At 32.2% G+C, this 72,089-nt stretch overlaps 2 protein-coding genes across 3 annotated transcripts; one reads left to right on the top strand and one right to left on the bottom strand.

Moving 5' to 3' along the window:
- Positions 1-31,308: 31,308 nt before the first annotated feature.
- On the bottom strand, positions 31,309-32,609 carry LOC130940080 (protein FAR1-RELATED SEQUENCE 5-like). The gene is made up of 2 exons (XM_057868130.1): positions 32,569-32,609; positions 31,309-31,702 (listed from the first exon to the last, which is right to left on the bottom strand). Exons 1-2 carry the CDS (start codon positions 32,607-32,609, stop codon positions 31,309-31,311), a joined length of 435 nt encoding a protein of 144 aa, XP_057724113.1.
- A 21,341-nt stretch (positions 32,610-53,950) lies between these two features.
- LOC130940939 (protein GRAVITROPIC IN THE LIGHT 1-like) lies at positions 53,951-59,693 on the top strand. 2 transcript variants are annotated; one of them, XM_057869233.1, is made up of 4 exons: positions 53,951-54,296; positions 54,420-54,502; positions 54,797-54,952; positions 57,629-59,693. In XM_057869233.1, exon 4 carries the CDS (start codon positions 57,651-57,653, stop codon positions 59,082-59,084), a length of 1,434 nt encoding a protein of 477 aa, XP_057725216.1. In that variant the 5' UTR covers positions 53,951-54,296; positions 54,420-54,502; positions 54,797-54,952; positions 57,629-57,650; the 3' UTR covers positions 59,085-59,693. The 2 variants fall into 2 exon arrangements, with proteins under 2 accessions (XP_057725216.1, XP_057725215.1); XM_057869232.1 differs by lacking the exon at positions 54,420-54,502.
- Positions 59,694-72,089: the final 12,396 nt, after the last annotated feature.

Consider the following 72,089-nt stretch of genomic DNA (forward strand, 5'->3'; position numbering starts at 1 on the left):
AATTTAATTTTTTATAACCTAATCAACTGTCAATTCCTTGATAAGTTAATTGTGTTATCAGGTTAATCCAAATTCTGGTTCAAAGGCCACACAATTCTTAAGAACCCAAAAGAAATATGCTTATATGTCATGTATCAAATTAAATCTAGATAATTGAAGAGTTATGAAAAAAAAGTTTCTAGCTTAATTTCAAAGGTTTTAACCTTTTCAAGATTCAAAGAAATTCAATTTAGAATAGGGTTATTTTTCAATATACTCTAATCCTTAGTATGAAGATCGAAACTCAATTCTGGAATAGAAATCAGTACATTTATCAAAAGTAGAATAATAATGGTATTAATCCATCAAAATAAATAGAGCTCCTAACCTTAATAATGGAGGTTTAGTTGCTCATGGTGCAGAGAAAATCCTAAAAATGTAAAAAAAAAATGTAAAACTGTAATGGTGCGGGAAAAAGGAGCGCAGGGCGAATCTCTTCCCTTTTTATAGTTCTAATTCTAATATATTCAAAAATTAAATTAAAACCTAATAGTATTTTTTCTATTTTTGTTTTTAAAATCAAATGAGATATGTGCTCATTGCAAGCAAGAAGTGGGGTCCACTGCTGGATACGCTGCCGGTGCTAAACGCCGGTGATGTGGCGTTAGCTCCACCCATAGAGAGACTATACACGCATGTTCCATGGCTCGAAGCTAAATGCTAGTGATGTGGCGTTTAGCACCACAATGCCTGAGAGGAATGGCGAGGCGTATGGTCCGGCGCTAAACACCTGGAGAGTGGCATTTAGCGCCACACGTCCAGAGAAGAATGTAAGGGTTTCCATGGTTCGGCACTAAACGCCGGGAAAGTGGCGATTAGCGCCACAATGCCAGAGACAATTTCCTTGCTTTCCTTTTTCATGAATTCTGCTCCATCTTCACCCAAATGCTACTTGAAATCATCAAAAGGCCAAAACAACTCAAAGTAGCATCTACTAGGATATAAATCACCTAAATCCTCTAAAAAATCAACAAATCACCATACAAATCATATAGAAAATACACTCATGATGCTCAGGCATCAAGCGCCGATATGTCAACAGACTTGGGTTCGTACTTGAGAAGGGTTGAAGGGTCTCGGCCGAAGACTTCCTTAAACGAGAACATGGCAATAGCAGAGTGGTATGAGGTGTTGTAACTATATGCATCCCATGGTAGCAACTTAAACCAGTCTTTCGGGTTCTCTTGCGTGTAACAGCGTAAGGATATTTCCAAACAGCATTACGGATCACTGTTTGTCCGTCAGACTCTAGATGGTATGCAGAACTCCTAGCCAGCATCATTCCCTAATTTCCACAACACTCTTGCACAAAAGCTTCAGCCGCTTTTTGGGCCGTAAAATCTGAAGGAAGAAGAATTAAGTGGACAAATTTAGACAACCTATCAACAACCACTAAGATAACAGAGCAGCTGTGAGATAAAGAGAGATTGGTGATGAAATCCATTGAATTATCCTGCCTCTCTTCATCATCCGTGGTGGTCGTCCACGAGTCCGGCGGCTTTAGTGATCAAAACCTCCATTTGTCCTCCCCTCCTGCATTGCAATCTGTCCTCAAATCTCTATTGTGCGCCATCATCGTGTTGAACCACTGTCGATCTCCTTCATTTCACATAGTATCACTACCACCGGGTTTGTTTGTGACTTCTGTATCGTTCTTGTTTGTAAGTTTTGGAACAACACCATAATCATTTGCCTTTGGAATTGTTGGATCTGAGATTTGAAACTTTTCTTGATCTGTAGATTTTGCTAAAACTAAATTTGTCACGTGTTCTTCTTCTGTGTGTTTTGGATTCATTTTCGATTCTGGAATTTTGGTTGATACTTTTTGGAATTGCGAATATGTAAGTGTTGAATTTTCTGATTGTTTGTTTGGAATATCTAGTTTGTTGAATGACTGTCTGATATTTAAATTTGGACATTGCTTTCTCTAAATCAATTTCCCTAATTGAAATGGTGTTTTGAGCGATTTCTGGTAATGCTGGTTGGAAATATGGTTGATAACGATGAATGAATGCTATCTCGAAGATGGACCAATCTCCTAACGGATTACGTTGTCGCTAGAGCCGAAACCATGCCAGATCGCGGCCGATTAGTCTTCCAGTAACCTTCCACTACTTCCAAACACAAAGAATCCACTAATGGCCATTCTTAACATTAGATATTGGAAGATCATCATGCCAAAGAATGTGGCATGAATCCAAACCACCGTGATCAACGCCGACATGGTGTTCAATGAAAGCCCCATTGATAGGTGTTACGGTTGCCTTGGAAAATAAATTAAAATGGAAAAAATTATATATAGTAAAAGTATAACAAGTTCTAAGGTTTAAATGAAAGGATGGACATATATCATGTATAAGAAAAAGAAAAAGAAAGACAACAAATAGGGAGTACAAAGAATATACAGAGATGAATTGAAGAAAATAACAAGAAAAAAAAGATTCACATTCCACAATACTTTACTCTTTGTCCCCTCTCTCACTATTTGTTACTCTTTTCCACTGATTAATAGCTCCTTGCGATTGTGTGTCTCTTCCATTATGGTACATTTTCTGACCGTTTTACCTTTTCTACTTGTATCAAAATATTACTAAAAATATTAGGTTTGATATCAAAACAAAAAACTTAAATAATGAATAAAAATCTAAATTTAGAAACAAAATATTTGAAATAAAAAAAATAAAGAAGAATTTTTAATAAATAACGAATTAAATATTAACGTGATAATAAATTGAATCAAATAATATAAATTTAAATTAATTAAATTAAATAATTAATTTAATAAATTAATTATAATTGTTTGGCTTAGTAAATAAGTTAAATAAAAAAATATCTTATAAATATGCCAAGGCAAAATTATAACACTTCAAAAATTATTTGCCAAAATACATAAAGTAAAAAAATTAATAAAAATTAATTCTAAGTAAAACAAAGTTAATTTATTTATTTTAATCAAATTAAATAATTAATATAATTGATTAATTATAGTTAATGTGGTAAAATCAAATATTAAATAATTTGATATTTATCTTAATCAAATTAAATAAATAATTAATTATAGTACTTTTAAAACTATTAATCAAAATACATAAGATAAAAAAAATTAATACCTAAAACAAAATTTATTTATTTATTTCAATCAAATAAAATAATTAATTTAATTGACTAACTGTAATTAATATGGTCAAACAAAATATTAAATAATGTGATATTTATCTTAATTAAATTAAATATATGTTTAGTTGATTAATATATCAAAATGAATCAAATAAAATAAATAAAAAATATTTTCAACAATATGCCACATCAATTGTGATATTAATTAAAAAAAATCTTATTTTATTAATATATAATAGATAATAGTTTATTAAAGTTTTTAAAAATTAAATCACAGCACAACTTTTTGGAGAAAATAATGTTCTTGTTCCCATATACTGCTATCATTATATTAGATCATGTAAGATCCAAAACCTTTGAAAAGTCTTATTATAATCAAGGTTTAAATCATATAGTTATTTATAGCCTTAATTTCAGAAATTATTTTATTAAAGATAATTAAGACAAGTTTTGATTTATTGAATTTGAGGTGAGTTATGATTATTATTCAATTTTATAATTTTTGGATTATTTTCTATATTTGAATTATAAAGTTGATAGTTATGAAATAATAAGGATTTTATATGATTTGGACTAAGTAAGTAATACTTTAAATATTAATACTGCTATTTTGGAAAATGAAAAAATTAAGTATATTATTTCTAATTATTTGATTTGGAGATTTTATTGAAAGTAATTTGTAAAATCCATGAACAAGTAGTATTTTTATACATACTATTATCGGATTAAACTTTATTTCTAAATTACTATATTGTCCCTACTTTTATGAGAAATTACGAAACTACCCCAAACCTAATTTTTTTTGCCTAAACCCTAACCTTTCCCCCACTCTCCTCAGCCGCACCCTACCCCTTCTCCTTACTCTCAACAGCACTGCGCAAACCACCCAGAAGCAGTAGCAACACTGCAACGACGAAGAAAAAGCGAAGCAGAATGGGATTAAAGGAAGGAGGCCCCGTTGCTGCTTCTATCCGATTCGCGCCGCCATGGTCGTCCCATCCACGGCGCTATGAGCTGCGCCTTGTCGCCGGACTGCCTTGGATCTGCCACACGCGTTATCACCGTAGAGAGAGGAAGCAACGCGATTGAAGAGAGGAGGAGATTCGTGCGCCGTTGGAGTCGCTTCGTCACCGCCGTTGAGGGAGCCACTCCCGCTGAATTCTAATCGTCGCTGCTGTTAGAAGGACGAACTGGGAAGGAGAAGGACGAGGCCGTTCTCGCACCGTCCTGCTCCGCCGCCGCAGCTGCTGTCGAGCGCCATCGCTGCTGTCTGAGCAGCCATCATCCCCTCCGTTCTGCTATTTTGGTCCACCGCCGCCACTGTTGGAGATCAGCCCGATCTGGTCTGACGGGAAAGGAAAAGGTTCAGGCCGCCGCTGCTACTTGCGTTGTGAGCTGCTGCACCAGCCACCACCGCAGGTGTCGCTGCTGGAGAAAGGAGCTGCATCTCTATGTTTCTGGCCATCGGGAGTGGTTCTGTGACTTTCGGGACCACTGCCGAAGCCTCAGGCCGAGCCTCTGCCGCCAGAGAATGCTCTGCCGGTAAGGGTTTTAAATTTGTGGTTTCGGTCATTTTGGGTTTCGAGAAGGTTTTGATGCTGCACAGTTTTTATAGTTGATCCACCGGAGTTTCTGGCCGCCGCCAGAGCTGTTGCCGGTCCGGTTCGAAATCGCAGCTATTCTGTCTTGTTAATTTGGTGAGTATATCTGTTTTCAAAAGCTATGTATTAGTGTTCTGTTCTGTGCAATAAAGTATTTGCGATGTTAATAATTTTAGGAGTTAGAATCCGATTTATTTATGCCGCTTGTAGCTATTTCTGCTTTCGAGAGAGAGCAAGCAGGGCCGAGGTTCTAATTGCCGGTGATTTCGGGCTGAGCAAAAAGGAATCAGTTAACGAGTTTGGGTGATAGTTTCGATTTACCGAGGTAGGGGCGCTTTCCAAAAATTATGTTTTAAGTATTGAAATTATTACATATGGATACTGATGTGAGACATTGTGTATTTGGTGATTGTATCAGCCTTATGTATTATTTGATTACCTCAAATGATTATGAATGTTTGTTTGGCTGAATTGGTGTGCGGCTTTGTGAAATGGAATGTTTGAAGTTGATTCTTTAAAGATTTGGAATTTGAGTTTAATCCGTTGGGAATTGATTTGAGTTGAGTTGACTCTCTTGATAATGTGAAAGATAGAATACTCTTTGAAATTTAGTCTGGTTTGCCTTCGTTGATTTGGTTTTGATAAATGATTTGTTGCTGAACCGTTTCTTTAAAGTTTTGGAAATGAGTTAAATCGGTTGATATTGATTTTATTTTGAAACGGTTTCCTTGAAATATGAAAATGAGGTGATTGTTGGATTTAGCTTGCTTTTGAATTAATTTCTAGTTTTGAGTTGTTGAAAAGGATTGTGGAACGGTTTAGTTGGGACCCAAACCGGGTGGCAAAGTCCAAGTTTTAAGGGAGATGCTACCGAAATTTCTGTAAAATCCGAGTCTTTATTTGAAATGCTATCTGGGAAAATTATGAGTTTAATGCCTTTCCTATTTACTTGAAGGATTGCGAATTCAAAGCTTCTTTTATTATTTTTACTTAGAACAATTATGAAAGCGATGAAGTTACGCTTTGGAAGAATTATTGAAAAGAGAATTATGATTCTCCTTATTTTCCTAGATAAAAATAGTATGTCCTTGGGTGCAAGTCATTCGAAATGAAATTTTACTTGAGGATATTTTAAAAGGTAAAACGGATTTATGTTTTTTTCTATTAAACATAAAGATTGCCCTTTGGAAGAGTTTTCGTGATTTTAAAAGGATTTGAATTTCGATTGATGAACCTTATTATTCTGATGTTTTAAATAAGCTTCAGAGTATCTTTTGACCTCTAGTTAACACAACAAGAAATGATTTTCTTGGTAGTTTGAAATGCTTCAGATTTAATCGTGGAATTGAAGCCGATTTTGTTTAAGTAAAGGAAATGTCTTTGGAAGGAGTAATTGATTACGTGACTTAGTTTGGCTTAGATCTTATTTTATTACTCAAATTGAAAAGTCAAGGTTTTAATGATTTTAAGTGAATTTAAGGAAATGAGTTATGTCATTCTCCCCTAAAGATTTGAGACTCTGCCGAGAGACTTTTGTTATAAAATCCTATTGTGGAATGGATGATTTTGAATATTTTAAAATAAATGTTTAACTTGCCATGGTTATGGAAGTTTTGGAAAGAGGATGCCGAGAGTGGCATTGTTTTAAAAAGGGAACTCACTTTGAGTAAATTTGGCTTATGAGCCTGAGATGATTTGAGAAATGAGATCTTTAAAGCCAATGCTGAAAAGAGCTAAAACTTGATTTCAAAGAGAATGAATTGAGAAAAGTGATTTATGGCTTAAATGCCGATTTATGAATTTGATGATGTTGAATGGTGGGAGTGCTATTTTGTTATGAGCCAGAATGGCTGTGTATGCTATTGAGCTATGGCTGATTGCCGAATGAGTTGTGGGCCGTATGGCTGATTATGAATTATGAGTTTAAGCCGAAGGGCTGTATTTATTGATAAATTGGCTGGTTCTGGATTGAACCGTGAGCCGGATGGATGAGATGAATGTTGCATGTGAGTATGCTTGTATTTTCTCTCTGGTTGTAAGGGTGACAAGGCACCGATACCCTCTAATGGCGACAGGGCGCAGATACCCTCTAATGGCGACAGGACGCAGATACCCTCTAATGGTGACAGGGCACATATTCCCTCTAATGATATTAATGCGCAACAGATAGACTGTGCCCGGGTTAGCTACCGGACACGTGGGTTGGTTTGGTAACCGACAGATGATATCATCAGCGACTAGGACAGGCATGCATCATATGCATCTATGTGACATTGTTTGGGTGTGCATATTGTACTTGGTTTGCCTTTGTGATTAACTGCTAATTGTTCTACTTGCTGTAATTGTTTGTTTGTGCTTGAACCTTCTTATTTGTGTTTGCGACTGAGACTGATTGGATTGTGGTGACTGGTTGATGGTTGGAGTGTTTGGGCCTAGGGCCGTGGTTGAATTGAGATGGACCGATGGTTGGTTTCGGTTTTGTGTTTATGGTTTGAAAAAATATGAAAGGCTGTTTTGGTTTAGTATAGATAAACCTTTTTGAAAGACTTTTGAATCTTATTTTAAATGAACAGTTCCTCTTTCAAAAAAGATTTCAGATTTCTCTTTTATTGTAAACCGTTGTTTTCGAAAAGAGGCATAAGACGGTTATTAATCACTGATACGGTTTATCTTCACGTATCGTATTACAGTAATTCCCAAAAATCCTCTACTGAGAACTTTTTCGAGGATGATGTTATCACTCCCCTACATTTTTCCCCTTTTAGGATTTTGGACGCAGAAGTCACGAAGAGTTTATTTAGTTGTTGTTGAAATGCTCTGTATTGCTTTAGATGACTTATTGTACCCTCGCCTTTATCTTGGTATATTTTGTGAGAGGGATAAAAATTGTATTAGTTAATGCTTGTAATATCATTATATATATATATATGGATGTACCCTTTATGAGTTTTTGTAAGTTGTATGGTATGTATGGATGTACGTTGTATAACAAAAATATTTGTTGGATCGGTTTTGTGGTTTAAAATTTTAAACAGGCTCATATTTTAGTATTAAATAGTTCAAGTGTTGTCATAATATCCGAACTATCAGAGTCACACAATCGAAAGCGTGAACTTTGGTAGTTAGGATGTTACAGATCACGCGACAAATTAAATTGTTAGCAGCATTTAGCACGGTAAAAAAAAAAAAAAACAGTAATCTATATTAATAGATAAGCGTGCAAAAAATTGCAATGTCAATTACTCATTGCCGTGATGATAAAAAAATAAATAAGCATTTAGATTACATGTTATAAGAGCATTGTTGCTTTACTATAAAAATCGTCTCGCTTCTATAACGAATATCTAATTGATGGTGAACATTTAATTAGATAATAAATTACAAGAATATATTACTAGAAATATTAAATTTGATACTAAAAGAAAAAATATAAATAATAAATATAAATTTAAAATTTAAAATCAAAATATTTAAGATTGAAAAAAAATAAAAAAATTGATAAACAACGACTCAAAATATTAATGTGACAATAAATTGAATTAAAAAATGTAATTTAAATGTATTAAATTAAATAATTAACATAGTGAATTAATTATAATTATTTGGCTCAATAAAATAAGTTAAATAAAAAAATATCTTATAAATATGCCATGTAAAAATTATAACGTTTTTAAAAATTATTGATCAAAATATATAAGACAAAAAACTTAATGCAAATCCAAATTAATAAATTTATTTCAGTTAAATTAAATAATTAATATAATTTATTTGTTATAGACTTATAGTTAATATGGTAAATTAAAATATTAAATAATTTGATATTTATTTTAATTAAATCAAATAAATAATTAACTATAATACTTTTAAAATCTATTAGTCTATCAAAATACATAAGTAAAAAATTATTGCAAATTAAAAGAAAATTAATTTATTTATTCTAGAGAAATCAAATAATTAATTTAATGATTAGTTATAATTAATATTTTTAAATAAAATATTAAATAATATGATATTTATTAAATCAAATTAAATAAATGATTAATTAATTAATGTGTTTAAATGAATCAAAGAAAATAAATTAAAAAATACCTTCACAAACATATCACGATAATTATGTTATTAATTTAAGAAAATAATTTTAATAATATATAATAGATAGACTAATAAAGTTTTTAAAAGTTAAATCACTGCACAATTTTTTGGAGAAAATAATATTCTTGTTCCCATATTCTGCTATTATTATTATACTAGAAGATCATGCGGCAAATTAAATTGTTAGATTATGCAGCAGTTAACACGTTAAAAAAAAAGAAGCTGTAATCTGTATTAATAGAGAAGCGTGCAAAAAAATTCATTGTCAATTACGTATTGTGTCCTGATGATAAAAAATAGGATTCAGTTAATATATGTGCTAAAAATACATAATAAATTTATTATAATGAATAATTTTATATATTTTTGTTTATTAAATATAAAATAAATATATTAAAAATTTAAATTTTTATATTTTAAATAAAAAAATTTTAGTTTATAAATTTAATAGGTGTCTCTAAAACATAAAATAGATAAACTCTAAAAAATAAATAAATAAATAACCATCTAGATTATATGTTATAACTTACATGAACATTGTTCCTTTACTATAAATATGGTTTCACTTAGCATGTATAACAAAGAACAAAACTAAAGAAGAAGAAGAAGAATATCTCTTTCCTATATATATTGAAGTAGTAGTGAACAAAAGAAGAAAAATGAAGTTCGTCTCGATTCTTATAATAATTGCAATAATAATTTTGTTTATTGGGTTGGTGATCGGCGCATATTTCCTGGACAAGAAGCTATGTTCGAGTAAGGAGACAGACTCGGACGAAGAGGCCAATGCATCCTAGACGTACAATGTGCATCACAGTCAAGTTTTCACTTATTTTAGTCATTATATAACATTTTAAGAATGTATTTAGTTTATATTTTTATTTTTAATATTTTTTATTTTTAGAATTTTATGAAAAAAAAAGAGATAAAATAAAAAATAAGATTTTATTATTTTTATTATTTTTTATAAAATTTAAAAAACAAACAATACTAAAAATAAAAATAGAAAATAAAAATACAAATTAAACACACACTAATATTTCTAAACTAATTAAGTTTAAGTCTTATTTAAATTATATTGGTAATTGATATTTAAATTTTATGAAATATTTAAAGAAATTTAATATATATATATATATATATATATATATATATATATATATATATATATATATATATATATATTGGATAACTAGTTTTTATTAGAATCGTTACTAGTTGAAAAATGTAAGTAGATCTAGTGATACTAATATGAAAAATAGGTATGGTAAATTATAAAGGTAAAAATACTGACAAATTTTACTCATATCAAATAATCATAAAAAAAGAAACATCACAGTCACAATTGTAATCACTCATCAATAAAGATGAAATAAGACATACAAAAAAATTCTAATTCTCTTAATTTGCATAACTATAACTAAAACAGCTGCATATTCTCCATCCTTAATATGAATTTGGGTAAGTGCTTAACGTTCCGTATCTACGCCCTTAATATCTCGCTCCTAATAGTGCATTGGTCTTTTCAGCTCAATTGAGCAGTGAGTGTATTGTTTCGTGATGTGTCGTTCCTGAAGATGGTACGGAGAGAGCGATAATAAACAAAAATTTCTTAATAGTTTATCTATATGGTGTCATTGTATCTATCCCCAACCACTTCGAGTTTTAAAATAAAAACAATGATAATGTAATGTTGTTCAATTATTATTTTCAAAAGTCTTTGTTAGTCGGAGTGGTGTGACTTTTAGATGTTTTTCAGTTGTTCTTGTTACGACACATGTGACTTGTGACTAAATGTAGCCTATAATGTTAAATCACACATAATGCGAATATATGAACCTTGACTTTATTTCTCTTAACATTCTCCTAATTTTTCTTTACATGAAAAGAAAACAAACTCTTGCTGACCTAAAAACTCTTATACAATGCATAAAATAGACTTTAACTTTTTTTTAAACATTCTTTTAACATTACTTTAACTTTAGAAGGTATTAAACTCAAACCGGTATAAAGTGGTAGAAGTCCCCTCACTACTAGGGTTTAGACATTTACTAACACTTTTTATTTAATATTTATAATGTTAACTATACTAATAAAATTATACTTTTAGTAACATTTGTCAAATAAATGTTAAAAAATGTATTTTTTCTTAAAAGAAAGAAGAAAAACTATATCTAAATGTTACCAAATGTGTAAATATGTGAAAATTATACTAGGACATTATTTTTTAATCTCTTTCACGTTCTTCACAACGGAGAAACCACTTCCAAGTTCTATCTCATTTCCTTCATGATGAGTGGATATTTTATACCCTTTTTAGTACTATTTCCTTAGTGTTTTTGAGCATATTTTAGCAAGTTTTATTATGTTTTAGTAGGTTTTAGTGCAAAATTCACATTTTGGATATTATTTTGAGTTTTTGTGTTTTTCTTATGATCTTAGGTGATTTTTGGATGAATTTGGCAAGTTTTGGCAAAGTCTGAATCAGACGCAAAGAAAGGATAACAGATGTTGTCAAATCTTGACCTCCATATATTCAAATGAGCATTTTTTGAGCTACAAAGGTCTAATTGACGCGTTCTCAATGGCGTTGGAAAGCTAACTTCTAGGATTTTCAAACAATATATAATGGTTTATACTTTTCTTTGGAAACGACTGTCCAAAATGGGCGTTGAACGCCCAACTTACCCCCTTTCTAGCGTTCAACGCCCAAAACTGGCATTCAACACCACCAAGGGAGCAAGGAAGAAGCATAGACACTCCCTAGTGGACGTTCAACACCCACGCATCCAAGTTGAACGCCAAGCTCAGCCCAAAAACTCACCAAGTGGGCCTAAAAGTGGATTTTCGCACCCTTTAGCTTAGTTTATCTCATTTTTGTAATTTCTAGTTATTAGTAATATCTTTTTAGGTCTAGCAATTAGTAGATTAGTATATATAGGAGAAGATCAACCATGTTTAAGATCTTTTGCCGACTTATCATACATTATTTTTATTTTCTCTGTAAACTACGAGCAACTAAACCTCCTAGGTTAAGGATAGGAGCTCTGCTTATTCCTATGGATTAATATCATTAATTTTCTACTTTAATAGATGTTTGATTCCATTCTATGATGTATTGTCGCTTTTCATCTTTATTAATCTGGGGTGGAACAAGAGTATGAACCCTTACTCTACATGAGCTCTTATTAAGCCTTAGCCGGATAGTATTGAGCTACAGCTTGAGAATACATCACAGGTTCCAAGAGAGTATCTGGGATAAATTAGGAAAAGTGACATAAAATCTCGTTAGTTATGGGTAATTGAGGTCTCTGTGGTGTTAAGGCTAGAATACTGAGCATCATTCTCCGATCCGAAAGATCTGACCTTGTCTGTGGCGTTTTGAGTAGGATCACCAGAGATTGAATTGCATGAGCTTCACCCTCATTCATATTGAATGACCATTAGCACCGGCATTTGATGTGGATCAGAGGCGATTAATGACCACTATCCCCAGCTTTAATCACTTACAGCCTTGCCATTGAATGAATACTCATTGTTAAAGTAGTCAGTAAGAAGTATTAATCTAGAAGAACAAGCATCTCCAAGGCCTTAATTGATTTCCTATCATTGCTTCTACGTCTTTTCTTTATTGTTTTGTTTATGTGCCTACAACAACAAAAATTATCTTTTCTATTCGTCTGACTAAGATCTGCAATAAAACCACAGCTTGCTCAATCCAACAATCCTCGTGGGATCGACCCTCACTCACTTGACGTATTACTTGGACGACCCGGTGCACTTGCCGGTTCAGTTGTGCGAGTTTTAATTTTGCGCACCAAGTTTTTGGCGCCGTTGTCAGAGATTATTCGAGATTGACAAACTAATGGTTATCTTGCTCCTTAGATCAGGTATCTTTTACTGTTTTTCTATTAATTGTGTTTCTTCTTTTTCGAACTTTCTTGGATTCTTTTCTTTCAAACTTTTCAAAATTTGTCTTAGTCATCTTTTTCTTTTGTTTGAATCTTGTGTTAGTTCTTAAGTTTGGTGTACTTGTAGTTCTTGTTTGTTTTTATTTTCTTGAATTTTCGAAAATTGTTCTTATTTTCTTTCTTGGTGTTTGAGTTTTCTTTGCGTTTTTCTTTGTTTGATTTTCAAATCTTTAAGTTTGGTGTCTAGTTAGTGTTTGTTTTTCCTTTTTAATTTTTTCAAAAAAAATATTTTAAACATATTTTCGAAAATTCTTAGATTTGATTTCAAAATTTTAAGTTTGGTGTCACATTGGTAATCTTTTGATTTAATTTTCTTGCTTATCTTTTTCGTCTTTTTCATCTTTATCTTATCTTTTTCTTTGATTTTAAAATTTTGTTATCTTATCTTTCTTTTAAATTCAAATTCTAAAAGTCTAGTGTCTTGTTAGTTTCCCTTTCTTTAAAATTTGAATTTCAAAGTCTTTCTTTAATTTCTTTTTTTTTTTTAATTTTAAAATTTTTCAAAATCAAATCCATTATCTTAAATTTTAAATCTTATCTTATCTTATTTGACTTTTTTCTTTCAAATTCAATTTTTCAAATCTTTGATTGACTCTTTCTTTTTAAATTTCAAAAATTTTCAAAATCAAATCTTCTATTTTATTTTCAAATCTTGTTAGTTATTTGTTTTTATCTAATTTTGATTTTAAAGGTTTGGTGTCCCTTTGACTCTTATTTCTCTTTCTTCTTTTCGAAAATCTTGTAACCTCTCTCTCTTATCTTTTTCGAAATTCTTTAACTCTTTCTCTCTCTTCATTTTCGAAAACTCCTTTAAATAAAAGTCACCTTTATTTTTTTATTCTTTTCTCTTTATCTAACTCTATCACTAGGAGCCCTCTATCTCTGACATAGAGACTCCTTTCGTTTTCTCTTCTTGGTTTCTTTCTTCTTGTTTATGAGCAGGAATATGGATAAAGAACCTCTTTTTAATCTGGATCCTGAACTTGAAAAGACTTTAAGAAGGCGTCTGCAACAAGCTTTGGCTAGCAAAACCGTAAGGAGTCTCACAGGAGCTCTAGAATAAGAAGCTGAAGATACAACAATGGCAGCTAACCCAAATAATGGGGGAGACGCAAGAAAGGTCCTTAGATCTTACACTGCACCCGATTTTGACTTTTATGGGTGCAATATCTCCATTCCTGCCATTAATGCAAACAACTTTGAGCTGAAGCCTCAATTGGTCACTCTAGTACAACAGAATTGCCAGTTTTATGGACTTCCGCAGGAAGATCCCAACAAATTCATATCTAACTTTCTGCGGATGTGTGACACTGTCAAGACCAATGGAGTAAATCCAGAGGTTTACAAGCTCATGCTCTTTCCCTTTGCTGTAAGGGACAGAGCAAGACTATGGCTGGATTCTCAGCCTAAAGAGAGCTTAGATACATGGGAGAAGGTGGTCAATGGATTCTTGACCAAATTGTTTCCACCTCAGAAGCTGAGCAAGCTTAAGGTGAAAGTACAAACTTTCAGACAGAAAGAGGGTGAATCCCTCTATGAAGCTTGAAAAAGATCAAGCAACTGATCAGGAGATGTCCTCTTAACATGATCTCAGAGTGGATCATGCTAGAGATCTTCTATGATGGCCTATCTGAGATGTCCAAGATGTCCTTGGACCACTCTACTGGTGGCTCCCTTCACATGAAGAAGACGCCTAAAGAGGCGCAGGAGCTTGTTGATATGGTTGCTAACAACCAATACATGTACACTTCTGAGAGGAACTCTATGAATAATGGGGCCTCTCAGATGAGAGGTGTCTTAGAAGTAGACACTCTGGATGCCATCCTGGCTCAGAATAAGCTTATGTTCTAGCAGATCAATATGATCTCTCAGCACTTGAGTTGGACACAGAACTCAGCTGCTTATTATCCAGAAACTGCTTATGAAGTGGACGCTGGTGACAACACCTGCACCACAATGGAGGAGATGAACTATATGGGAAACTCCTCCAGAAACTCTAACAATAATCCTTATTCAAATACTTTTAATCAGGGATGGAGGAATCACCCTAACATTGGGTGGAGAGATTAGCAGAGGCCTCAACAAGGCTTCAGCAACAATCAGAGTGGAACAAACCAGAACAGGTTCAATAACAGACCATTCGAACCCTCTCAGCAGTAGATGGAGACACCCAAGCAGAGCCTCTCTGACTTGGCTACTATAGTCTCTAACCTCTCCAAGACCACGCACAGTTTCATGGCAGAAACTAGGTCCTCCATTCAGAACATGGAGATACAGGTTGGTCAGTTGAGCAAGAGGATTTCAGAGATCCCTTCTAACACTCTCTCAAGCAACATAGAGGTGAATCCAAAGGAAGAGTGTAAGGCCCTCATGGTAGAGGCAAAGGCTGAACCAGAAGAGGAGCCTGCTACTGAGGAGCTCAAGGAAATCAGAGCTCCTAAGGAGACCGAGAATGTCACCTTGCATGCCCCTTTACAGAGAAAGGAGCCTGAAGAATACCCATCTTCAAACGTACAAGAGGAGCCTAAGGAGGAGCAAATGGCTCGATTCTTGGCAATCCTCAGGAAGCTGAAAGCCAATTCCTCTCATGCAGAGGTATTGGAGAAGGACCCCCCTTCCATGGCGTGTTTGAAGGCCTCAAAGGGAGATGAGACTGTGGTACTGACCAAGGAGTGCAGTGCCTTAGTCCAGAAGAAGCTTCCTCAGAAGCTGCCAGATCCCGAAAGCTTCCTGATTCCTTGTACTATAGGGACCATCACCTTTGATAAGGCATTATGCGACCTTGGCTCAAGCATCAACCTTATGCCTCTCTTTGTGATGAAGAGGCTGGGAATTCAAAACGTGCTGCCTGCCAAGATCTCATTGGAGATGGCAGACAAGTCCCTGAAAAGGGCATATGGCATGGTGGAAGATGTCCTTGTAAAGGTTGAAGACCTTTTCATCCCTGCAGATTTTGTGATCCTAGACACTAAGGAGGATAGAGATGACTCCATCATCCTTGGAAGGCCTTTCCTAGCCACAGCTAAGGCCTTAATTGATGTGGAAAAAGGAGAACTAGTCTTGAGGTTGCATGAAGATTGTATCTTGTTCAAGATCCCCCAACCCTCATTCTCCCTCTGACAAAGGAGATACCATTGTGCAACACGTAGTATTCTAACCTTCTTTCTTAGTACAAAGTTATACAGAGCCCCCAGACATCAAACTTAAGTTTGGTGTTGGGCATCTATCACCATTAACCACTAAGGAAGGAGGTACTAAGAAGAAGGTTGGCGGAACAAGAAGATTCTTACTGAAGGCCTCTCACCTGGCATGAGAGTTGTCTTCACTAAGAGTCCAGTCATTCCACACACAGTGAATAGGATCCTGTCTTTAGAGCATGTGGAGTTCTTTCATGAGAACACAGGAAGAAAGTTCACTATGAGGGGTGAAGATCTGAGCCCCTATCTACCTCCGTAATGGAGCTGTTCATCAAGCTAATGACGGTAAAGAAGCGCTTGTTGGGAGGCAACCCAACCATTAGCATAGTATTTTTAATTTCTTTTCATTTATTTTATTTTAATTTTATATTATAGTTTTCCTTTGCTTTTTGACGTTTATGATCATGTGCAGCACTTAGAACAGAGACCGAGGCACTCAGAAATAAAAACAGAACACCATGGGGAGAGTCCCTTGCTGGCGTTGAACGCCAGACAAGGAGGAAGCTGGGCATTCAACGCCCATTCAGGAGCTGCGAAGAACCATTCCTTGGTCCTTTTGGGTGTTCAATGCCCATTAAGGAGCAATCCTGGTGTTGAACACTAGAATAGGAACAATCTGGGCGTTCAACGTCCACCAAGAGGCATGCACTAGCGTTGAATGCCCACATCGTTCAACGCATCCTATGGAGTAGCCAGAGCCACCATTTTGGTCCCCTGTGGGCATTCAACGCCTAGACCTGGCGCTGAATGCCCAGGCAGGGGTAGAAAAGCTCAGATTTTGAAGTCACAAGCCAGTGGGTCCCACACAAACTCCACATTTCCCACCTTTCCTTCTCTTTCCTACTTTCTCAACCTTGACTCCCACACCCTACTTTCCCTCTTCCCAATACACATTCACCAATTACATCCCCTTCAACTTTCCATATTCCCAACACCCTTCACAAATCCCATCATTTTAATTTTCCACCAGCCCCACCCACTTCAAATTCAAACCTTTCCCACCCATCTTTCCCTCTCACATAGCCGAACCCTACCCCATCCCAACCCTATGAATACCCCATCATTCCCCCCTTCATACACACACCCTATACCTTACACACTCTTCCTCTTCACTCTTCAAACCCCACTTGGCCGAAGCCTTCTACTCTTTCCCCTCTATATTTTCTTCTTCCTTCTACTACTCTCTTTCTCTTTTGTTATTAGTTGCCCAGGGACGAGCAACATTCTTAAGTTTGGAATTGTAAAAGCTCTGCTTTTTTCCTTTTACTCTTCCTCTATGGCATCAAAAATGGGCAAATCCTTAAGGAAGAGAAAGAGAAAATCATCCGCTTTCTCTTCCGAGCTTTGGGAATCATGGAGATTCCTCACCAAGGTGCACCACAACTACTTTTATGAGGTAGTGACACAAAAAGGTGATTCTCGAGGTCCCCTTCAAGCTCAAAAAAGGTGAATATCCAGAGATTTCGCAAGAAATCCGAAGAAGAGATTGGGAAGTTCTGACTAATCATATCTCAGAGGTCGGAACATTAATGGTGCAAGAATTCTACGCTAATGCTTGGGTCACCAAAAAGCACGACGCCAGTGTGAACCCAAAGCACAAGAACTGGTATACCATGGTGAGAGAGCAACTTTTGAATTTTAGCCCGGAAAGTGTGAGAGTGGCGCAACAATTGCCACAGATGCTAGGTGATTCACACTCTTACACTAGAAGGGTCAACTCCGATCAAAGACTGGATCAAGTCCTTGCAGACATCTGTGTGGAAGGAGCTCAGTAGAGGAGGGACGCACAAGGGAACCCCTACCAACTAGGTAGGCTTGACCTCAAGCCCGTGGCTAAAGAATGGTTGGAGCTCATCCAATGCTCCATCATTCCCACAAGTAACTGATCCGAGGTTACCGTTAACCAAGCAATAATGATTCATTGCATCATATTTGGGAATGAGGTAGAAGTACATGAGGTGATACCTCAAGGATTGTACAAGGTGGCTGACAAGCCCTCCACCCAAGTGAGGTTAGCGTTCTCTCACCTCATATATCGCCTTTGCAATTTAGCTGGAATTGGCATAGCTGGAGACACCCTCATTGAGATGGACAAGCCCATCACAAAGAGGATGATGGAGCATGTGAGAGAGCCTGCACACGAACCTGTGCAGCCGCCTCCACCAAAAATTCCTGAGATGCCTCACGGGATATGTTTCCCTCTCCGGGACTATTGGGACTAACTGAATACATCAATAGGAGAGCTGACTTCATCAGTGGATCAACTGAGGGTGGCGCATAAGGAGCACGCCACTATCCTCCATGAGATGAGAGAAGATCAGAGAAGATTGACGGAGGAACAGCTAAGACAGGAGAGAGATATAGAGGAGATCAAACACTCTATTGGATTCTCTAGAGGGAGCAATAACCACCATCACTGAGGTTGTTGAGTCCCATTATCCCTCTATTTGTTTCATTTCTGTTTTCATTGTACTTTAATTTATTGTCTGTTTTCTATTCTAGTCCATGATCATATTTAGTATTTTGTTCCTTTTTAGTGTCATTTTCTTTATTTTATTTTAGTTATAAGATATCCTATGTATCCCTCATCAACCTTAAAAGAAAAGTTTATTTGAAAAAGAAATAGTGAGATATATAAGTTTCAAGTTATCATGAGTTATTCCAATTATATTGATGTAGTAGCCTTGCATTTATCTTCTGAGTGTATGAATTAACAGTGCATAATTAATATTAAAGTTGAGTATATTGGCTCTTGAAGAACAGTGAATTTAGACAAGTATTATTGGTTCTCTGAAAAATAAAAAATATTGATTCTTAAAGCAAGAAAAAGCAGCAGAAAAATAAAAGAAAAATAAAAGAAAAATAACGAAGAAAAAAATAAAGAAAAAGGATCCATGGCTTTGAGCATCAATGGTTAGGAGGGTAAAAAAATTAGCCTAAAAAGCTCAATTGAGTTGCTATCCCTAACTAAATGCTTGTGGTGTGAAGATGTCAAGTAAAAAGCTTGAGACTGAGCAGTTAAAGTCGTGATCCAAAGCAATAAAAGAGTACGCTTAAGAACTCTGACCACCACTGTCTGGGAATTTAGGCAAAGCTAAATTCGAATCCAGAGGGTTCCCCCAGTTAAGTGCTTGTGGCGTTTATGTATCCGGTGGTAATACGGGAAAACAAAACGCTTAGAGTCACGGCTAGGCTCAAAAGGTGAAAAGTACCAAAAGAAGCTGTATTCAAGAATCAAGAAAAACTAAAAGAAGAGAATCAATAATATCATCCGGATTCTAGTTCCAAGGGATGCCAATATTTTTTAGCTTCAAAGGAAAGTGAGATGACAAAGCTGTTTAGAAGTAAAGAGCTAATAGCCCCATTTAGTATTTGGAACTGTGCTTCCCTGAAAACTCTAAGACTTATTGTATCTTTCTTTTCTTTTTAGTCCTACTTTGTTTTTAGTTTCTTGAGGACAAGCAACAGTTTAAGTTTGGTGTTATAATAAGTGGATATTTTATACCCTTTTTAGTACCATTTTCTTAGTGTTTTTGAGCATATTATAGCAAGTTTTATTATGTTTTGGTGCAAAATTCACTTTTTGGATACAACTTTGAGTTTTTGTTGTTTTTTATGATCTTATGTGATTTTTGGATGAATTTGATAAGTTTTGCCAAAGTCTGATTCAAAGGCAAAGAAAGGATAGTAGATGCTGTCAAATCCTGATTTCCATGCATTCAAACGAGCTTTTTTTGAGCTACAAAGGTTCCATTGGCGCATTCTCAACGGTATTAGAAAGCTAACTTCTAGAAATTTCTAGCAATATATAATGATCTATACTTTTATTTGGAAACGCCTGCCCAAAATGGGCGTCGAACGCCTAACTTACCCTTTTTCTAGCGTTCAACGCCACCTGTAAAACCCGGTTAATTAACGGCTAATTAACCCATAAATGAGAATTTATTCTAGAAAGTCTAAAATGTAATTTTTATGGCTTAATATGATAGAGGAGGTTGAGACAAGAATTTCGGTGCCAATTTTATAGAATTCGGACCAAGATTGGACCGAACGGGCCAAACCGAGCCAACCGGACCCAAAGTGGGCCCTTGGTCCAACATAACTAAACCAAAACCCTAATTTTCAGCACTCTCTTTCCTCACTTATCACTCAAAAACGCTGAAATGGAGGCCATGGAGGGGAGAACTCTCTCAAGTTCTTTCTCTCACTTGATCTTCAAACCACCATAACTTTTGATCTAGAGCTCCGATTGCCGCACCGTTTGCGGCCACGCGTTCACCGCGGAAAGCTCTACAAAACCCATACAATTAATCTTGAGGTAAGCCACGTTTTGCTCTTCGAAATTCCAGCCTTATTTTCGAGTTTTATGAGCAAAAATGTTGAGATTTTGGGCTCTTTGATGTTATAGGACCCAACTCTCTTGAAGAAGAAGGTTAATCTTGTCTCCTTGGACCTTGGGTGTGGTAAGATCCTCAACCCTAGTGTAATTTATGGTTCTATGATGTTTGGGTTTTGAGATGTTGTGTATGGGTGTGATGATTGTGGCTTAGGTTGTGTATATGTGAATATTGGAGCTTGATTGGTGATATTGAAAAGCTTGAAAAGGGTTTGGTGGTGAAAAATCTATTCTTGGAGGTGTTGAGGCCTTGAAAGCTTGAGGAAAAGTGGTTTAGAAGTGCTCCGGTGGAGCTTGAGAAATCGGCTAAGGTATGGTTTCAGTTTCCCGTATCTAATATGTAATGTGGTAGGAAATACTTAGGCTAGAGACCCTAAGATAGGCATTGAATGGTTGATGTTGTTGAATGATTGAGATATATGATGTGGTCATATATGTGATGATGATTAATGATGCCTTGATGGTATGATGTATGAGAAATATGCATGTTGTGATATATGCTTGATGATTGGTTATGGTTGAATTGTGGGTTGAACCATGTTGATGGTGAGTATGATATTGATTATGTACAATGATGATTTATTGGAATTGGTGTTGTTGAAAATTGGCATGAGGAAGAGTATATGAGATGTCAATATGTTTGAGTTTGAGCCACTTGGGTGAAGTGGGTTAAAATGATGAGATAGTGATTTTGTAAAGTGTGGTAAAGTCTCAATGTGTGAGTTGAGGAGGCTTGATGTTGAATTTGATATATTTTAATTGATTTCAAAGAAAAGGGATGAAATTGGCATGTTTTCATTGATTTTGAAATGAGTTGAAATGGCTTGTTTTGAAAATGGCACTTTGTGGTTTCGTATGAAAAATATGGTTTTTGGGCATACTTTGACGGGACATAACTTGGACTACGGATCTCTGTTTTGTGCCAAATTTGTTTAGAAATGAAATTGGATCCAGGATGTCCATGCCGTTCGAAGAACGGGTGAAAAACGATTTAAAATGAGGAAGTTATGTCCGTCAGAAGATTGGGGGTTGAATCTTTGAATTCTGCAGTTTTAACTTAGAAAATTTTTAGCAGAATGACCCCCCGCGCGTAGGCGCACTTGGCGCGTACGCACCGATCTTCCAGAAAATGCAATCCACGCGTGCGCGTGGTGTGCGCGGGCGCGCCGATGTGCTGCACCCAATGCCCAGCCATTTTGCCCGAAAGTTGTGCCAGAATTGTGCTAGCTTTGTGCTAGGGGCACGAGAGTACCCACGCGTACACGTGGTTGACGCGTGCGCGTTGTTTGGCTATTTTTCAATCCACGCGTTAGCGTGCATGACGCTTACGCATCGATGAGTTTTCGAGGGTACGCGTGGACCTGTTTTCATCCCAAAGTTGATTTTTGAGTTTTAAAAGCCAAATTTCATACTTCTAAGCCTCCGATCTCACCACTTATGTCTTAAATCATTATGATATGTCTAGCTATGAGAAGAAGGGCTAGTGAATGTGGTAACTTACGAGTGAAGCAAGGGAAAAATGAATGATCAAAGAGGATCAAAGATGATTATGTGAGTGGCGGAGGATGGTGGTGGAAGTGCTTGTTATGCCATGGGCCGAAAGGCTGTGATTGATAATAAAATGGCTGGTTATGGATTTAACCGTGAGCTGGATGGCTAGATTATTGCCGTGTTACGGCGGAGCCATGATTATGGCTATGTATAAATGCATATATGCTGTTGAATGAATTGTGAATGTTGCACTTCCACTGTTGGAGATGAGAGTTTCCCTGGAAGGAAGCAGTGGCTAGCCACCACGTGCTCCAGGTTGAGACTCGAAGCTCTTTTGACCCTATGTCATAAGTGTGGTCGGGCACTGTGAAAGACCCGGATGAGCTCGCCCCCGTAAATATTCACCAGTGAAGGTGATGGATATAGATCATAATTATGATCAAGTTTATGACGAGTATAACTCGAGTTGGGGATGCGTGATAGAGGGACAGTCCAATGGTTAGCTACCAGGACTTGTCGGGTTGGCTCTATAACCGACAGATGATATCATCAGCCACTAGGGACAGGTATTCATCATATGCATACTATATGAATTGTTTGAGATTACTTATTTGACTGCATATTACTTGCTAATTGTCTAAATGTCTTATCTGTTCCTATTTGTTTATCTCTTGTTTGATATAACTGTGTTTGCTACATTATACTCCTGCTGGTGGATGGGAGGTCTGAAGAAATTGGAAAGGGAAGTATTAGTTAGACTGAAGGATCTTTAGTCATATGCCCTTTATGGTTTAGCTTGTTTATAAGCTTTGAATTATCTGGTGGAAGTTCTAGGATTGCCTTCGGCTTTTTTCCTCTATTATTATGTATTATATATGTGGAAGCTGTTACCATGCTGGGGACCTCTGGTTCTCACCCATGCGGATTTTGTGGTTTTCAGATGCAGGACGTGAGGTTTCCCGCTGAGGCATCTTGGAGACTTCTAGATTTGCGAAGATCCTTTGTTCTCGGGACTCGGTTTTAGTTTATATATTTTGCTTAGATACTTTTATCTCCATTAAATAATACAAACTGTGATGACTCCTCCTATGGGTGATTTTGGAGAATAGGTTTCTGTATTTGTATCCCTTTGGGTTTCCTTTGGGGTTTTCTTATTCTATTATATGTATATATTGCTATGCTCGGACCGGTTATCTTCGCAGCCGGATTTTGAGCCTTGATATTCCTGTTTTTGACACTCCTTTGTATATATATAATCTCGCGTTGGTTTATCCTTGTTCGTTACGTTATCGATCGGAGTGTTGCGCTTTTGGAGTTGCGATTTTTTTGTTTACCCCTTTTTTCTACAAAGGCTCCTAGTTATAATCAATCATTCATACTACTATACATACTAAATTTTTATTTTAGAGGTCGTAATGCCTTGCCATCTCTGAATTATGACTTAAGCATAAGACTCTGTATGGTAGGATGTTACACCACCAAAGGAGCAAGGAAGCAGCATAGACACTCCCTAGTGGGTGTTCAACACCCACTCAACCAAGTTTAATGCCAAGCTCAGCCCAAAAACTCACCAAGTGGGTCCAAAAGTGGATTTTCACACCTTTTAGATTAGTTTATCTCATTTTTGTAATTTCTAATTATTAGTAATATCTTTTTACATCAAGTAATTAGTAGATTAGTATATTAGTATATATAGGAGAAGATCAACCATGTTTAGGATCTTCTGCCAACTTATCATACATTATTTCTGTTTTTTCTGTAAACTACGAGCAACTAAACCTGCTAGGTTAAGGATAAGAGCTCTGCTCATTCCTATGGATTAATATAATTACTTTTCTACTTTAATACATGTTTGATTCCATTCTATGATGTATTGTCACTCTTCATCTTTATGAATCTGGGGTAGAACGAGAGTATGACCCCTTATTCTACATAAGCTCTTGCGAAGCCTTAGCCGGATAGTATTGAGCTACAGCTTGAGAATACATCACAGGTTCCAAGAGAGTATCTGGGCTAATTGGGATAAGTGACATAAAATCTTGTTAGTCGTGGGTAATTGAGGTCTCTGTGGCATTAAGGCTAGAATACTGAACATCATTCTCCGATCCGAAAGATCTGACCTTGTCTGTGGCGTTTTGAGTAGAATCACCAGAGATTGAATTGCATGAGTTTCACCCTCGTTCATATTGAATGACCATTAGCACCGGCGTTTGATGTGGATCAGAGGAGATTAATGACCACTATCCCCGACTTTAATCACTTACAGCCTTGCCATTGAATGAATCACTCATTGTTAAAGCATTCAGTAAGAGTTATTAATCCGGAAGAACAAGCATTTCCAAGGCCTTAACTGATTTCCTATCATTGCTTCTACATCTTTTCTAATTTAATTATCAAAAATTAATTTAATTATTTTTAATAAAATAATTTCTAAAAGTAAAGTTTTTAATAAATATATAAATTGAAATTAATTCATAATAGTATCTTTTTGAAAATTCTAAATCTTATATCGTGGCTGAGAAAAAAAAGGAAATAAGACAACATGCTCCATGATCAGTCAATTTCATAGTCTATAAATATTAAAAACTCAGAAGAGTTTATTACTTCACTGAAAAATACTAGATCATCACATAAACTCATAGAATTTTCAGTTTCTTCGACACAATAGAAGAACATGGAGTGCAAGTGTATGTGAGTATCAGAAGTCAGTTTTTAACTTATTTTCTTTTACTTATTTGATTCCTTGTCATTTATTTCCTTTATGTTTTGTTTTGTTTTAATCAATATTTTTCTCTTTCATCGCCTTTTTCATTTAATTATTTATTTTTTTGTCGTTTATCATTAGTTTAGCGCTAGTAATCTTAATATAAATTATTTCGACACTAATTAAGTGGTGGCTGATTTGTTGGTCCCAACTATATCTTTAAGATTAACGTTAGTCTCTTAGTCTAATTTTTAATTTAAACTGTTAGATCATTTTAATATTATATCTAACGGTGTAGATTAAATACAAATTTATATATTTAATTTTATTAAATACTCCCTAATATTTAATGTTTGTACAAATAAACCTTTTTATCTTCCTCTTATTATTTATTTTGCAGATGGGGTCTCTTCTTCTTCTTATTTTCTTTTTCTTCTTCTTCTTATTCACCATTGCAATGAACCCTTCTTCACTATTGCAATGAACCCCGACACTAACAGCAACTACCAGGGTATGAATCGAGACTACCCACGAACACATGCAACTGTCAGATCCTGGATCAAGATTATTCCGCACCCCTGCTCACCCCGCCACTAAAATTTGTGATGTTCTTCTCGTCTGTATGGTCATCGACGTCGTGTGGTGTTTTTCGAGGAGGAGGTATTTTTCATCGAAGCTACAGAGACACACATTTCACACTTGAGATAGGGAAATCAAAAAAGAAGAAACAAAAAAAAGGAAAAAAATGTTTCCTAAAGAGAATGGCTTCAAAGGAGACCCACGACTTCCAACCATTTGTCAAGCATCAGAGTCATTCCTCACTTCCCCAAATAAGGTTTTCATTTTTTTATTTTTTTCTTACAATGTTTTTATTTTCATTTTTTAGAATAACATAAAAAAATATTTTATTGTAATTTTTTTAATTTTTGAACCTTCTTCATCAACAGATCTATGCTGTGGCTGTTTGGGTTCATAAGATGCTTAAAAGTCTGAAATTGATGGTGTGCCGCACAAAAAAATAATGAAAAGACATGCATGAGACCAACTATAAGCTAATAGAATAAATCTAATCATTGAACAAAAAAGGTCAGTAAATAATCTTGCATTTTTTTTAACATTGTTGAAACTTATGGTTGAGCAGGACATAATTGAACTTTGTTAATTAGAGATCGTGAGTGAAGGATTGTTGATGAATTTTTTTAAATAGCTAATTAGTGTTAAAAATACATTCATGAGAAAACTCATCTCTCTTTAAAAAGAGTTACTTAATGATAATAATTGAACTTATTTAACAGGGTAAATATATAGATCATTTAGTATGATGTCAATTTTTACTCAGTTTAATCTCAAGTATGGCATATATTGTCCTATTTTATGCATCGAATAGCTTGTATTCACTCATAGATTTTGTTTGTATGCTTACGGAAAAAATTATTGTGAAACTAATAGAAAAAATAAAGCAAATAGAATCCTAGAAAGACTATTTATAGCTCAAAATATGTTCATACCACATAAAAAATAATGTTAGCACTATGGTTAGGACAACAATAAAGAAAAAGTGATTTTACTAGAATTGGTTTTACTAGAATTGAGTGAGAAAATTTGTATTAAAAAATTGAATGCCTCTGGAGATAGTTGTGATAAATATAACATGTGCTTGTATAATAAGAAAATTGTGAGAGTTCTTTCTAAAGAGTTCATTAATGAGAATAATTAAACCTCCTTATTTATGAGTGAAGGGTGTTCTCTTATATGGTAACTTGGTTGATTTTAATAGTTAATTCATATCTTCATGAAAAGTCCTAGAAATATTCCTGATTGTTTTTAAATTTAGCTTATAAAAAAATATAGAGTTGGTTTAAACTTACGAAATGGCTCAAATATGATGAAGATAACATATATTAGCTCAAATAAGTAATACACATGCATATATATAAATATATTAAGTCAAGTTATGAGCCAACCGGTTAAATCAGTATTTATTCAAGTTCCACTTACTAATATATGAATCCAATTTTTTAAACTATTAATGAGTTTAGTTCAAAGGAGCTCACGGAGGCAGTTCCATTAAATCAAACTTATGAGTTAGCCAAACTTGTTAGAATAAATGTGTTAAAGTAGCTTTATATTTTATAGTAGAATAAAATATTTTTTATATATGTGAGTTAAATTTATACTTGAGATTAAAGTAGAAAAAAGAAGTTACAATATTCATAAATTTAGCGTGTGAGTTGAATTTATACTGCAACTTCCATAACCACCCTGTTTTTTTTTCAGTTTTCTAAATTTGAATTTTGAAATTTGACATATTAAAATTTGAATGCTCACTAATGTGATAGCAAATTTCTGTATTTGATACTGAATTAAATGTGTACTGAATGTCTTTATTACCACGTTCCTTTTCCTATTTTTGATGAGTGATAAAATCTCGGGATATCTCAATTAATTTCACTCGATTTGTTTCCTGTAATTGTTCCTTTATAAAATCCATAACGGCCAGCCAGTTGTAAATCCTATTTGTTGTCAACCAACCTAACTTTGTCGGCAGTACGTTTTACGAATTCAATGGCCATTGCAGAGAATATCACTACAACTGCACCTGATTCGGTCTCAAATTCCAAGTAAATAAATTTACTTTTCATCAATTTTAATATTTACGTGACAGTTAATGTTTCTAATATTTGGTTGCAGGTTTGAAGCTGACCCTTTTATGCGTATAAATGGTGTGGAATTTGTTGCAACGAGTGCAACCCCTACGCAAGACCCGACATCGCCACAACTGTAGAATGTTTCTATAAATGAGTTATTTCGTACAATTGAAGTATGTTAGCCATTAAATTATATTAATCTAATAATCCAAAAGAATAAAATTATTTAAATAAGTCTCCATTCCCTACTTGATTAGCCATTAACATAGACCTTGGTGCTGTTTATTTACAGGACTTGAGAAAAGATGTGAATAAGCTAGGAGAGCTAAAGAAGTTTATGGAAGAACTAACCAAGGCTTCTGGAAACATAGAGAGATCATTCAAGGTGATAGAGTTTAAGTTGTACCATAATGAAGATAAGTGCAAAGACCATGATGAGTACAAAACAAACCTACCTCCCAAAGATTCAGTCAGCAACGTTGATTTTACTCAGCAAAGTGTAGACAAGTACCCAATGATGACACCAGTTGCTGATCCACCATTGAGAAAGAGGTTGAGATGCATCCCGGCACAACTCGACAATGATGTCACCATTGATATCTCTGATGCAGAAGATGATGCTACTATATCAAATAAGCATGAATCGGGGTTGCTACCTATATATATCGCTTTATGCCTGTCGCACCAGATCTTAAATTTGTGAGTGCATGTGAATTCTTTAATGGTTAATTTATGCAAAACCACACTAAATCGAAATTTATGAGTTTAATGTGAAATGACCCACACTTAACTATCTACTGTAGATTTATATGCCAATTAAGGAAGAAGGTAACCACTGGTATCTTATGGTCATTAGCTTATTGGATGAAAAATTATATCAGTTCGATTCTAATCTAAATGACGATCAAGTTGAACCAAGACAAGAAATTATGAAATCTTTGGTGAGGTGTCCTTAATCCATTTCTTTATACACATGTAAAATAATACATGAATCTTAACAGTATTGTCATGAATATAATTTTCAGGCTTTAAAATTATCAGATATGGTAACTTCTGGTCATTATCTAAAAGGTGACATTCCTGAAAGAAAAGATTTTATGAACTTTGATGTGAAAGAGGCTAGGGGATTCCCAAATGTCCTCAAAGGTACACATAATTACAATAAATCTTTTATATTCATCTTTAATTAAAGCGATCTTTTATTGACACTAACTATTTAATATTGTCACTGAACTTTTAGTCGCGACTCTGGTGTCTGGGTTCTCTAATGGTTGTCTATGAGAGAGAAGTTTAATCCCACAGTGTCGGGCATTGTAAGTTAACCAAAGACATATTGATTAATTATATACATGCTGAGCATATTATTTAACTAATTAATCCATATTTGCAGCTAAATGAGCAATATATCCGTACATCTGTTGTGGTAGATCTTTTGTTGGGGATGTTCAATGACCACAAATACGAATTTCAGAAGAAGAGCAATGATTTCTAGGCTACGCTTTAGCGTGAACAGCATGGAGAGCAACATTTTTGCATATTTAGTTATTATTTTCAAAATTTGCTTTAATCCTCAATTGTGAACGAGATTAGTGACATTTATAATTTATTTGTTGAATTATTATTTTAAAGGAGAAAGTTTGTCTGGTCTGAAAAGTTTGTTACATTTTTATATTCGTAATAAATACAAAGATCAATAATATTTTGCTATTTTTATTTTAGGAGTTTGTTGGAACATGTGTGTGAGTTTGTTGTAACTTTATGCTCACCTATATTCATCATGTATTCTTTGCCATTCCAAATTAAAAATGATTAGTTAAAGATTCACACATAATTTTTTTTATTCCATCGTTTAAACACGTCTCAACAAATACATAACCACACTATCATACCATAGATAGGATGCCTTTCATGCATCAAGTGCATATTCCCCCGAAATTTTGGTCTAACTGTTACTGCAACCATACATTAAATATAAGCTATCTATACGAATAATCCACTATGAAGGCATAAATAAAGTTAGGTGGTTTTCTTTTTTACCTTTTGATCCATTTTAGCTTTACTTACAAGGATGTGTTCATTTTGTGTTCTGTTGTGTTGTGTTGTAATCCAACTATGTACAATGTTGTAGCCTTTGAAATGCATCAAAATGAAATACACACATTTCATACATCATGCACATATTCCTCAATAAGCAAATCATTAGATATTATAATGAAAATTCGTACACAAAATTTTATTCACCAAGTTTTATTCATCAAAACAAATTTAGAGATCCATTCACCAAGTTTTATTGAATTGCCAAGTTCATCATGAAAATTCATACACAAGGTTCAATTACCCAAGTTTTATTCAAATAGCACATAATAATAATTTATATAATATTATAATGAGAACTCTTCACTAAGTTTCATGTCGGCACTTGCATCAGAACCTCCTGCCTAAAACTCTTGTTCTTCATAATCTTCTTTAAGTTCAGATGCTCAAAATTTCTGCAAATAAAATATTGATTAATCTCCACTTTTATTAATGAAAATTATTTAATTAATATGTTGTGGTACGCAAATCATTAAACCAAATATTACTATTTCTGCATCTTCATCCAAACCTTCCTCAACATGGTTCCTATTTATGCCATAAGAAGTTGCATTGATCTGCTGAATGTCCTTTGCCAATGGACAAGATTTTTTATTGTGCCCTTCCATGCGACAAATACTACATCGTTGTGGTTTTCGTTTTACCTTCTCACCTGGACGACACTTAGACCTATAATTTTGTGGATTCTTAGAAAAAAATACCATTTGAATCATCTGCTTCAGCACTAACTTGCTTTTCTTGTTCATCTTCAATCTTGAAATCTTCTATTAGGCTTATAACAGTATCTCGAATAAGGTGGAATCTCTCCTGCCTTCGACTAGCGACATAGGACAGCTGCCAACACCAATCCATCAAGCATCCATATTGACTCAATATTATAGACTCCAAGTAACGCCACTTGAATCGAAAGTGCTTGTCTTGGCATTTTTCGACCATCTTGTCAACACAAGAGACGTTGGCAACTCAAGGATGTTCAAAAACACTAGCACACAAACTATATGCTCACACGGAATTCTAAAGAATCCATCCTTAAGCATGAACAATTAAATTTCGTCATTTCATTATCTACAGACACCTCCCATGAACTATTTAGACTTCCATATTTAGATATTGTATAAAGTACAAATGAATCAAATGCCACATCTTGCATAACCTTCATTCTTGCTGCCCTAACAAGCATTGGTCGAAATATAAAAAATATCTCTTGTGTATAGAAATTTGATGCAGACCTTTTCAGAGGTTCTAATGTTGTTTTAAGTATCGGAAGACCAGATATGGAAACATATATAGTCAGCTTCAACCTCCTTATATCTTAGGTAGGTAAGACACCGCTTAAAATGCTTTATGAAATCAACCAAATTGTATTGAGATTTAACATATTTTGCAATAATAGAGTGTAAACCTTCGCATCGAGAAGTTGTCCTAAATCCTATAAAAAACTTGCCTCGAATATGTGCAGTGGCCCACATATGTCTTTTCTCGTACATGTCAATAATCCAATTCTTTTCAGCTACACCAAATTCCTCAACCATTCCAAACCACTTCTGCTCAAACATACTAATCTCATAATCTCCTAGCATACATTTCTTAAACATAGATGTAAATTTTGAGTTTTCAACATTACTTGTGGTGTTTTGAATGAGGTACCAAGCACATAATCTATGATGGGCATTTGGGAATAGCGTCTCAATTGCAAACCTCATTGATGGAGCACTATTTGTAATAACAGATACAGGTACTTTTCCCTTCATGGCTGCCAATAGTTGTTGTAATAACCACACGTAGACCTCCTTACTCTCATCGGTAACTAGAGCACTTTCAAATACCACTGTTTGGTTGTGATGATTCACACCGAAAAATACTACTAGCGGACACAAGTACTTGTTCTTCTTTTATGTCGCATCAAAGGCAAGCACATCTCCAAATACTTCATAATCAAATTGGCTTCTTCCATCCCACTAAAATAGAGCTTGTAATATCCCTTTAGCATCAACTATGTGCTCATAATAGAGACAAGTATCTTCAGCTTTCTGATTTTTGAGGTATCGCAATGCCGCTCTAGCATCACCCAGGACATGACGCCTTCGCCTAACAATCTCATTATACATATCCCTTAAGGTATAATTAACATTTTCATAACCACCTGCTTGATTAGCTAACATAGAATATATATGGGGTGTGCTAATGCCTGCATCCTTCATGTTGTTCATTTGACTAGCATCAGCTTCTGCCATTTTTCTATGTGTAGGAAGGAAACCAACTAACCTAGTTTCAAGGCAATCATGATTGTGCGATTCAACAAACAAAGCCACATGCCATCTTCCAGTGTAAGCCACAAAACGAACTACAAACCTAGCCAGGCAACCACAACGAGTCTCAGATTTTGGCTCCCTTTTTCTATTTTTCATATTTTTCTGGTCTAAATCCCTCACGAGAGCACACAAACAATTGCTTCACATATTCTCCTTTGCTATTTTTCTAAGTCTTAACTTTTTCTAGCACCAAAACCAACAGATTTCACATAATGGTTATAAAAATCAAATGCTATCTAAAGATTAGGAAAATGAAAACATTCCATCTCATGAGCACCTATATTCAGAAAATCAACCATGGCAATATTTTCAATATCTTCTATTCGATATAATTCATCCACCTCATGTGAAAAATCGTTCCCATCAAACATTGCTTAAAATTCTTGCTCCCCTAAATCCTCAGAATTCACAACTTCCTGCTCAATTTCATCTTGATACATTCCTTAAAATTCCTCTATATCATCTGACTCTTCTATCATCTCATCAAAAAATACTCTTTCTTCTATTTTATCATCCACTTCAAGATCCTACTTAACAATTTTATTTGCAACTGGAAAAACATAAAACAAATAGTATTCTAATAAATCAAAGTGCAGAGACCACTAACATGAAAATAATAGCACTGTTCTTGTTCTATATATTTTTTTAACTTATTAAATTCTAAAATAAGTAAAATAGAAGAAAGCGTTGAAAATGTAGAAAACAATCTCCCTTATGCTATCAAACTCAAAATTGATTAAAAAAACAAAAGGAAAAAGAAACATCAATGTCCAAGCAAGAAATATCGACAACTATGTACAAGAAACGGATTTAAATTTATGAAAAAATGAACAGGGAACCATTAATGCGGAAGGAAGAAGAAACTATGTGATAAAATACAATATTTATGCATTAGAGAGGACTTACCGATGGTCGCACTTCTCTTGTGCCACTGTCGGAACCGCCATTGCTGCCTCCATTATTAGATGCGTGTTCCATATGAACAAGAGAGGTTTCAGATTTTTTGGTGCTTTGTTAAATTAGTCATTAATATAATTTTAATTGGCTCAATAAAAAAATAGGAATATAATGGTAAGTGATTAATATTGGGTTATTCTTATAATAAATAAGAGATATAGTACTGATGTTATAATAATAGACTAAAGGTGTTTTTGCAAAAAAAAATTATAATTGTGTTAGACAAATATTAGGAGGGACTAATGTAAATGCCACCCTAATTAAGTAATTTTTTAATCGAACTCGCTACTTTTTTTTAGAAGAGTCGTATCTGATTTCTAATACTTAAAATCTTAATATAAACTTGTTTTGACACCATCTGTGGAATTCGACCAAAAAACAAGTAAAACAATGACATCCAGATCAAAATCAAAATAAAGAAAAATAAAAAAATAAAAGAAACCTCTTCATACGATTTTTTCGACAATACCATCAAAACGAAATAGAAAAGAAAAAAAATTCACACCTTCATAACTAGATCTAAACTTTACCCAAAATTATTGGTCAATCCTGTTTTCATAAACAAAAGGTTTTGCACACAAAGTTTGAACAATGACAAAGATGCTAATTACGTTTTTAGTTAAATATAAAATAAAAAAATATTATGCTATGAGTGTGTAACATATGCGTTTCCCGACTCCGACCATTGAAATCAATTATAGGGAACGTTAATAATTTAATATATATATTCCTCAGGATCAAAAGTTGCCAACTCGCAGGCAAATCTTACACCAAGCATAATAAGTAAACTAAACCTTAAATAATCAATGGATAAACAAAGAAGCAACATATAAAATCTATGTTTCCAACTTTGAAAATAACAGTTATTTGTATAATATAAAGACGGCAAAGTTTTGGCTAAGCAAGCAAACTAAATGTTTGCCTTGTCAATTTTGCCTTAATCTAATATCTAACGTTAAATATGAAAAGCCACACATCAAATAAGTGGTATGGGTGAGGTGTTATTAAAAAAATAAAAATATATAAATATTATATTAGAAAATGGGAGACACGATGCTGTATGTGTAGTATATAGCCTGTAGACCAAAAAAAAAAAAACAAAAAAGGATAAACTGGCATAACAAGAAAACTTTTTTAAAGAAATTTAAAATTTTAATTTAATAAAGTTCAGTTAATTAATCAGTGGAATAAAATTAAAAAATAATTTATAATAAAAATTATAAAAAATCATTCTATATTATACATATATGTTATATTTTAAGAAAGAATTATAGACATATATATTAAAAAGTTAATTAAAATAATTAAATTATAATTAATTATGTCTATTTATTTATTATAAGTTAATTTTATAAACAGAAAAATTAGACAATCAAATAATTTTTTAACTAAATCTAACTAAATTACTGTATGCATGTTACTTTTTCTTCATACACACTTCTTTTTTTTCTTTTTTTTCTTCTTTTCTTCTTTTGTTATTGTTGTCGTCATCGTCACTACTATCACCTCCAAGTGAAGAGTTAGATAAAACATTATAGAAGAACCAAAATTAATTTCATAATAAATAAGACTAAAATAAAAAATTTAGAAGAGCTAACTAAAATTCATATATAATTTATATGAAAAAATTAAAATTTATAGGATCGTTGCCCTTTCTTTGTAACCAGGCTTCATCCTCACCATTTTTTTCTCCTTCTTTTTTCATTTTATTTCTTCTCTTTCTTTTCTTTCCTCATCCTCTTTTATTATATCATTATCATCATCATCATCATCATTATCTTCTTCTTCTTCTTCTTAACTAAATATCACCTAATTAATTTAATAATAACAAAAACACATTATTTAATTATAAATGACAAAAGAATTTTTTATGAATGACAACAAAATTTTTGATGAATAATATAAAAATTTTTTAAAAGACTACAAGTCCAAAATCGATTTACTCAACTAATAAAATACATTTAAATGTGTTCTAGATTCAAAAGACACATCAAATTGTTGCAAACGACACAAAAATAACTAAATCTCTTATATATTAATTCAATACCACTAAATCAATTCAGTGATAACAAAATACGTCATTTAGTTAAAAATGACACATGAATTTTTAGTAAATGACACAAGAAATTTTTAAAGAAGGACAAATTTAAAACCTTAACTCACTCAATTAAAAAATACATCAATTTGTTATAAATGACATAAGAATGACTAGTCTTTTTATATATGAGTTCAATACTACATAACTAGCTAGTTCAATGATTAAAAAAAATACATCATTTAGTTAAAAATAACACAATTAAAAAAAACTATATCATGGTTGAGAAGTTTTAGTATAAAAATTAATAAACTTTCTGTGCTATGATTAAAATTTTTCAGTGCTGTTTTTCTGATAAATTATATACAATTCAAAACTCTCATCATCATCATCCTTTAACATTCTCATAATTTTTGTTTTACTCTCGTAACAAGAATCTGTATCATGATTAAGAAATTTCAATATCAAAATTAAGAAACTTCCTATATTACGGTTAAAAAATTTTTGGTGTTATTTTTCTAATAAATTATGTATAATTTAAAACTCACTTCCTTTTCCTCTTCTTTTTCTTCATCTTCTCCTTCTTACTTTATCGTCTCATAACTTTTCTTCTTTCGAAAAAAACAGTTATATATTCGCACGTTGATTGAAACGTTGGTTAGATAATGATACGTGGGGTGAATTAGGTTAAAGAGATTTGTTATATATATATAAATGACTTTATACGTAGAGAATATTTATTATATTAATATGTATTCCTTTTGTTTTGGACAATTACTTTTGAATAAAGAATTAAACATTATCATACGTGAAATTTTTTAAATAAATAAAATAAATTTTATATTTACATGTATATGCAGTTTTTTCGTTATAAAAGCAACGATTTCACATATTTAGCAAGCAAACGACTATGCAGAGTAAATTTTCAGTGGTCTTCGAGATTGACGTTGTATATTAAAATCATTTCTGAGATTTTAATTATATTAATTATGTCTCTGAAATTAAAAAAATTGTATTATAATAGTCTTTGACCTATTTTTCGTTAATAACGTGCTGACATAATTTGATAACGTGGACTTTTGGTGACACGTGTCACCTTTTGGTTTGGCCACGTGTCACCTCATGATGACATGTTGGTCAATGACACGTGGCATGCTGACATGGATGGGTATGCCACGTGTCGCAATGTTATTTGTCCATGTTTCATCCAATATGTCATTGTTACATGTGCACCAAATTGGTCTCTTACTTTGCTTCAAATGATTCATTTTAGTCCCTAAAATTAAATGCCGTGCACCAAATTAGTCCCTTCATCAGTTTTTTCTCATTTTTTTTATAAATTTAAAATTCTCATTATATATTTAAATACACTAATTTTAATTTTATCTTTTCACAAGTTATTTAAATACAAGTGTTTTTATAAAATATTTTTAAAATATTAGTTTTAATTATATAATTTTTTTCTACAATATTTTATTAAAAAAATTATGTGACATATTGATATTGATTTAATAAAGAGTGCAAGTTAAGAGTATAATAATATTCATTAATATAATTTTTTTAATATTTAACACTTTAATAAATATTTTAGGAATACTTGATAAGGTACTTATTAACTAATATAAATTCATTATTTCCATCCATTTTAAGAATGTCTGATTTTCCATATAATTAACTTCTCACTAAATTAATAAGATAGATTTATACTTTTGATTATAATAATTCATTTTATCTATAACTTAGTTAGGTGACTTTTTCATATATTACACTATTAATCAATATAAGTACTTATTTTAACCATGACTTGAATAGTATTAAAACAGATACAAATAAATACAAGAAGCAATAATAAAATTTTGGTTTTAGTTAACATGTACTCTAATGATACAAGTTAACATTATTAATTAAAAAATTTATTATAAAATAGGGCAATTTACTCAATTAAAATGGGTGTGAAAATTCTTTACTCAAATGCAACATTTTCAATTTGTTTAGGTGAGTGTCCGGTTATTATGTAAATCGTGGTAGGTAACCACGGTTTTCAATTTGTGCATAAACCGTGGGAGGTTGGTACGGTTTACATTTAGGAAACGTTGCACATCAACCGCGACTGCTTACCACGGATTATGAAAAAAAAATGCTACTAGAAACCGTGCTTGGTCACCACGGTTTATGAAGAAAAGCTATGAGCATAAAACCTGGTTGGCTACCACAGTTTATGTTTTCTTATTCCTATTTCGCATAACTTCCAATTACTTCGTCTTCTTTGTTATTCCATTCTCTTTTTTCAACTATTTGTCTACTTTATTAATTTTTATTATGCATATTCCATGGTTTACATAATAACCAAAAAGAACACTCACGTAAACGAATTGAAAATATTGCATTTGAGTAAAGAATCTTCACACCTATTTTAATTGAGTAAATTGCCCTATAAAATATGTATAATAAAAAATATAATTAAAATTAGTGTATAAAAAAATATTGAGAATTTTAAATTTATAAAAAAAATGAGAAAAAACTGATGAAGGGACTAATTTGGTGTACGACATTCAATTTCAGGGACTAAAATGAGTCATTTGATACAAAGTAAAAGACCAATTTGGTGCACATGTAATAATGACATAGTGGATGACACGTGGACAAATAATATTGCGAGACGTGGCATAATTTGACACGTGGCAAAATAGCATTGTGACACATGGTATACACATCCATGTCAGCATGTCACATATCGTTGATCGACACATCATCATGAGGTGACACGTGGCCAAACCATGAGGTGACACATGTCACCAAAGATCCACGTCATTAAGCCACGTCAGCGCGTCGTTAACGGAAAACGGGTCAGGGACTACTATGGTGCAATTTTTCCAATCCCGGAGATGTAATTTGTGCAATTAGAATCTCATGGACAATTTTGGTGCACAGCGTCAATCTCGGGGACCACTATGGAGATTTACTCCGACTATATACTTGCTACATAAGAAACGTATTCTAAAATGTTTTTAAGTTAAAATATAACATTACTTTATGAAAAAATGTTAAAAATAATTTAGAGATGCGAATTTTTTTAAGCTTAATTATGAATGATAAAATGGAGAAGAGAGGGATGACTGCGTCAGAAGATGGAATATGTTCACATTTCTAATTTAGATATCAGGATCTTAGATCTTTAGTCATCTAGATAGTGGAACCTTGAGAATATCTATTTTCCTCTGCATCAGTCTCTGCAGAGCAACATTAACTCTTACAATTCGGATGTTCAAGCTGGTTCAAAGGTCGGTTGGTGTTAGACTGGTACGGCTTCAAAGGATTATGATGCTCGTAGTGGTTATTTGTGACTCAGTAAGAAGATGTTTAGTTGGGAGGATAGGGGTAATTGGCTTTGGCTTTGGCGTCAACATATTCTGGAAAAGCACAAATTTTTTGTCAGGCTATGTCTTCGAAAGGCTCTTCCTACTGCTGCATTTCGTTTTACGAGGGGCATTTCACACACGGATAGCTGTCCATAGTGTTTCTCAGGTCAAGAATCGGTTTTACATTGTATTTGGAATTGTCCAAAAAAGTCCAACTAGTTTGGCAAGCTTTAGGGATCTCCGATCAACCAGTGGATTTGATGAGTTGGTTCTTACATAATAGCAAACAGCATCCCTTTAGATTCTTTTCTGGTCTCTGGTGGATTTGGCATTCAAGGAATAACGAGATCTTTCATCCTTACGAGCATTGGACCATAGACAAGGTGATTGGTATGGCTTTGTCCTTGAAAAAAGAGTTCCGAAATATTTTTGAGTTGCAACGACTGTTTATCTCCTCCACCATTAGTGGCTCTTGGATTCCCTCTTCAGTGGGTATCTTTAAGATTAATTGTGATGCTAAATTGCTAGCTATCCTGGTAATGGTGCTCGAGTTGGTTTTGCTTGTGTTAGCAGAGATTGGAAGAAAAGGTGGCAACAAGGCTATTTGGGAACAATTGAGAGTCGTAGCATTTTGCAAGGAGAGTTGTTTACTATTTGAAAAGGCTTTCTTTTAGCATGAGACTTGGGACAAAGAGACATTATATGTGAGATAGACTGTGTGGAGGCTTTTACTATTGTCAATAATTTACAGGATTACTCTGGGTTTATTGATCCTTTGGTGTTCAAAATCCGAGATATCATGTCTTGGAAATGGTGTGCTGATCTCCGGTTGATCTTGAAAAATGCAAATACAGTAGCAGACATCATAGCAAAGACTGCAATGAAGACCATTTCTCCCAAGTGGAGCTTTCGTTGCCTTGGAAGAAGTTTGAAAGTAGTATTTAGCGGGATTAACTTTTCTAAGCAGTTTCTTATTTATTTTTTCTATTTTAGTTGTTGTTTATTTTTTTTAAATCACCAAAAAAAAATTATGAATGATAAATGTTAGTAAAAATATTTACACACATATTTATAAATATTATACATTAAAAAATATATAATAATTTGTACTTATATTTATAAAATTTTATATATAAATTAATATAATTTGTATACATATGTTTTAAAATATATATATATATATATAAATTAATAAAATTTATTTATTAAAAATAATTTAATATTTATATTAATTAAGTAATAATAAAAAGTATTAAAAATTACTATTTTTTTAATAATGCATAAATATTTTTTTGTTGGCCAAATATAATTACCATTTAACCTATTAATCTAGCATTTAAGCTTAATTATTGTAGTAAATCGAGAAAATAAAATTATGCCAAGATTTTTGGATTACAAAAAATTATATTATGCGTGTTTAGTATCATTTTTTAGAAACGCTTTTAAATTTTCAAGAAGTTAATTGAGAATTTTTGAAGAAATAGAAAAATATGACTTTTTTTTTCTTTTAGAAATTATTTTATCACTTCCATTAAAAAAATCTTTGATTTCAAAATAGAAGAGATCCTTGTACTATTTTTATTCTTGATTTTGTGAAAAATATTTTCTATTTCTGCTAGAAATATTAGCCATCCATTATCATTTTCATGCAATGTTTCATCTGATAGAAGTACTCGTCTTTCACCATTTTCACGCACTTCTACCATTTTTTTTTAGAAAAATCCTAAATGATCCCTGATATTTATCTTGAAAGACAACGGACCCTTAACAAAAAAAACACCCAACTCGGTCCATAGTTTTACTTTTATGGGACTGATTAGTCCCCGTGTCAGTGGTTTTTTTTATTTTTTGCATAGGAACTAATCAGTCCTATAAAAATAAAGTTCATGGACCGGGTTGAATTTTTTTTATTTGAATCTCGTAGTCCTTTCGAGGTAATTGTCAGAGATCGGATTGGGTATTCACTTTTTTTTTAATATGGTCATTCCTTTATTTTGCAATATCTCTCCACTTTTTTTATGTATCTCTTCATGTACGAAATATTTGTTTACTTTTTTTTTATATTCTTCCTCAATAAATTCATGAAAGTGGCAAGTTCGGAAGAAAATTTAAAACTGATTGGAATGAACAAATACTATTATATTCATGAAAATATGCAAAGAGATGGTGATTGAAAATAGACGTGGAACACATTTTAACAAAACTAGTTGAGCAAATTTAAAAATAAAGTTCTTGAAAAAAACTGGTTTGAATTATGAGTATAAACAATTTAAAAACAAGTGAGATTAAGTTATATAAAATCAACATTTAATATTAAAAAATATTTGTTATTATCGTTATTTTAATATCCATTCTTTTGAGTAAAAAAATTATATTTTTTGAGTAATTTATTCAAATGTTACAATTTTAAAATAAATATTTCTATAACTAAAAATTTAAATACAAAATAACTTATTTATAAGTTGCTATTTTTTATATTTTAAACTCTTTTTTTAAAAAAAATTATTTAAAAATTTTATCCAAACTGGTCTAAACCTGCAAAAACCATAATTTTAGGTCATTTGATTAGCATATATACATAATATTTTATTAAAAAGTTATATTTACGTAAGAAAATTTTTTAAATATTCTAAAAATATTAATATTCTAGTATTTCAATTATTAATTTTAACGATTTTGTTAAGGAATCAACTAGAATGAAGTTAACTTCAACCAACTAGTTAAAAAACAATTTTTTTATAAAATAAAATAAAAAACAACTTCTCACTATTTTAATTTTTAAAATTTTAAAATAAAAAATAAAAAGAAGTGAATTTAGTTGTCTTATATTATAATTGGTTTCTTAAATTTTTTAATTTAATTATAAAATATATAAATTAAATCAACTACTAAAATTATTGAAATACTGATATTTTTAAAACAATTAAAACTTTTTCTATACATTATATATTTATAAAGCTACATGTTATGACAGTGGCTTTTTTATATAATAAATAAAACAAAATAATTATTTTTTTAAATATCTAAAAAAAAAAATTTGTCCCCAAATGCATAGGACTATATTACGATTGGCACTCACGAAATGGAATTGCACCTCACTTTGGTCATGGCACCCGCTAATTGGAATAAGCCTTTTGGACCTACCACTGACATTCGCGAAATGAGGCGCTTACGAGATGGACCACTCAAAGAGGTTTATGGTCACTCAAAGAGGCATAAAAGCTAATCCTGAGAAATGTTGGGCAATTCTAGACTTGTCGAGCCCTCAAAATCTTAAAGAAGTTCAAAAGCTCACAGGTCGGTAAGTCGCATTGTCAAGATTTTAGGGGCTTCTGCAATAAAAGCCAAACTATTTTTTTAATTAATAAAAAAAGGATGTGAAATTTTTTTGGATCGAGAAATGTGAGGCAGCTTTTCAACATTTTAAAAACTTGCTCTCATCTCCTCCCATCTTAGTAAAGCCGGAACATGGATAACCTTTGTTCTTGTACCTATGCGTGATCAAAAAAACCCTGACTTCGACCTTGGTTCTAGAGGATCAAGATAAGCATCAGCGTCCCATGTATTTTGTTAGCAAAGTTCTTCAAGGACCTGAACTATGATATTCAAAGATGAAAAAACTTGCGTTTTCTCTACTCACATCGTCTCATCGATTGCACCAATACTTTCAAAGTTATTTGGTAATAATGCGAACCAACCAACCGATCAAAAAAATTTTACAAAAGCCCAACCTGGCAGGTTGGATGATTAATTGGTCCATTGAGCTATCTCAGTTCGATGTACGTTATGAACCACACTCCACCACTAAGGCCCAAGCGATGGTAGATTTTCTAGCCAAAATGACGCACCCAGCCTTTGACATACCGATATAGGAGTTTCATGTGGATGGAGCTTCCAATGTCAGGTATGGAGGAGCTGACCTCATCCAAACTAAGGGTGAGGATATGGTGATCGAGACCTCTATCAAATTTGATTTTCCTATCTCAAATAATCAGGTTGAGTGTGAAGCCTTACTTGTAGGTTGGTGTTGGCTCGGGATGTCGGAGCTACAGAAGTGATCGTATTCAGCGATTCATAATTGGTGACATCCTAAATTAATGGAGAATACCAGGCACGGAATCCGCTATCGCAACAGTACATAAAAAAAGTACAACAAGAGGTATAATTCTTTTATTCTTTTTAATCAAGCATGTGCCTAGAGAATAGAATATACGAGCTGATGTGCTGTCCAAACTCACAAGTACTAAACCTGGAATAGGAAACCGTAATCTAATACAGGAGGTGCTTACGAAACCTACTGTAACAAAATCCGACGTCCCGATTTTCTGTTCCTCCAATTTTAATACTTGGATGAACCCAATTTGCACACACCTAGAACATGGGACCTTGCCTAGTGATCCTCAAGAAGCGAAAAAGTTACGACTTAAAGCAGTCGAATATACCATGATAAATGGAAAGCTGTACAAAAGGGGCATGTCTCAACCATTGTTAAAATGTTTAAATGACCAACAAATAATGTATGTGTTGCAGGAAGTACATGAGGGTTGTTGTGGACATCATTTGGGAGAAAAGTCATTGGCTCAGAAGGTCATCCAAGTCGAGTATTACTAGCCCACTCTCATTAAGGATATCATAGAATATGTGAAAAAATGTGACAGATTCCAGCTACATGGAAACTTCCACCAAGCACCTCCTCACGAGCTTGTATCCGTTATCCCGACAAGACTATTTGCCAAATCAGGCTTGGATTATTGGGGCCTTTCCCACAGGGACTGGGCCAGGTAAAATGTCTTATGGTTGCCATAGATTATTTTACCAAGTGGATTGAAGTCATTGCTCTGTCTAGTATTAGTTTCGCTCAATATCGAAAGTTTGTTTGGAGAGAAATCATTGCAATATTTGAGATCCTCGAATCTATTATCATGGATAATGGGACCCAATTCACAGACTCAAGGTTTTGGAAACTGTTGTCCGGCTTAGAAATTCGGCAAATATTTGCCTCAGTGGAGCACCCGCAGGCAAATGGAGAATTCAAAGCTGTTAATAAAGTGATTTTAAATAGGTTAAAGAAAATATTGGATGAGTGCCCAGGTTCTTGGGCTGACGATGTGTGGTCAGTGTTATGGTCATACTGAATTACAGTACAATGCACCACCAAAGAAATGCCTTTCAGACTCACCTAGTGATGAGGCGGTAATTTCAGTAGAACTCAGGAAGCCAAGTCCAAGAATGCTTCTGGGAACCTCAGTAACTCATGAAAGCTTGGACCTAATTAATGAAATAAAAAATATAGCTAACTTAGCTGAGCAAGCTTTAAAGCAAAAAGTGACCAAAAGATACAATTCCAGAGTTCGATCTAGAAGCTTTCAAGTTGGGGACCTAGTGTTAAGACAAGTTAATGCTGGAACCTCAAGAGTTCGAGAAAAGCTAGCTCCGACCTAGTGAGGACCCTTCAAGATTAAAGAAGTATTGGGAAAGAAAGTATACAAGCTTGAAGCATTGGATGGTTCCGAGGTCCCGAGATCTTGAAATGTGACTCATTTGAAGAGGTATTATTCTTAGAAATCTTTTGGCTATGAATAGAATAAGGGCACTCTTTTCATAGGCATCTAGGTTTTTAATGATGCCTCATTTGTATTTAGCAAACAAGTTTTATTTGCAACTAGTTCTATTCACAACTTCGTGTTATGTTAAAACATAGATTTCCAATACAGAATTTTATGTTATGAATAAGTTGTGCTAAGCTTTTTCACCAGTATAAAAATCAAATTTGGGTTGTAATTAAAAGCTCAAAAATGGTTAAATAGAAACTAATATTTAATCAAAATGGTAAAACGTTAAGAGTCATATGTTAGTCCCCAGCATAATGGGAGCGTATAAAAGCGGTTCCGACAACAAACGGGAAAAAGTGCTATCAAAAGTACAAAAATTTGTACTACCAAGTTCACAACACTTAGCAAAATAAGTTCAAAATTACAAAATAGAAACAACCTTACCATCCACCACCTTTTTGAAGGCATCAACTTCGGAGACATCCAAGTCGCGAGCCCTCAATTTGATCTAGTCAAAAATGTTTCGCTCTGCATCGAAAACCCATCTACGGCAGCTTGCTCCACCTTTCTTACTGAGAGCTCAAGCCCATCAATCCTTCCAATCAGCTCGAAAACTTGCTTCTTCAAGTTGTTTCCTCTCAAGTCAGAAGTATCTTTGGCCTCCTTTAGAGTTTTCACTTCAGCCTCAAGGGAAGTCTGCTTCTCCAGAAGAGATATAACTGTAGAATTCAATTTCTAAATTTGAGAGTTGGCATCAGTAATTACCTAATCTTTGGATAGAAAGTTGGCACGGAGGTTGCCAATTTTTATCTCGGCATCACAAACATATGTCGCCGATTGAAGAAGCATTCTTTGGACTCAGGAAAGGGTGTCCTCCAGGGATATCTTGGCAAGCACTAACTTCGTTTTCTCATTCATGAAATGTTGGTCCACGAAGTCAGAAGCTCGGAATCCTTTGTCTAAAACATGCCTGAGTGATGAGAGAGACGAAATATTAACATCATCCTTACCAGTTCCTTTTTGTTTTTTCTTGAAGGAGAACGAACTGGGGAATCTCCTTCCAGGTCATGAACCTCGACCTCGGGACCCCTTCCCTCCCCACTTTCCCTAAACCTACGAGGTTGTGTTTGGCGGCTGATAGTGGTGGAAGAGGAAACTTGATCACCACCAACATTGATTGAGGGTTGACTTGACAACCTTCTCTTCATTTTGGTGATAGAGGCAAGTCCCCCAGCCATATCAACTGAAATAGAAAATCGTTAGTAATACGAAATCATCAAGTATAAACTAAAGAGACTATGGATACAAAACTTACTAATAGTGCTTTGAGCATATTGTTCGTTTATGAGAATGTCCCTTAAAACTAGGGGATGCTCATTCCACAACATCGTTAACAAATTGATACTTAAAAGTTTGCTAGCATTGTGGTGCGCGAAATTGTGAACAATACTTTTCACAACTCTCATAATCCCCGGTCATGAACCCCAAAAACTTGGTAGTTCAATCCCATGGCATTACACAACTTCGCACAACTAACCAGCAAGTGCACTGGGTCGTCCAAGTAATACCTTACGTGAGTAAGGGTCGATCCCACGGAGATTGTTAGTATGAAGCAAGCTATGGTCATCTTGTAAATCTTAGTCAGGCAGACTCAAATGTATATGGTGATGAACGAAAATAACATAAAAGATAAAGATAGTGATACTTATGTAATTCATTGGTAGGAACTTCAGATAAGTGCATGAAGATGCCTTCCCTTCCGTCTCTCTGCTTTCCTACTGTCTTCATCCAATCCTTCTTACTCCTTTCCATGGCAAGCTCGTGTAGGGTTTCACCGTTGTCAATGGCTACCTCCCATCCTCTCAGTGAAAGCGATTGCATATGCTCTTGTCACAGCATAGCGGAATTCAGCTGTCGGTTCTCGGTCAGGCCGGAATAATATCCATCGATACTTTTGCGTCTGTCACTAACGCCCCGCCTGCTAGGAGTTTGAAGCACGTCACAGTCATTCAGTCATTGAATCCTACTCAGAATACCACAGACAAGGTTTAGACCTTCCGGATTCTCTTGAATGCCGCCATCAGGTCCTGCCTATACCACGAAGACTCTGATCTCACGGAATGGTTGGCTCGTTTGTCAGGCGATCAACCATGCATCGTGCAATCAGGAATCCAAGAGATATTCACTAGAGCCTTGGTTGCTTGTAGAACAAAAGTGGTTGTCAGTCACCTTGTTCATAAGTGAGAATGATGATGAGTGTCACGGATCATCACATTCATCAAGTTGAAGAACAAGTGATATCTTGGAACAAGAACAAGCGGAATTGAATGGAAGAACAATAGTAATTGCATTAATACTCGAGGTACAGCAGAGCTCCACACCTTAATCTATGGTGTGTAGAAACTCCACCGTTGAAAATACATAAGCATAAGGTCTAGGCATGGCCGAATGGCCAGCCTCCCAATGATCTAAGAACTAGATGTCCAAAAGATCTCCCTTTAATACAATAGCAAAAGGTCCTACTTATAGAAAACTAGTAGCCTAAGGTTTACAGAAATGAGTAAATGACATAAAAATCCACTTCCGGGCCCACTTGGTGTGTGCTTGGGCTGAGCAATGAAGCAATTTCGTGTAGAGACTCTTCTTGGAGTTAAACGCCAGCTTTTATGCCAGTTTGGGCGTTTAACTCCCATTTGGGTGCCAGTTCCAGCGTTTAACGCTGGGATTTCTTGAGGTGACTTTGAACGCCGGTTTGGGCCATCAAATCTTGGGCAAAGTATGGACTATCATATATTGCTGGAAAGCCCAGGATGTCTACTTTCCAACGCCGTTGAGAGCGCGCCAATTGGGCTTTTGTAGCTCCAGAAAATCCACTTCGAGTGCAGGGAGGTCAGAATCCAACAGCATCTGCAGTCCTTTTTAGTCTCTGAATCAGATTTTTGCTCAGGTCCCTCAATTTCAGCCAGAAAATACCTGAAATCACAGAAAAACACACAAACTCATAGTAAAGTCCAGAAAAGTGAATTTTAACTAAAAACTAATAAAAATATACTAAAAACTAACTAGATCATACCAAAAACATACTAAAAACAATGCCAAAAAGTGTATAAATTATCCGCTCATCACATTGACACCGAAAATTTGAATTTTCGGTAAAGAAACATATAATTCCAATACAAGTTAAATCTTTTGGTATCCTCCAAATTAAAAAAGAATGGAGTCGTGCCTTCTACCCCTTCAATCTTAAAAATTTTTTCTTTGAATCCATAATAAGATTCCTCAAACAAAGTAAATATTTTTCTATTGGGAACACCTCGGAAGGAGACGAACTTGTGGCCCTGCAAGCTAAAGGGGGCAGTGAGAATGAAAAAATAGAATAAGACTCTAAGTGTAGGCGAACCCCAATCCAGAAAAACAAGATCTCGTACATTCACAACCAATCTACAATGGTACCAGCATGCTCATTTATATGGCATAGCTGATCTCCAGACCTCAGAACAGAGAAGACATAAAGATTGCTTAGGTCGGAATCAAAGATAACCCGAGCCTCCCTCAAATTGTCAAGTTCTTCACGAGTAATCGTAGAAGGCGTATCCTTGACTTCCTTGAAAATCCAAGAATATATATCCACTTCTAGCTCACTATTCATTCCCAGAGCGGGCACAAGATGGGATTTCGGCAAATTAGCAGCACCGCCATACTCTCGGCCCACGATAACCTTTTTCCTAGCCATATCGTGAAAACCTACAGGGACATCACCACTATGTTACCACCACTACGTTGTCATAAATTAAAGAATCCTAAGAATACAAGTCCTATAGCTGTAGCTCGTTCAAAACATAGAATGAACTTGCAAAATGCAGAAAAACTACGAAGAGTGGGTCAAATAGTATTCATCAACTATTTGGGAACTAAAAACAGTGGTGCCCCTACTACAAAAAGCATATTAAGAAATAACAGGCGCAAAGAAAAAACAGGAAAAATGCCAAGCGAAATGGATAGCATGCAGAACAAACAAGGATTCAAAGAAATTACTCTAGTAAAAACACAAAAGGGAGGGGGGAAGGACCGGTAGTTTCACTAACCTCAAATGATGATTGCTGCAAAATTTACTAATAAAAATTCCACTAACCCTCCTTAGCACAATAAAGATGCAACGGCGACAGGAGCAAAGCAAACCCAACAAGGGAGATTTGCAGATAGAAAAAGAGGAGATTGTTCGTATTTGGAAGGATGGTTTTGAAAATAAAGTGGTTTGGAAAGAGAAAAGGTCAAGTAAAACCTATTTAAACTTAAGTTAAATGTTGTATTTAAACTTAAGTTAATGCTGCATTTATTACTGGAGAGAGAATGTGGGAGAAGGCCGACAGTTCACAAGACGAGGGGAGGGGACTATAACTGCTACAATGAAACTAAAGGAAACTATTAAGTTTTCTTAAATAATCCTTTAAGATTCCATCAAAAGAGCAAAACCCAACATCTTAAACTCGGATACCCGTGACAAAAGAACCGGGGTCCAGGAATCTGAGTTGGGGGCACTGTTCTGGATGAATAGTAACATAATGGAACGACGATTAAATAAGAATCTAACGTTAGGATATAACATTAAACACAAGATAACGGTAGTGCCATTAAGCCTGAAATCGCCAAATCCAGCCATTAAGGACGTAACTTAAAAGCACTAAATACTGAAAAACGGTACAACCTAAAGGGTCAAAGATAAAAGTGAAGGGCACCCAGCAAGTAAGACACATGTTCCATATCACCTAAAATACTATTGACTTTAGCATCGGAATGTCTTGCAGGTTGTCCACTTGGCTTGTTTTTGTGCACATCGAAGTTAGGATCTCCGATTTTCATCCCTTCAGTTCATAAACTCACTTCAAGTATGAATACCTTCCTTCCTTCTGCGCTGATCTGGTCCCCTCCACCGCGTATATATACTCAAAGTGCTACTTCAAATTTTGCATCGCCGTTTTACCCAAACCGAAAATGGCATTTTGCAGGCGTCACCACAGATACAGTCTAATTCGCAGGCACCGTGACAGGTGTGGCCTATTTTGCATGCGATAGTAGAAAAATGGCTGCCGGCTCTATTTTGCAAGCATCGCATTTCGCGGACGTCAGTGGCCAAGTCTAAAAAATTGATTCCACTCTCTAATTTGCAGACGTTATGGCTGAAGTGATGTGCAATTCCATTTTACGAGTGCCAATAATAAAATGATCCTGCACATTTTGATGACAAAATTGTTTTGCGTGTATTTAAAAATAATAATTTTGTTTTATTTATTTATATAAAAACACCTTATGTTAGTGGTCTATTATAATTTAAAGTAATAAGAAAACATATTGTATTTTATTTATTGGGATGCTATGTTCGTAATGTAACTTTTTATGTCAACATTGTATTAATATCAATAGAATTAGAGAGATGCTAATTCACAATTTATAAATTTAAGAATCAATTTAGTTATTTTTAAAGATCTTAAATTATTTTGATAAGTGTTAACAATTTTAAATATCACATTAAATATTACTTCTAATTTTGTTACTATTAATTTTTAATTTTTTATATATTAAATATATTTTTGACTTCTCAACTTTTTTATAAATTTTTTAAATACATCTTGTTCATAAAAAAATATTTATGAAAAATAGAAAATAGAAAAAAATAAGAGAGAAAAAATAAAAAGAGAAGTGAAAATTTTTTTGTGTTATTTAGACACAAAAAAAATAAATGAAAAGAAAATAAAATTTTTTTTTCTTTGAGTAGAAAAAAATGACAAAAAAAATCATAACAAAATAAAATTATGTTAATATCCTTATCTATATTATATGTAAATTAAAATATGTATTATATGTGAAATAATAAATTTATTCTTATCATTAAATAAAATATTATAATATATATATTTGATTTAATTATTTATTTGATATATATAATGTTTAAATATAAATCTCTATTATAATAATATATTAAAATTATTAAAAATTAATTTTATATTAATAATTGTTAATAACAATATAACTAAAGATAATATTAAAAATACATAAAAATTTCTTATTTTGCCTATAATAAAAAAATTGATGGAACCACAAAATTTTTTTTTTATTTTTTTAAACAAAAAAATGATTTATTTAATTTTTTTATTTTCTATCAAACCAAACAATACTTACATATATAGCCTTACAAAATATTAATAATCTTAATTAGAATTCAGGACTCGAGATAAAAATTCCTAATCTTATGTAGTTATTATGTTTAAAGTAAAATTTTACTTGAACCCTTAACAATTTTATAAAACATCTTTTTGCCTTTTAAGAAAAGTATAATACCATCGCGGTTCTTAACGATTAATTCTGTAAAATTTTTGTCCTTTTCTGTTAATATTTTTGTTTAGAGCTAATGAATCTTTTTTACGTCAACACGACTTTTAATTAATCGACGAAGTATAATTTCAATCCGGCCCTTAATCATCACCAAGATTTATCACTATTCTCTGTATTCTCTCTTTTTTCTTTCTATCATTTTTGGCCACCATCATCATCAATATCTACCACCATTTTCTGTTTTCGCTACACTACTTCATCATTTTTTTTCTTTGTGACCGAACCAAAACCACGAAACCATATCTCTCCCCTTACTTCTCTGTTTACCATCGGCAATCCCAGCGCCACCACAGCTATCCTCTCTCCCTTTTTCTTCTCCTTATTCTCACAATCCCTCTCTCATTAGCTTGCCCCTGTCTCTATTTGGTTTCACACTAAATTATAAATCTACGTTTCAAGTAAAAAATCTTATATCGAACAAATTAAAATACCGACACATTCCATAATTACCAAATTACTCTTTCACATACTCAATCATCAAAATTCACAAAAGGATAACTCGATCATAAAATCATATTTCAAACCAAATTTAACTATTTAAACAGATAAAATTACTCAATTAAAAGAAGTGACAGTGAGTTAGTGTAACAAAAATAGAAAATAGTAGAAAGAGATAGCAGTGAATTATACTAACGAGAACAGAAAATAGTGGTGATAAGAGATTGATACAACGAAAACAGAGATAATAAAAAAAGATGACAATAAATTAATGTAACGAGAACAGAAAATAGTAATGGATATTAGTGATAATAGTGGCTGAAAATGATATTAAAAAAAAAAGAAAAAAATTGGTCTGATAGTGTTTTGATTTTTAAAAAATAGAAGAAAAAAAAAAAAAGAGAGAATAATTTATTTAATTAAATTGTTGTCCGATATGCGTTAACTTAACAGTAAGATCCGTTAGCTTCAGACAAAAATATTAAAGAATGAAGCAAAAAATCTCACAGAATTAATCCTTAAAAATCGTGATGGCATTATATTTTTTTAAGGAACGAAAAGAAATTTTTGTGAAATTGTTAAAGCCTGGTGAGGTTTCAGGTTAAAAAATTTTGATATGGAAATAAAATGAGTGATATACTTTAACATGGTAATTTTTTGTGTTTTTTAAAATTGTGGGAGTACACAAATCGGACCCTCCGATTTGTGTTTAAAAAGTTAAAAAAATTCAGAGTACACAAATCGGAGGGTTCGATTTGTGTTAAAAAATTTGAAAAAATTCAGAGTACACAAATCGGACCATGCGAGTTGTTTGATTTTAAAATTTTGCTTAATAAATCGCATGGTCCGACTTGTGGGTAGGCAAATATGAATTTCAGAAGCTAGAAAACGGACCCTCCGAGTTGTTTGTTGTTATCAATTTTTTTATGAAAGGAAGAACTCGCATGGTCCGAGTTCTATTCACTGACACCACATGACTGTAAAGCAGCTGTATTCCCCACATCTGAGTCTAACACCACTTTTTCTTCCATATTCAAATTAAAAAGTGGAGGTTTCACTCTTATGTTTATCTTCAGAAAATATATTGTGCAATTATTAGGAAATACAATTAAACACAGAGGCGGAGCCGGGTATAAGGAAAGGGGCCAACTATCCTTTAATTTTAATTTTTTACATATAAATTATATGTAAATTTTAGTTTAGCCTTCTTTAAAATTTTATTTTAGTCTTATTTTATTTTGTAAATATTTTTTACCCCCTCTAATATTTTATTTAGCTCCGCCCCTGATTTAAACAGTCAACAACAGCTTGTCAAAACAATATTTCAGAAGTCACCAAAAAAAAATTTCAGAATTCAGCAGAAGCTGTGTATATGGTAGGTATACGCAATAATCAACGAATAGTATCAGCCAATAGAAAATTACGGAATGCCACGTGTCAACCTTAAGATCACTGGTACGCTCGTTACGTATAAATGCGCAACACGGAAACTTTCAGTCTTTAAAATCAAGCCGTTCATCTTCTGAAGTCCACCTACGGTCTATGTAAGATTGGATGATCCACAAGCACATTATAATTATCACATCGTACAATAGGTATAGTGAAATCCCAATAATGCCATCCTAACTTACCCACTTGCTCAAAAGAAATAAAATATTCTTAAGCCACTTGTTAAGAAGAAATTTTCCGTGCTTTGACGGATATTTAATTTATGATTCAAGAAAATTCATAAATTTTTTGAGTGAAAATATCCTTCCAATTTTCGAGAGAGAACAAAATTACACTTTTCTCCTTTTTATTTTCAAAACATACTTTCTCATCTCCTCTATTTTTAGATCATTTTCTTGAAAAATAAAGATACTAGTATACTACAATTCCCGTTTAAGTGCACTTTAATTTTACATAAAACTAATAATAATGTTAATTGTAAATTAAGTTTAACTATTAAAATTTATCATTAATATTAATATACTTTAAAATAAAAAAATATACGTAAAAAAGTTAAATACATATATATACACAAATATATAATAATTAATTTTAATGACTAATTTTAATATATACATAATATTTTTGTAAAACTAATATACGTTTCATTTTAATCAAAATTTAAGTTTTATCATTTTCTTATACCATAATACTCAGTTACATTTCGTACTAAAAAAATGAGACCGAGTTTAGCTGAAAATAATTGTTAATGTTATTTTTTAACATAAAAAATAATTAATTTAAATTATAATGATAATTTTGAATAAATGATATTTTTGGAAAACATAATAATATAAGGAACGATAAGAATTTTGTTAAAAATACAGTATAAAAGGAATTGTGTTAAAAATTAATATAATAATAAATTAATATGATATTTTATTTTTTTGTACAAGATATTATCTTTAAGACCTTAACTAAAGTAGTTTTAATAAATTTATTTTTAGATTAAAGGATAAAGTATATTTTTTATTCTTAAAATTTGACAAAAATTTTAAATATATTCTTATTTTATTTTAATTTTGTCTCAAAAATTTTTAATTTGTATAAAATATATTTTTGATGGCTAATTCTTTAAAAATATTAAGACCAATTCAACAATAATTTTATAAGAATAACCCTCAACACAAGCAAATCAAGCATAATCTTTATAGAATATTGTTAGATTGGTCTTAAATTTTTTGAAAATTTAACCGTCGAAAGTATATTTGATGCAAGTAAAAAATTTTTAGAACAAAATTAAAACAAAATAAAATTTATGACTATTTTTAAAATTTTTGCTAAATTTTAGACCCTAGATTAAATGATTAGAATGTTATATTTTGCTAAAAATATAACTTCGAATAATATGAATAAAAAATAAGCTTTCTAATAATTTTAAAATGCGAAAAAACAAATAATATTATTCTTTTTCTAAGAAACAAATTATTTTTGTATTTAATAAATAATTTTTACATTTAATTTAAGTTTTTATAAAAATATTTGAATAATTATTTAAAAGTATACACATAAATATTAATAAATTCAATCTCTAAATTTTTTTATTTTTTTAAAAGATTTGGTCATTTACCAAAAAATAACTTAAGTTAAAATCACTAAATTTTAAAAGTAAAAATATTATATTTTTTAATAATATTTAAAATATATTAAAATCTGAATTTTATTTTTTTAGAATATATTTAATGTACGATTAATTTATCACATTTTTAAATCATTAAAAAGTTTACTTACTATTCATATTTTTAATTATTTTTGTAAATAATATAAACTATAGAATATCATTTTAATAATTTATCTTTATTTTTATAATCAAAATCTAAAGAAAATTTAGCACACAAAGGAGTCCAGGACCAGGAGGATCAACTATCAAGGGGTATAAATGTAATATAAAATTTACAGAAAGCGACTCGACCTTTGTGACGTTTTAAATTCCCAATGGCTACTCAGAATTTAGGACTTCTTATTTTATTTTTTATTTATGTCCATGTCCTTTTTGGTCATTCCAAGCTTTCTCCCTATTTTTTTTTTCTGCTCTGTTTCCAAGCTCTGTCTCTCTTTTCTCTCTCTTACTATTTCCATGAAAATCTCTCTCTCTCTCTCTCTCTCTCTCTCTCTCTCTCCATTGATATTTATACATTTTTAATTTTTCTCTGTCCTCCAGCTGTGGTATTTCTGTCCCTCAGAACCGAAGAAGGGTAATAAAACTCCCTTCCTCAGAACCCCACTGCTCTCTCTTCTCTTCTCTTCTCCAAGGGGCAAGTTTTTCCGTAGCTTAAGAGCAAAAAACAGAGGAACCATCATAGAAGAAACACACACAGTACCTTAGAAACAAAGCAGAATCTTTTGCTGGCATTGAAACAGTTTATTACAAAAACAACCACACGCACACCAAGTGTTTGTTGGTTTGATACAAAGGTTATTATTTAACTCCTCAAACATCACTGCTCCCCCTTCCCCTTTTTGGTTCTTTTTCATTTGTTGGGCTCCCTTCATTCTTCTTCACTGTTAGGATTTCACACTAAAGTTTTTGTTAATCAGAAACTTAATCAATGAATCGCTCACTCATGGCGTTTCTGTTCTATTCCTGAGGTGAAAGCTTGCGTTTTTCTTAACCCTTTTGGGTAAAGTTTCCATCTTTGAACACGGGGTTTCTGACTTTCTAGTTGGATTCTCATGTTATTGTTTTTTTATTTATATATAAGTAGATGTTACTGTTGATGATCATTCCCTATTATTATTATTATTATTATTATTATTATTATTATTATTATTATTTTGGGTTCCCGTTTTTTGGTGTTATGTTGTTGTTGTTTATGTTTGGAGCAAAGTCTTGTCTGTAATACCATTTATGATTTTTTGGTGTATCTAATGGTTTTCTTCTAACTTAGTTCCTCTTGGGATGTGTTTGGTTGCAGGCAAGGTTGTGTTTGAAGAGGGGTCAGTACTTTGGGAGAACAACAAACATAGGCAAATCTTTTAAATGTTTTCTTGAGATTTACGTTTTCACAAATGAGAAGTTGACAGTTATACATTGTTTCTCTTCACCCAATTTCTCGTGATATTTCGTCAAGGTGTGTACAGATTCTCGTTTATTTTAAGCTCTTACAACAATTTTGTGGTTTTTGGGATTTTCACAGCAATTTACTGCATTTTTTACTTCAACTTTTTTTCTCTATTCCGCTTTTAAAGGAAGAGTGTGGGAGCCACTTGGAGGCCATACTCGATTTTATATTGATAAAGTGATGTGTATAGGAAAAATAAGATATAAAAAAATATTTCCATTTTGTGACATGCTTAATAGAATATGCTTTTTGTTCATTATTTTGGTAATACCGTGTGATTTATTTGCCTTCTTTTTTAGATTTATCTGTCTAATGGAAGTTTAAGTAGAAAGTTTGCTAAAGTTGCTATATTTTGATAGTTCTTACTTGTTTGTATTCTCTTTTATGCATGTTATCTGGGTGTATATTTTGAGCTACCTACCTACTTTTATTGTTCTTTTTAGAGGATTAATATTTAAAAAAAGAATATAACTATTATCTATGTTAATATCTAGTAAACTTTATACTAATTTTTATACATGTCGATGTCTAAAATAATAGTATGCTAAAAAAATAGGTAAATTCTCTCTACAAGGTGAAATGTGGATTTTGAAAGCTCTAGAGACTAGAGAATCTCATCTTGTATGATTTTGACTTTTTTTTATCATAGCCATGTGAATGTATGTCACAAATGGGTATGCTGAAATGATATTACTTATGTGAAGCTATTTTGTGTGAAATGAGAATTTATGCAAATGTTGAATTTAGGGAGAAAACAGTCAAATTAGAGAGTAGTGTGGGGGGCAACAAAGAAATGATGTTACTGTTGCAACAGTGTTTATTTATTTTCCATTGTTGTAGGCAGCATAGGTGCTCAGAGAGACCGTGATTTTAGTCACGGGAAACATTACTAGCCTTTGAAAGATTAATTTGTCTCTGATAAATTTTAAGTACAATCATCACCAATGTCTCTCTGCCTAAATTATTGTCCCTTTTTGTACAATGGAATCTTAAAAATATTTATGCTTCATATCTTTTATGAAATTTTCTGAAATGTGAACCCCACCAAAGGAACCCACCATACACTTAACACTTATACATATTTATACAAAAAACTATTTGATATAATTTGTACAGATTTCAGAATTTATTTAGATTATTATAGTTAGTTTAATTTATTTTGTATAGTTGCCTCACCTACAGTATGTAAGGCAATATATCCCAGTAAAGGTACATGAAGCATTTTTCTCCCATGTGCTGATAAATTTTCAAAAATATAATGATGCTAAAGTTGGAAGTTCTTGTCAGATATTCACTTTGATTTTGGCCTATGTCAAGTACTACCTTACTTTATAGCAATAATAATCTTTTTGATCTTGAATATGCAGTTACTCAGGGAATCCTATGGTCTTATGATTCACACCAAGTCACCAACTATAATGTGTTTACAAGAAAAAAAAAATTATTTTGATACAAGATATTGTAATAAACTTTTACATTTTCATCCAATTACATGGTTTTAATTGCAAGATTTCAAAGTTAGTAGATAAGTTGAGTTGATGCATTCTTTTCTTTTCTTTTTACCCCTTAGAAATGATATTTGAACCATTTTTTGTTTACACCTTTCTTGAACACTTTTTTTTTTGTGATATAAAAAACAATTTTTTATTTTTTCTGACTTCTTATCGACCATTTGTATAACAAACGTGAAAGGTGTACAAGAGAAGTGTATACAAACGTCTTCATACACCGCCGAAGTAATGCGTTTTTACTGATGTGGCAATTTATGATTGAATATTTATGTAATTTTTTTACTTATTAAATTAAAAAAAACATTGGTCAATTTTTCATTGATTTAGCAGCATTTGAATAGTCACCATAGAAAGTTGTAGTTTACCTTATTAGTATATTTATTTCATAATGGTGTGATGGTGATTGTGTTTAATCATGATTACTTTCATACTAATTCATGCCAAAGAATCACAGGAACAAACTATTTGACCTGTTACATATTACAAATAGGTCATGATTAATTGACTGATTGATGTTCCTACTCCTCCTACGCTCCTTCTCTTAAAGGGATAAAAAAAAAATTAAACCAGAAATGATCAACATGTCTAATCAATCATACAATAAAGTGTTTTAGAAATGATGATTTTGTTCCTTTTGCTGGGGGAGGATGTGATTAAATTGTTGCTTAAAGTTTAGCTTTTTCATCGTATGAAACAGTGTTCTTTGTTTTTTTTGATAATTTCAAGTGGCCAATTTCAATTTTAATTGCTGATTCATCTTAATAATATAACTATAAGATGCCTAGAATTTCTTGGATAAACTACAAGTCTGAACTTTAATGCATCTTTAGATCTTGCCATTGATATTCTTTTTCAACTCTTGCTTCCTATTTGTTCTTGTTAGCAACCACTTTTTGACACTTTTTATGGTAGGCATACATAATATAAGGGACTTTGTGTATGAAGAACAAAAAGAAGAAAAATTCTCTACTCTATTAAAGTCCTCGATCTGTGTGTTAAAGCATTTTGCTTTTCTTTTTAATAGTGTGTTCACATGAACATGTTTATCATTATAACCATCATCTTTGTTAACTTTATTATTATTTGTCAGTGGCTCCTTGTGAATCATACTATTGCATATTTTGGTACACTTTTGAACTGAACACATTTCACAATTGTTCATCTTGAGTTTCAGATATTGGTGACACTTTTTGTACATGGAATCGGTGAATCCATCGGCGGTGACCCCAAGCAAGAAGTTGGCCCGGAATTTTGCCAAGGTTCTTCATCTTAGAGCACTGATTGGGATTACGCCGGTTGATGGTTTGAAGAATGTTATATCTGATGCGAATCTCAAGGATGATGGAAACATTGGCAAGGGGACAATAAATTGGTCGCAGTCGTTCAACAAAGATGACCATGATGAAGAGCTTCTAGAAAGAGTGAACATGGAAGCTCTCCTTGCAAAGCTCTTTGCGAGCACTTCGACGGTTAAAGCTGCATATGCACAGCTGCAATATGCTCAGTCTCCGTATGACCCTGATGGAATTCAAGTTGCCGATCATTTGATAGTATCTGAATTCAAACACTTGTCTGAACTAAAGCAATGCTACTTGAAGAAGCAATTTGATCCTTCACCAGAGAAGGCTATCCTTGCAGCTGAATCAAAGGAGCTGCAAAGTGTCATAAGCACTTATGAGATTATGGCAAAGAAGTTAGAATCTCAGGTGCGACTCAAGGAATCTGAGATCATATTTCTGAAGGAGAAGCTAGATGAAGCTAACAAGCACAACAAATCAATTGAGAAAAGATTGAATCAAAGTGGCCAGTTATCTGTGCTTGACAATCTTCACATTTCAGGTTTAAGTCCCAGCCATTTCGCCACTGTTCTTCGCAGCACTGTTAGGTCCATTCGAAGCTTCGTAAGGCTGCTGGTGGAAGAGATGAGGTCTACTGATTGGGATATTGATGCTGCGGTTAACGCAATCGAACAAGATGTGGTTTACTTTGTAGAAGATCACAAGTGTTTTGCGATCGAGTCTTTCGTTTGCAGGGAGATGTTTGATTCCTTCCATTTTCCTGATTTCTCCCTCCTGAATGAATCCCTTCCAGACCGGAACAAACGGCAGCAAGTTTTCTTCGCTCGGTTCAATGAGCTCAAATCCACCAAAGCAAGGGAGTTTCTTGCCGTGAATCCAAGATCATCCTTCGCGAAATTCTGCAGGGTCAAGTACTTGAAACTAGTCCACCCCAAGATGGAATCATCATTCTTCGGCAACCTGAGCCAGAGGAACCTCCTGAACTCTGGAGAAGGGTTCCCGGACACGGCATTCTTTGGCTCATTTGCCGAGATGGCAAAGAAGGTGTGGATACTACACTGCTTGGCCTTCTCCTTCGAGCCCCAAGTTTCGATCTTCCAAGTGAGAAAAGGTTGCAGATTCTCTGATGTGTACATGGAGAGTGTGAATGATGACATGCTCCTTTGCTCAGATCAGACAGTGGAATCAGATCCACAAGTTGCATTCACTGTGGTTCCAGGTTTCAGGATTGGTAAAACTGTAATTCAATGCCAAGTTTACCTTTCACTCCATCAAAGAACAACCACCACCACCACCAAGGTGAAAAAATTCAACTCCACAAGGCAAAGGTAGCAGCAACTTTTGGTCAGAGGCACTGACCCCACAACATGTACTCTTTTTTCTCCCTGAGCTGACTCATTTTCTCTTACAAGAAATACTTCAAATATTTTTGAAGCGAACACTCGCTTCAAAAATATATATACTTGTTTAAGAAATATTCAGGGCCTAACGAAAGATTTTCGTTAGTGTACTGAATATCTCTGAAACCTGCATTAAATAATTCTAAAAGCATACAAGTATTTCTCTTCCTCTCGTCGTTGGGTAAGGTGTCGGAGCCAAAATTGACCAAATCCGACGCCAAATCCAACGGCGTGAGAAAGCCAGTTAGCTCGGTGTACAAAGGAAGGACATAATGCAGTATTACAGTGCATGGCTGAGTGTGTTGTGGGGACTCATGACTGTGGCATGGTTCAATGGCAGCATAGCATTGTCCACTTGTGTTTTGGCCATTTTGAAAGAGAGAAAAAAAAAAGGGGAAAGAACCGTGTGGACCGTTGCATTGGGAGTAACCCTTTTTTCTTTTTAGAATCTTTTTTCATTTTTTATTTTAATTTCATGCAGATTTATCAAAAACATGCCCCAAAATTTTGTTGATATCAGGCCAGTGGCCGGGATTGTCTAGCTGTTACGCATCTTTCATCAGACATTGCATGATATATATAAATATAAAATATAATAATATGTACATAAATTATATGTAGGTAGGAATTTTATAATCCGTAGCCTTCTTTCATTCTCTTTTATATATTCTCATGTTATGTTCTAATTCCCTCTCTTTTTGACTACTTTATTGAAGTTTTATTTTATTGCCAGTTATGTCCTTGGATGCCTCTAAATCTATGCATGCATGTGGTCTATTGTATTGTCAGAGGTATATTATACTTTCATTCGCCTTCCGGAATGGTTGGTGTGGTTGTTGAGCTTCATAATTTAAAAGGAAATAAAAAAGAATATGAGAAATGATCTTTAATTATAACATTTAATTTAATTAATGTGCATTTTAAAGTTTTCTAAAGTCACATGTTTTTTGTTTTGGTAAATGGCTAAATTAAATTTTGATATAAATATTGACATTGTGTTAAATTAAAACTATTATTAATCAAGAATAAATGGTTATGTATATAAATGTCAATTTGTTTGAGAAGCATGAAATATCTCTTGGAAAAAGGTCTATTGTTGAATTCCATGTTTGCCCTTGAAGGTGTGAAAAATCATTTAATGTATCTACTAGTATGGCACATTGGTTGTAAATGTATAATTGGAATTTAGGACCCCACATGATGCCAGCTTTATTGAGCAAGGTCGGTGGTGAAAGGGGCATGTGAATGTGAAGACAATATTTGCAAAACCTTTCTTGTCCCATAAAAGGAGGATTTGATATTTGATGAGGAAAAAAAGAAAAAGAAAATGCATCTTTCCATAAATAATAATGCTTTCCAACGGTTACAAATACAAATATCTCTAATAGTAATATAATTTTCAAACATGAAAGGACTATATGATTTTGATCTTAGGGGCAAGCTATGTTTTAAAAATATTGGATAAAAGAGAGACATATCTTTTGGTAATTGTTTTGGGTCAAAATCCTTATGCTAATTTTATATGACATGTGGCAAGGGTTAGATATAGGTTATTTTCTGAATATAATAGGGGTCCTTGTTTCCGTTCTTTATCTATAAATCATAGGCATCAACATGATTATTAGGAGGGGGCCAAGGGGCATTGAATTTAGGCTTCAATGTGGTCTGAGAAAGATTTCTTATCTTTGTTATAACACTGACATATAATCAAAGCTAGGTAGTTATGCAAGGATAGTGAAATAATGTCATAATATTTTATTTTATTTTCCCATCATGAGTTTTGTTTGGGAATGTCTTTATTAAAATAATTTAAAAAATTCAAGTTCAATAATATTTTTCTAATAGAGGGTATTCTTAAAATATTTACATAATTTTTCAGAGGTTTTTTTTCCTTGTTGATATATGACATTTTTTTGGGGTTTATGGTTGACATCATTTTTTTTTTCAAAATTAAAGCATGTATTTAAGGCTTAATTTGGTAAAGTTTTTACTTTTTAAAAGTAGCTTATAAAAGTTAACTTTTAAAAGATGGCTTTTTAAAAGTTGTAGCATTTATGTTTGGTAAATCAAATCAAAAACAACTTTTAATAAACATAAGTAACATCAATTGTGTTTGGTAAAATAGCTTTTAAAATTTAAAAATACTATAATAGACATAAATGCAAACATTAAATTTGAAAATTAGTTAACATATGAGGTTATATTAGACTTTTAAATTTTGAAAAGCACAAGCCAGCTTTGAAAAGCTCCCTCCTAGGTGCTTTCAAAAGCACCCCTAACTTTTAAAAGCCGCAAGCACAAGCACTTGAGCTTTTTAATTTACCAAACGCAAAATGACGTGCTTGTGGCACAAGCACCTCCTGAAAAAGCTTTACCAAACCCAGCCTAAATTTGGTGGAAAAAATAGGTGAGACAATCTGCCGTTAAATTAATTACTTGTACATATAGTCACAAAAAAAAAAATTACTTGTACATATATGAGACAATTAATGATGATGATGATGACAAAGAGTTCAACATTTACTTGTATGGGCCTTATGTTTCCCTTAGTTATGGGATGTATAATATATTGTTCTTAATGCAAAAAAAGGTTTAGGGTTTATTTAGGAGTTGGGGAATGTTATTGGTGAAGTTAGCATAGTAAACTTCTAAAAGTTGTATTAAATGTAATACCAAAAGAAAATGTTGTAATAAATGTTTATAATTATTGGATGAGAATATAAATGGCAGATTTTGACAATGTAAAAGAAAAGATCTTAGCCTAGGACCTAGGTTGTATTTGGAGGCTAATTTTGACCTAAGTGAACTCAACCTTAATTTGTATTCTAAATACAATTTTCCTTTTTTTTTCCCGAGTCTTTTACAAACTAAAACAATTTATATTAGCAGTGAAAATCACATTCATTCCTTATTAAATTATAGTTTTTACAAAAAAAAATTGTAGTTTTTACCAAGTGTATCAACTACCAATTATCTTCGGCAGCAACTATTAAATTCGAACTAAATACATTGCAACAGAAATTCATTTTAGAATTTTTATATTCTGTATATATTTTTTTTGTTTTCATTTATTACATATTAGAGCTTTTATTTACTTTTCGTATGAGAATTCATGTTTATTTGATCAATTATATTTTGACATTATACAATTTTATATACAATATACCACATAAGAAAACAAATCTCTACAAGGTGGGCCTGTTGGGTTTTGAGATTGGACCACTTTATGATGACATTAACTCTGTTATTTGTCTTGATAATAACACTAACTTTAATTTGAGGTCTTAATCATATGACCACTATGCACTATATAAGATTTGTTGTCAAAGACACAAGCCTTGTGTAGAATCTAGAAGTTAGAGTTTTTCTTTCATTCTCTTTTTTCCCCTAAAATCTATTTAACTAAGGTACGAGCTACTTTCAGGTAGTTTCAATTTTTAAAACTTTTACGTGTATAGGTTTAAATTTATTTTAGTTTATTTGCACTAGTATATTGATTTTAGAATTTATTAAATTGGATTGTAGACACCAGAAAACAGTTACAAGGACTATTGGCTTTATATCATTTATAGATTAACATTTTTATAATCTAGTTATTGAGTATATATTTTGTATTTAAGGGGACCAACTTGATGTATGTTTCGTTTATCACTTTTTTTTATATTAAATTTATTATTGAATTATCAATCATATACTTAAGGTATAACATGATTGAAAATTATTCTACACTTTTTTTTCATTAATTAAGAGTTGATTAGTAATATATATATATATATATATATATATATATATATATATATATATATATATATATATATATATATATATATATATATATATATATATATATAGTGTGTGTGGATTTCACTTTGGAAAAGAGAGTTTGTATAAAAGTGATTTTGCAAACTTGCTTTTGATGAAAAGTAAGTTTGTGTTAACATGATTTATGTTTGACAATTTTTATATCAAAATTGATTATAGTAAAATAAATGTTGTTTAGGTTATACTATTCAAAATCACTTTTTGATGAAAAATTACTAAAAGAGACATCAATTAAAATAATTTTTTATATTATTCTATTATTTTACTTTAAATATTTGAATAGATCTTATTAATTCATTTTATAATAAAGTTAATATTTACTTATTAAATTAAAGTAACATATAAAAATTGACAAAATATATTTTAATACATAAAAACACTAATAAATATTAAATTAAAAGATAAAACACTAATGAAAATACATAAAAAATAATATCGTATACAAAATTAGTACATAAGAACACTATTATTTCTACTGCATGTAATTAATAACATACCTGAGAGATGAGAGATTACAACACTGAAAAATAATATAAAAAAGGTCAATGATAAAAATAAGTAAAAAATAAAAAAGAACAAAGTCAAATAAAAATAAAAAAGACACCTTACATATTAAACATAAAGAACAGTGAAGGATAAAAAAAATTCATATGAACTAAAAAATAATAAGAAATAAAAATATAAAAGAGAGTATTATACATTGTATAATGTTAAACAAAAAGAAAAGATTTTATAATTTATTTTAGTTCCGTGAGTACTCTTTAATTTAATATATTTTGGATTGTAAATTTTTATTATTTATGACTCTTTTATTACTTATAATTACTATATAATAAAAATAAATAAAGTACTATAAAAATAAAAACAAAAACAAAAAAAAATCATACAAACATAGTATATAATAATTACAACCAACAATATATATCATATGAACAAAAAAATTATAATAAAAAGTAAATAAAATTTATATGAATATAATCAAATAAAAAAATAAAAAATTTTATACATAACATAAATATAGTACAATAAAGGATAGAAAAAATAATTATATAAATAAAACATAATAAAAATTAATAAAAATAAAATTTATATCAACAATAGTTGTCATATAAATAAAAAAATAAAAAAATAACAATAGAAAATTAAAAAAATAACATCAGAACACTACAAAAATAATATAAAAAATATTTATCATATAAATAAAAAATACAATAAAAAAACATAAAAATTAAAATATGAAAGAAAGAACTAAAAAATATTAAAAAGAAAATTAAAATCTTTACTTTGGCAGTGATGGAAACAAATCTGAAAGAGTTTGATAAAAAAATTTTTTGTAACGAAGAACATAGAAAGAACTATTACTGTGTGAAATTATGTGGTTATGAACATCTTTTTTATAGAAGAAAGGAAGGGTACAGTTGGTAGATATGAAATAAATTTGTTATCTAACTCTTCCAACGGTCATTAATTTTTCCAACGTGAATGCAGAAGCTTGAATTTTTAGCTTCTCATGAACGTACGTTCACAGGTGAAAGCAATTCTGGATTAGGAGTTTTAAAAAATTGCCAAACATAACAATGTGACGTTCAAAACGTTCAAACGAATTTTTTTATTTTCTAACGTGAACCCCAAACACACCCATACACTACTCACACATACGAGTTCAAGTAAATCCAACCTTTGCTGGAACTTGAATCTGGGTGCAACATTCAAGAAACATACAAAAATGCCAACGGAGATTATGATAGCTAGCATTTGTTTTATTGTTTATGGTGGTCAAGGCGAGATATGGGTCTAGAATTTAAAATAAAATAAAATTAAGATATGTTCGAGTTATAACGCAACTTTTTTGTTAACTAGTTTGTCAATGGTAAACAGAAATTAATTTATTGATAATTTTATTTATAAATTGTGAAAATTTTAAATTTAAAAAAATTCTATATGCAAATAGAAAATTAGTCTTCACCTTCTTTCTTATTCCTATTATCCTAATTTTTATTTTACTATTTTCACTCTGACACCACACCACACTGCATCACTATTACTATTTCCTCTACCATCACCAATATTATCAACATCACCTTAATTAAGTTCGTTTTTCCATTTTTTTTTTCTTTTTCCACATCCTCCAAAGAAAAAAGTATCACCGTCCTCTTATTCATTCTTCGTCAGATGTCATGAAAAGTCTTTATGTGGCTTTGCTTTTTCTTCTTGCAATATTCTCTAGAAATAGTTTCTTTTAGGAGTTTAACAAACCGCACTAAATAAAATTTTATTAGTATTTGACAAATTAGTCAACCGAAAGGCTGCATTCACTCAAAACAAGAAGGACATGGGCATGTTATTTTCTTTTTCTTTCTTTTAAGGAGTCGTGTTATGTTTTCTGTTAATGAAGAGGAACTGAGTTTGAATGTTTATTAAAAATTTTATGTATTTAGTGTTTCTCCTGAAAATAAGAATCATATAAGTAAACATATATAAGAACCACTCTAAATGACTATTTTATTGGTAGTGGTAAGAAAATAAAATCAACTTATTATTTTTTATTTTTTTATGTAAAATTTTTTAAAAATCAAATTAGTCATTAAACAATGAAACTTGAAGTTTAAACGTTTAAATATTTAACAAGATTCAACTAGATCTCCAATTTTAACCAAATTTAGCATTTTTTTTTCATAATTTTAGATAAATTAAGTGATTAATTTTTAGTTAATTTGACTGACAATTTATTTGGTCTGATTTTTATAACTATGGTTTCGTGTTAGTATTAAATAAGATATAAAAACAATTCCTACACAATTCAAATGTGTTTTTTAATGGTTTGAGACCTAGCATTGTAAACCAAAACATTCCTATATATATATATATATATATATATATATATATATATATATTTTTGCGGGAACTAATAAAGGAGTAGTTTTTGCATATTGTTTGGTTTATAAGAATTTCTAAAGAGATCAAGAATGAGAGTGAAAAGAAAAACAGAACAGAATATTAGTGAGATTGATAACCTGCTGCATGCACTCATACTCCACTTATATATACATATATACTCTGTCTTTTAGGTAGCTTTTGGAAAAGAGACAGAGACTTAGAAATTGAGATTGAGACCGAAACTAAAAAATAAAGACAGAAATAAATTTTAGTATTATGTTTGGTATAAAATGAAAGATAGAGATTAAGATAAGGATGAAACTCTAATTTAATTTGCACTTAGGGTAAAGTTAGAATTAATTAATTGAAATGAGGGTATTTTAGGTATAAAATATTATTAAAGTTTCAGTCTCCGTTCCAAAAAATTTGTCTCCTGTGTCTCTACTTTGGAGGTACTGAAATACTGAAATTTTGGAGACAAAGACTAAAATTTTAGTATCAGTCTCTGGACTAACAAACATGATACTGAGTTCCAGTTTTTCAGTCTCCGTCCCAATACCTCAAAACAAACGCTACCTTAATACTTAACCAATATAGACTCTAGCGTAACTAATTAACTAACTATTACATACACTACTAGTGAATGAACTCATACTATGTACGAAAATTAAAAATTATATTATACATACATAATATAATATGTATCATTAATCGAATTTAATTAAGATATACGAATATTCTTTGATGAATAAGAAACTAAAGTCATTTTTTACATGTTAATTACTAATGTTAAAAAGCTTCTTTATGTCATATTACATAACAAAAAATGCTTTTTTATATTAATTTGCTATTGAGCTTATATATTGCCAGTACCTGTCTAACACTGATAACATAATAATAATTGTGTAGCGTAACAAACTCCATATCAAATTGTAAGCCAAAAATTTAATCATATAGAGATATTTAAACAAATAATACACACTTAAATATAGTTATATTAATGTAAGATTTACAACTAAATATAATAAAATTGAGTCGGTTATATGATATACTAACTATACAGAAAAAAGAATTAAAGTTCAATGGTAGAAAAATTACATGATTAAACACATCTATAATCCAACATCCTTGAGTATAACAATCTCAAATGGATATGTTGATACAACCTTGAATATACAAACATCCCCAACTTACAACTTGTAAACAGAAACAAAATTTATCCATCCAAAATCAAACTTAAATTCAATTTGTCTACCAGAATTATTGAAAAACTTAAAGTAGAATCTTCTATTAGTGAAAGAGTTAGGACCAATTATAGTTTATACGGTTTCAATACCAAAAGTTTGAACTCCTTGCATAAAGCAGCAGGAATATACTACACAATGAAAACACAATGAATAAACACATTGGTTTATATCCAAATAAAATTAGTTAATACAATAAAAGAAATGGATGATACAATAAATCTAATCTGCATATATCAACCACTACTTAATGGATAAAAGTTGAAAATGTTCTCAAAAGACTTTTTGGAGATGTATTTGTGTAAAAAACTATCAATAAGTTCTACTTCATTTTGGGCACTGCTCCCGACCTAAGTGTACCGTCAACACCCAATCCATGTAACACAATAGATTTGAACATTAAACATTAGAAAAAAAATGACAGAAATAAAAATTCTAATATTTTACTATATAATACATTAAAACTCTTGAAGAATATAGCTGGAATGTATAATTCATTAATAGTTTACATAAACAAATTGCAACAAATAATACCTACATGAATCCATACCTAGTATAATGAACACATTACTAAAATTATAACACATTAGATAACCTAATCTAATACTAAACTATTAATAAAGGATTTTTAGGTAGTGAAAATCCAACGTGTCATGATAGAGAGAGTTTGAGAGTTGGACATTTTATGGTATTCTTTACACAGTTAATTCACATGTGATCTTTCGTTCAATCATTTATTTTTTTCAAGTAAACATTGCTTCTTATTTTTCATAAAACAATTTCTTTCTTCAATTAATTCTCCTTCATCCTTTGCTTCAATATTTATTCTTCTTCACCTAACAAGTATCAAAAATCTAAAATTTTAAATTTGAATGAAAAAAAAGGGTATAATTATAACCCAACTTTTATTGTTCATTAGATTTGTATAATTGCTTCTTCCCTTATTTTTTCAATCCGTTGCCGTGGTGGTTTTGGCATTGCAATGAACATCGTGGTAGGAATTACAGCGGTGGATAAGATGGCAACCACTATGGTGGAGGAGGAGAATATAGAGGTGGTGGTTGCGGCGGAATTCGCGGTGGTGGTGGATTCAAAGGAGAAAACAGTGGAATAAAGCAGATCAGTGAAAAAAACTAAGCGGCAATGATTTAGAGCACTGCAGCAAGACTAGGTAAGCATAGAGCACATCAACGACGAGAAGAACAGAGCGGTGAAACATATTTATTTTCTATTATCGTTTTTCTTTTTTGATATGAGAATTCAAAACTTCAATGTTGTTTAATGTTCTGATCAGCTAATGTCTCCTTAAAATCCGATTAGATAAGAAAGGCCGGTGGTGTCAGGTGGAAGTCCATGTCTAATGCTGTGAGCAAAGCAAACCCGTTCTTGCTTTTTTTATTATCCTTTTCTTCAGATAACTATTATTTTCACTTTTACTGTAGTTGTTGTTTTATGATTTACTCTCTTATTTGTTGTTATTATCGGTTTTCAGTAATAACTATTTATAATCCTTTTCTCCAGATAACTATTATCTAATTTTGCTGAATATTTCTTCTTCTTTTTTTAGAATGGATCATTATAATTCGATATATATGCCATTAAAATACATATCTAGCACTTTTCAGTTGGAATTTATGGTAATACCTCCATCAGTTTTATAATTATATCATTACAAACTTCATGAAAACTGTTTTATGACTTATGCAATGAATCACTAATCTTGACCCTTATAATTATAAATAATTTTTCCAAACATTATTTTAGTCATGAATGTTTAAAAGCTATTAGTTTAATTGTGTCCAAGTCCTTTTTTCTATTTTTTGTTTTTCAGGTTTAAATATGTACTTAAACTTTAAAATGTTGGTATATCATAGTAGAATGGAAAAGTATGAGGAGGCAATGAAATACTTGTACAATATATACAATGGAGGTTTATAGAGTATTAGAAATATAATCATTAGTGTTACCTTTTCCCATCAGCTGAAACTTTTGGGATGAGTGGTATCATGACATGTTATTAGAGCGCTAGATTCGAAAGGTCAAGAGTTCGATTCTTGGTAAATCTGAAAATCAGTTTAATCTTTTGGAGAGATGTTTATTATCCCTAGTACTCGAATGGTTATTCTAGATAGTATGAGAGATGTTTATTTTGTAACTCAATAGCCTATTGTACACATTGTACAAATAGTCCATTGTCTCCCTAGCGGGATCCATGGGAGCAAATAGTACTAAAATTTGTGAAAAGATGATAGTTTTCTTTTTTTTTCTTTTTGGTAATTGAAGGTTTTTTAAATTATTTTACATTTTTGTGAGTAGATACAATGTGTAAAAGATTAGTAGAGAGATATTTGTATATTAGTTTTTTTCTACTCATTTGAGATTAATTACTTTAAAAAATGAAATCCAATAATTTTGTTATATGTGTTAATAATATTTTTTCCTATCATCACTCTTTAGTATAACTATTATATAATAACACTTGGCCCTTCTTTCTCAACTTCTTTAGTATAATTTCTATATGGTCACTGTTTTGTTTTTAGTGATTGAATATTTTATTTTATTTTTTTTTTTATTTGTGTATGTAATGCATAATATTGCCAAGTTAAGAATTGCTAAATATAATTTATCATTTACCTTCATTAAATTAGTGAAAATATATTATAATGATTTTATGAAAATATGTCTTAGGAATTGAATCAGATGATAGAGTTTACAGCATAGAGAGCATTTTAGGTGCTATAAAAAGAGGTAGAAAACAAGTTTTAATCCAAGATTTGAGTATAATAGGAACTCGGTATTTACATGTGTGTGAATAATACTTCTGATTCAGATCTTATTAAATGTCCTATACTTCTGAAAAGCAAATGTGGTTCACATATTCAATTCCTAAAGTTTGATAGAGAATTTAGTTATTGAGCAGCTAAGTAGAACATGCTTTAATTTAATTTAGTTGTTGTATTTGCAAATTGAAACTTTATTTATACTTGATTTCTCTTCTTATGTGCTTGCTTAGTGTATAGCCATAGATATTTCAAACCAATAATTTTGTACATGCAGTAAAACTCAGAAAACAAGCCGCTGCTAAAGATAGAGATCTTGGATCCCTCACTACAAGGTTTTTATTTATTTGTGTCAGTTTTTTTATTTGTGGAAGTTTATAACCCCCACAAAATAGTTTGTGGGGATTTCAAAAACCCCCAAAATTTGAGGTGCCACGAGATCTTTTGTGAAAAATTTTTAAAAACCTTCACAATCTATTCAGTGGATGTTTTATGTGTGTTTAGTGGTTTATGTTAGACTTTTGTGGCAATTTTAAATCACTTTTGTAGCAGTTTAAAACTCCCACAAATTAATTTTTTTAATTTAATAAAAATTAACTATTTTGTGAAATTTTAAACCTCCACAAACCCTGTAATTATTTATTTATTTTTAATTTCGAATCATTCATTAATCTTATTTCATTTACATACTCTCAAATTAAAAATTATTTTTTAATATCAAAATTTAAAAACTAAATCTTTTATTATGTTTAGTAAATAAAAAATTTAAAAGCTATTTGGTAGCCAATCCAACGTGCTAAAGAAGCTAGTTTGCTAATAGGATATTATATTGCTAAACATATGAAATTCTCATAAGATTAACATCTAAATGCAAACTTCTATTCTACATAAATCGATACAAACACTTAAATCAATAATGAAGGATGTCAACTTAGAGTATCCAGGAGCATTAAAAGAGGACCGACATGAATTTCTAAGTTTTTTCACTTCCTAGTAACCATATATTTTATGACATCCTGGATCCTATAAATAAAAGAATATGAAATGATTTCTATGCCTAAAAATATATTTATTCTCAGCACCTCAAAGCAACAAACCCAAGTTGATGCCTCAAAAAATCTAAATGATCCACAATATTCACAAGAGCTTTAATCGTATAATCCTTTAATGTCTCTACATATCTGCAACACTGGTGCGGTATTTTATAATACACAAACTAATCGGCAAGTGCACCGCGTCGTACCAAGTAATATCTTACGTGAGTAAGGGTCGATCTCACGAGAATTGATGGATCAAGCAACAATGATTGATTGATTGGCTTAATTAGGCAAGCAGAAAAGGGTTTTGAGATATTCAAAAGATTTAAATTTAAAAATATCAGAAGGCAGGCATGCAAGTAAATAAGTTGAAGATAAAATATTGGAGAAACAGTTAAGGCTTCAGAGTTATCTATTTTTTCGGATTAACTTTTCTTACTAACTATTTTAATCATGTAGGATCTAATTTATGGCAAACTATATGTGACTAGACCCTAATTTCTTAGACCTTTCTAGTCTCCTCTAAAATTTATCGACTGCCAATGCCTTGGTCAATTAATTCCAATTAGAGGGTGAAGTTCAAATTCCAGTTTATATGCCACAAAAATTCTAATTACCCAAAAATAAGAGGATTATATGTCATGTATCCTGTTAAATCTAAATAATTAAAATTTAGGAGAAATTGTTTTCAAGCTGTTGTTCAAGTAAAGAGCTTTTCCAAGTTTTACAAGAACTCAAATAGAAAGAGGGTCATACTTCCGTTCCACCCAAATTCATAAAATAAAGAGCGAAAACAATTCTTAAATTATAAATCCATACATGAATTAAAATAAAAAAGCAATAAAATCAATCCATACAAATAGACAAAGCTCCTAACCTTAACAATGGAGATTTAGTTGCTCATGGAATGTGGAATGTAAATTTGTATAGAATTGGAAGTTATCCGGGGCCTCCCAATAGAAGAGAAGTCTCCCCTTTTTATAACTAATCCTAATTAATTTAAAAATCTAATTTTAAATTAAAATAATATATTTTCCTATTTTAAAAACAAATTTGACTTTAAATCAGAATTAACTAACTACTCCGAATCTTGTAACGTGGGGACCACTTGGCTTCACTGGATCCACGCCTAACTTGGGTGCTAAAATGGGGCCTAAGAATCACCCCCAGCGGTTTC

This window comes from Arachis stenosperma, chromosome 7 (assembly GCF_014773155.1).
Source record: "Arachis stenosperma cultivar V10309 chromosome 7, arast.V10309.gnm1.PFL2, whole genome shotgun sequence".
In the NCBI taxonomy this organism is placed as follows: domain Eukaryota; kingdom Viridiplantae; phylum Streptophyta; class Magnoliopsida; order Fabales; family Fabaceae; genus Arachis; species Arachis stenosperma.

Coding starts and splice junctions, on each gene's coding strand:
- LOC130940080 (XM_057868130.1), bottom strand. CDS start 32,609: ATGGCGGTTCCGACAGTGGCACAAGAGAAGTGCGACCATCG. Junction 31,703..32,568: donor CAAGAGAAGTGCGACCATCG/GTAAGTCCTCTC, acceptor TTGCCTGGCTAG/GTTTGTAGTTCGTTTTGTGG.
- LOC130940939 (XM_057869233.1), top strand. CDS start 57,651: ATGGAATCGGTGAATCCATCGGCGGTGACCCCAAGCAAGAAGTTGGCC.